This window comes from Ostrea edulis, chromosome 7 (genome assembly GCF_947568905.1).
Source record: "Ostrea edulis chromosome 7, xbOstEdul1.1, whole genome shotgun sequence".
In the NCBI taxonomy this organism is placed as follows: domain Eukaryota; kingdom Metazoa; phylum Mollusca; class Bivalvia; order Ostreida; family Ostreidae; genus Ostrea; species Ostrea edulis.
This window is the reverse complement of record NC_079170.1, coordinates 71,194,867-71,266,494: the sequence shown is the minus strand read 5'-3', so window position 1 is coordinate 71,266,494 and position 71,628 is coordinate 71,194,867. Positions and strand designations below refer to the sequence as shown.

The window sequence follows — 71,628 nt, the reverse complement described above, 5'->3', positions numbered from 1 at the left end:
TTATTGCGTGGGCCCTGAGGTTCACGCTGAGGTTCACCCTGAGGTTCACGTAGAGAGTATATCAGCGCTGTTACACCGGATGCTATGGGGGAAAGTCAGCTTGCGCATGCACAAATGTACCTTTCAACGGAGCTTAATGACGCGACCATTATTCATAGATTGGAACTGGCAGAGTAGCACGTGACGTACACATTTGCAGGAGAGAGAGAGAGAGAGAGAGAGAGAGAGAGAGAGAGAGAGAGAGAGAGTCTCTCACCAGAGGGCGTATTACGCTATACTACATGTAAAACACCTCTGTCAACGTCTGAATGTCAAGATTCTTGACAAAACTTACTTTTACCAATTGCATCATAAATAATAATTTTACAAGTTTTAGTTTTAAGCTTTAAATCTTAAAGTAGGTTCACAAAAACAACGAATTCCATGATTTATAGTATCATTGAATGAATGGATATTTATATAAAACCTTTTAATTCGCTCAGGTGTCTCATATTTACTATTTTCTGTTTTTAAAAAAATTGGACAAGTGTTTGATTTGCTTAGATATTATCATTACAGTTTGATATGCTAAGTTAGTTGAATTATAGATGAATAGTTGTAAGGACCTAACTACAACACAGAGAGAGAGAGAGAGAGAGAGAGAGAGATGTGCGCATGCACAAGTACACGTTTATGGTAGTCAGCAATGTTTCACAAACAATTGTCAAGGGAGTTAAAAACAATGTTCTAGATATGTAGCTGGTGAAATACAGTATTTAGTTTTCTTGGGGAAAATGTTATGTTGTCTATTTTATTCATTTGTGCACAGTCTGACGATTTTTGTTGCATGTATTACATTTCTTGTACCTCATGTATCGTTTAACATGGTTTGAGCGAATAAATTAGAATGTTATGGAGTCTATTTTATTCATTTGTACACAGTTACATGACAGCATATTTACCACAACAACAATCAACCAAGGAATAATATATTGTTCACATCTTAATGGACATCATTTGTGACTGAACTTTTGAAATGAAATACGACATTCAAACCTGTGAACATCAATGTCTTGTTGCTACACTTATATCATTGGATTAAGATATAAAGCTTAAATGTTATTATCTAGACCAGATTGTGTTCCCTGTTGAATTTGAATTTTAAAGACCAGACCAAATGCAAGGATAACTCTCAATTCTGAGGGTAAAGGTCAAATATACATATTTAAAAAAAATTGATTCATATCCATTAAGCCAATATACCATTACAACTCTAGATAGCAGTGAGACTCGTAATGAAATATTTGCAAGTTTTAAAATTTAAAAAAAAATATATGTTTATAAACACAATTTCATTATAACTTAGAATATTAAGTTTCTGAAAGAAACACTTGCTTATGGTTCAAATTGAGCAAGGTTGTTTATATGTATATACGTAAACTGTATGACAAAGGACAAGTAACAAATCCGTGGAAGTATATTAGACAAGTGTGGTCTCTCAAACATTTAGTATGAGCATGGAACAAGCACTTACAACCCTATGTGGATTAAGTCAACTGTTAACCATTAACGGCTACGAAATATTTTTTTTTACAAAAATGGCACGAAGATATATCTATGGCTTCAAAGGGAGTGATTTACAGAATTATAAAAACAAATTCTAGATGTGAGGAATATTTGACATTATTACCGAGAAAGTTACAAAAAATCTTTATTAAACTTAGAATAACCATCACTTCCTGTTGAAGTAGGCAGATAGAGTAATATTGAAAGAAATGAACGTTTTTGTACATTATGCAAATGTAACCAAATTGCTGATGAATTTCACTATATTCTGGAATGTAAAGCATTGTGCAATTACGTAGATAATTTTTAGATACAGAATATTGATCTGCCCCAAACACACACACACACAAAATTGTGAACTCATGTCTTCTAAAGATTCGGTATCTCCAAGAAAGCTATGTATGTTTATTTTGAAAATCAATAATATTGTCTGTTCTCCATATTTTTCATCTGTTTGACCCCTGTTATTGTATATATGTAAATATGTTTCATGTACCTCATGTACCATTTCATGGTTTGAGCGAAATAAACTGAACAGACACTGACACTGTGGAACACACACAAACTGAAACTGAACATCTTACTACTCATTGAAATTAGTCATTTTGAGGTTTTCATCTCAAATTTGAACTCCTACATGCTTGTAGAGTTTAATAAAACACCAACACCAAAGACACAAATCTTATAGGAGAATGTTTGAAATTTCATTTCTTTAACCAAAAGTCCATCCTTAACCTGTTAGATAAAACAACGTTTCTCTTGGAAATTGAAACAAATAATGAATTTGATAATCTGATAATCTAATGTTATATATAAGTAAAAATAAGTATAGATCTGATGTAATGTTAGTATAATTATATAATGTAATTAAGCATACATTTGATGGGGTGTTAATAAAAATATATAATGAAGCAAGTGAATTTTTAGATATTTTGTCAAATTTATTTACCATAAAGTTAGTACAAAACCGTACTATACATACCTTCAAATTAATTTTATCATTTAAAAAGCAACAAACCCACAACTCCTTCTCATGATAAGCATTGTAGAAACTTTCTGTAATCTCACGTTAACATGGAACAGATGGTCACGTAATGGTTCATAAATGACTCAATGTTTTAAAATATTGCATCACATATACTTCTCGGGGTATTCGAGATATCAACATATGGTTCAGAAATTACGTAGGGCATGAAACTTCAGAGGATGTCAATCACTTTGCAATCGATGTCAATTTCAGTACCACCAGTTGCAACCCGTGCTTTGAGATGAGAGAAAACATATCATGAATTCGATATTGTTCATATTTATCAGAGAAAGAAATGAGAGAACTGTGAATACAATGAAATCCGATTAATTTGAAGCATATTAGAGTGTAGTTTGGACAAGCTGTTAGTTCCAGGAATGTTAGGGATGATAGCTACATTGTAAACTTTGGGGAATTAACGTATATATATAAACTACCCCCAGCAGCCGACTAAATTAGCTTATTTCACCCCTCTCTTAAAATCAACATCTTTATGTGTATTTTTTTCATTAAAGTTTGATTTAATATCCATCACTGCAGAGACGAATGATACTTTTTTTACCATCAAAGATCACAGCCCCCTCCCATCCTCATGACGTACATCCTCAGTTTACCCACAGCCCCTTCTCATCCTCATGACGTACATCCTCAGTTTACCCACAGCCCCATCCCATCCCTATGACGTACATCCTCAGTTTACCGACAGCCCCCTCCCAACCTCATGACGTATATCCTCAGTTTACCTACATCCCCTCGCATCCTCATGACGTATATCCTCGGTTTACCCACAGCCCCCTCCCACCCTAATGACGTACATCCTCAATTTACCCACTGCCCCTCCCATCCTCATGACGTACATCCTCGGTTTACCCACAGCCCCCTCCCACCCTCATGACGTACATCCTCAGTTTACCCACAGCCCCCTCCCATCTTCAAGATGTACATCCTCAGTTTACCCACAGCCTCCTGGTGGTTTTGACCCCTACTTGTTTGCCCTACTTGCGAGTTGAGAAAGGCTACCGCGCGGGTATACAGATAAAATGTAAGATTACGACAGTTTGTCACATAGGGGCACATGTATAAATGAAAAGTCCAGTCAACGTTGACCGGAAGTCTGTACCGGAATTCTTTAAGTCAGAGCTCATTTGTCGCAAAATCCCCAAGGGCCGCTGATTGCTGACAACAAACTAGTAGAACTTATAAGTTTGATAAAACTGCAAAATTGCATTGAGAATTGAAGCACTCACACAATAAAGATAGAATCCCAGAAAATAACAAGATAATTACAAGACAGATGTTTTTCACTAGATTCAAATACGCTTTCGTAAAATATATTTTAGTGTTTCCTAAAAACAAATTCCAATTGGAAATGTATCGTGTTTCTTCTATATGTGAAACACGGGTAAACTTGCTTATTGATGGGGGTCACAGATGTTGGTAGATTATTTTTCCACCCACCGATATGATATATGAGTATGTAAAACTTATACGGTACCAATTTTGATGCACCAGATGCGCATTTATATGTAACATAATGTTCCGAAACCTGAAGAATATCAACAATCACTGCTATGTATAAATAAGACAAATTCTCTTCAGTGAAATTTATGGATATCACGCACTATTTTGGAAGGTAATGTTAGAATGATTAGTTAATCAAGCATTAATTGATACCTTTTTATTACAAATGCCAATAAGAGATGAAGATAATTAATTAACTTATTAACTGGTAACTATGTTTCCATTAAATGCAGCATTCAGAACGATGCGGAGTCCTTCCGGTTCTTTATTCCTTGGCGTTGTGTTGATATTTGTTACGGAAGCAGGTTTGCTAAGAAACACAAATTGTTGAAATGAAGTCTATACTTATGACTTATGACCATTCATAGTTCATTGATGAGAATGTGTTCAAGGTTTCAAATAGTTTTACATGTGATATTTTAAAACATGATCTTTAGTTCGATGGCCTCGAGGTACATACACTCTTGTTAAACCAAGAACTGGTTGTCCCCGAGGATGGCACGAGGGATGGCGACATCAAGACAACGAGGATAGCAACAACAAGAATTATCTGATACCAAGACATCACTTTGCTGGTATGATAATAGGACATCGGGATTAGGCAGTAAAAGTGTTGAATTTTTATTCATACACTTAAAAATAGTAAATATTTTTCACTTTGAGTTTACCAGATGCACTGATATAAACCATCATAGGCGTACCAATTTAGTGTAAAATGTAACAACGCTCTGAACATGGCTATCTTTCTGTGTTTAGGAAACCAGAAGTGATCAAATAATTAGATAGATGTACATGAGGAATAGGTTTTGGTTCCAGCTGACAAAGCTTTTAACAACATTGTCTTTGTTTGTAAGGCTCATTATTACAACTGTATTTTAAACGAACTTGGCATTAATTCCACTTTAAGTATCGTACCTATACTCCAACTACCCTTTCAAAAGATGAAATTCTTCAAAAGCATGCATCGGTTATAGAAACATTTAATATCCCAGTCAATGGGTCGAATGAATATGAGTTTCCGTACATGGATTCCTAAACTTCACTAAACCATTACAAAGGGTACATTGCTGGATCCAGTGGGTGCTCTACCAAGCCCCTATCTTTGCTCCTCACGAAAATATTAACAGCTGTGAAGGAGAAACTTCCAACTTACTGTGCGACTACATATGCCAGAAGTGGTGTTAATCAAATGTGGATTCTACAACATTATAAAGAAGTTTTGTTATTTTTGAAATTGTAAAACTTTTTTTCAAACCAACATCAAAACAAATGATTTTTCAACACTTTACATGTCCATTCCTCACGATAAATTAAAGACTAGCTTTTTTGTTACATCATAGACAGTTGCTTCTTCCACAAAAATGGAAGAAGAAAAAGAAATATCAATGTCTAGTGAACAGTCATCCAGAAAAAACATTGTTAAACACGGCTATGTACTAGATGAAATAAAAAATATACTGGAGTTCCTCATTGACAATATCTTCGTAGTTTTTGGTGATTAGGTCTTCCAACAGTCCGTAGGAATTCCCATGGGCACGAATTGTGTTCCTTTGTTAGCTGACCCGTTTTATATTCTTATGAAGCTTTTATTCAAAAGGCTTATTCAAAAGCTTCTGCATGACAAGAAAAAAATCTCTTGCTATGGCCTTCAACTCGACATTTAGATATATCAATGACGTTTTATCTATTAACAATAATCATTTTCATTCATATGTCTATTCGGTATATTCCCGTGAACTCGAGATAAAAGACATCACAGAATCCTCCACATCTGCTTTGTATTTAGATATTTTATTGAAAATGGATATCAAGGGCAAACTAACACCTCAACGGGATGATTTCATCTTCTCCATCGTTAACTTCCCATATTTATGTAGCAATATTCCATTATCACATGGCTTTTATATCTCTCAACTGATTCGATATGCAAGAGATTGTTCTACGTTTGATCAATTTTTAAATCGGGGCAGGCTACTTACAAACAAGTTGATATTACAGGGGTTTCAACAGTCTCGTTTAAAGTCAGCATTTCGCAAATTCTATGGTCGTTATAAAGATCTAGTTTACCAATACAACTTTTCATTGAGTCAAATGCTGTCTGACGTGTTTCATAGGCCGTTCTTGGCACACTGATTTTGACTACGGATTGCTCCGTTTACCTGATCAAGACATGGGATTACGGCGGGTGTGACCGGTTGACAGGGAATGCTTACTCCTCTTAGGCACCTTATCCCACCTCTGGTATACCCAGGGGTCCGCGTTTGCCCAACTCTCTATTTTGTATTCCTTATAGGAATTATGAGATTGATCACTTTCGCTATCTTCACCTGAAACAAACAAAAATTGTATTTCGTCGATCACTTAATTCCATGATCTAATGCAAGAAAACAAGGAAATGTGATGAAGCCACTGTACTTTTGAACACATGAGTGTTAACTCTTTTGAACAGATTCTTAGAGCTGGTACATGACAATGTTCAGGGAAAACATACAAAAGGTGTGCAATACGTTATTATTCATTATTAAGCTACAATTAAAGTATTCATGTCCATTCTTTTTTAACTTGAAGGGTAAAATTCATACATTGTGTCAAACTAAACACTTCAGGTTCCTTCGGTAAAGACATGCGTTTTCATTACTGCACAAAGGACCCTCATAAAGGAAGCCGAAAAGGAAATTGGCCCCGAGGAAACTATTGCATTCTTAAGCATGGAATGTCCTGTCCAAAAGGTTAAACACGTGAAGTTTATATACACACCTTCACTTAATTCGGTATAATTACGTTTATTTATCTTATCTGAAAATAAATATGGCAGTTTGTTTTTCGAAATTAGTAATAAATTTTGAAATGTATCTTTCATATGTATCTTTTTCAAATTCATGTATCATGCTTTATTACATATTCATATTTAGGAATGTTTCATCAGTAAGAAATGTAAATGTTCACTGGATTTCATTTCTTGAAAAGAATGTTACAATGACTATCAAACTTGACAAAAATCTATACATATTTAGAAATATAATGAATATACGTGTGTTCGTACATGCATATACCCCTGAAATGCCAATAGCTTAGACATATGAAGTTACAGCGAAGAGTTGTTTTTAAATTGATCAATTTTAGAGGTATCTACGTAGCTTGTTTACGGCAGGTTTTCGGGAAGGAAAGGTCCTTTGGGACGACGAGGACAAGAGAAATTCTAATAGATATGGTGGAACCTTGCCACGTGGTACTTACAGTCAAGATACACGAATTTATTACTGTTGTCGGTAGGAAGAATCATTTTTACTTAGTAATAAAGATTATTGTTAATTACTTCTTCATGCCCTTTTTTGAAAGCCTCACCATTTCAAAGAACACTTTTCACTCTATTTCATGACTGAAGAAATGATGGCTCATTCAGAAAAAGAATCCGACTTCCGACCAAAACTCCCTTCTACTTGTTAAGATTTCGGGCACCTTGCCAGCGGGTTCAGGGTATGTATGTGAGGGAGGAAACAGTGCATTTTGATGACGAGGACAGCAGGAACAAGAATGCTGCCCACGGGTGGTATCCTATGGGAGCAGGTGGAAGGGATCACAACCTGCACTACTGCTTTTACAGACGATAGTCATTGTACGAAACAGTGGTTTGGTACCACAGAAATTTTAGAAGTAAAGATAATTACATGACAAAAAACTGATCTTTTTTTTTTGTTGTTGTATTTCTTAACCGTTCGCATTCACCCTATATCCTAGAACATTGAACTCTGTCAGTAGATAGGCCACATCAGAAAATATTTAACAACAGAAGCAACTAAATCTCATGTGAACTCCCGAGTTACATCAAGGTTTAACTACTGTAACACTCTCCTGGTCGGTGTTCCAAAGAAAGTCTTGAGCAAGCTCCAGCATATTCAGAACACTGCCGCACGTCTCGTATCTAGGACCTCTCGTTACAACTATATCATTCCAATACTAAGAGAACTACACTGGTTACCTGTGCAGTATGGGACACAATATAAGATACTTACTTATACTTACAAAGCCTTACATGATGAGTGCCCAACTTATATCAAACAATTACTAGAGGTATATAAGCCTACCCGAAATCTTAGGTCTATAAAACAATTAATCACTCTAGTTGTTCCAAATGTTCGAACCGTAACGTACGGGGATCGGTGTTTCAGAATAATAGCTCCAAATCTGTGGAATACCCTTCCAGAATATTTAAGGGACTGTAGATCACTGTGTGCGTTCAAGAAGTCACTGAAAACACATTTTTCCATCAAGTTTTCCAGGACTAGTTTCTATCATTTCAGTCATCGTGTTTGCTGTTTCATCGCATTATCTGTTTTGACTGTGTGTCTTAGTTTTCGAGTACCATTTTGTGATGTTTTATTTTATTTTATTTTAAATCTCTGTTTTAATGTATTATACCTGAGACATTATATGCTGTGTGTGCACGTGTGTATTTCATTAGTATTTTTTTTAATACGCCCTGAAACTGATGTTTATTCTTATCTAGCATATTTATTTATTTATGGTATCTTGTGTTTTCATGTTTTATATGTACAATCAGGATAGGTACAGCTACAGACTGTTTACATGTGATAACGCCTTTTATATCATTGTTTTTTAATGTTTTATTTATTTTCTATGTATTATGTGTATACCATTCTGTTGTAAGGTATGCATTGTAAAGCACCTTTGAGCGTACATAGTGTATGAAACGCTCATATAAATGTGGTATTATTATTATTATTATTATTATTATTTATTATTATTATTTTGAAGATGTTCTAGATAACTTGATTTATGTATTTGTTATACATTGCAATTCCGTTGTCATGATGGGTTTCAGTTTGGATTTGTCTAACAACAACATTGACAAATGGACGACTATTGAAATTATCCGATCCATCAAAGCAGCAAGGCGATATGATGGAAATACCAAATTTGCTGATTTCAAAGCTGACCATGCATTCCAGTGGATTTGATTATGATAAATTCATTATACTAAAGGCATGTCAAAATTTCTACCATAACAAATCAAAATCAGAAGAATACTATACGGATAGCAGTTGTTCGATAGCGTCCAGACATTGCAAGGGAAAGATAAATTTTGTATACAATAGTCTGTTCATTGTATGTACATTGACATTTGAGTTTCTCTTACATGGGTTACGGGAAGTCTTGTTCTATAACTTGTTGTGTAGTGCAGTGAGGTAAACCTCAGAAGTATGTAGAGGTGGGTATGACGTATGTATGTTGTAACGATGACGATACGTTATGTAGCCGTGAATGCCCACTACAGAAAATAACAAAAGATTACCAATTTAATGTAGTGTTTATTCATTACATGATTTGAAGGAGAAAATTCAAACGTATTGTGTCACAACATATGCAATGCGTACTGTAAATGAAATGTGAATTCACAAAAATTCCAAAGAATTTTTAGTATTATTTGAAATTATATTTAAAAAAAACATAATAAAACAACGTACCACCATTTCTCATGATAAGTTAAAGAAGAGGCTTTTTGGCACCATAAACAGCTGCTTCGTCAATAAAATGGAAATTGGACATAGATCAATTCAATTACTGGTAGACATCAATCTGAATCCCCTCACAAAGACTCTGACGTTGATATTAAAATGCTGCTGGAGTTCCACTTTGACAATGTCTATTTTACCAGTCAACAGGGAATGTCTTCTCTCCGAGGCACCTGACTCCACTTCTCGCGTGTTCGGGGGTCAGTGTTTGCCCTGCTCATAATTCTGTATTCTTTATGAGTGTTACGATATTGATCGCTGTTTTCTTATCTTCACTTTTCTTTGATACACTTCATTCAGGAAAGGCGAAGTTAACGAACAGTGATCAATTCCATAACCCCTATAAGCAATACAAAAGAAAGAGTTTTTTTTATAATTCTTTATTATCTTCTATTCTGTAATATCAACACAAGTGGCATATGCATCAATCTTCAAGTTACCGGGGAAAAAATTTTATGAGAGAGAGAGAGAAAGTGTTGGGCAAACACGGACCCCTAGATATAGCAGAGGTGGGATCAGGTTCCTAGGAGGAGAAAACATTCCCTGTCGACCGGTCACACCGGCCATGAGCCCTATATCTTAATCAGGTAAACGAAGTTATCCGTAGTCAGAATCAGTGAGACAAAAAAGGCCTAACAATTGGCAAACTAGCTCGTTATAACAACCATAGAATTTGCAAAATGCTGAGTTTAAACGAGACTGTTGGTACTCCTATACCATCAACTTGTTTGTCAGTAGCCTGCATCGATTTAACAACTGATCATATTAAGATTACACAAATTTATTATCTATTTGTTTTTTTAATCACATACCAGTACCATAGTTTCTTCGCCATGGCTGTATTGGTCGTAGTGGTTGATCTGAAATGCGATACGTGATATAAAAATATTGATAATTTGATAAATTATCTATCAAAACCATTCCTTCAATTACAACATTAACATAAATCAACATTATGTTATATCATTATGAAGTTAACTTTTACATCTCAAAGGTAATGAAATTGAGTTAGATTATTACATAGCAAACCACACTATATATCTATCTCCAAGACGAAAGCTATTTTAATTTTTAATTGGATTTCACTTTCCTGAAACTGTACAGCATTACACTTACGATAACCCTAGACCACTCTTAGGGTTACGATCAATACTGATCGTAAATCGCAAATCGTAACTTTTAGTGAAACGGTCGTACGTGCTACGTTCAAATGCAAGTCTACGATGATCATGACAACAGTACAGAGGTTGAAATATCTACATGACACATACGACATTTTAATCTTATTTTTCAGGACAAAAGTTCCGAAATTTTCGTCATCTGGTAGGAGATGTTATTTAGCCAAAGAGGTTTTGTTTGAAATAATCTTTGGTTACCCTGTTTGAGAAATGGGTGTTCTTTTAGTCGATTTTCAATACGTGATGTAAATATTTTGATGAACGAAGCAGTGACAGTTTAATGTGCACCAAAGTCCATGCCTTTACGACAGTGCAGAAGCATATAATAATACCGCTAAAGGTTTACATTATCCCAAAGTTTTATTATTGGCAAAACGATGAAAGGTGTAAATATCAATACGTCAAATCCTTCACACACGTAGCATCGTTTTTCAGAGTGGTAGAGAGAACTTCACACTTCTCTTTTTAACAAAAATTGACAAAGAAGAAAGAAAAACATAAGATATTTTCCTCCAAACTTCAAAATTCTAAATTGAGGGGGTAGGGGCGTACATCCTTCCTATACCATACTACTATCAACCAAGAGGTGTGTTTGCCTTAACGGTCACCAGAGTATGCGCTTTATACATCATTTTGTTTCCCGTGTTCTTTTTATGCTGTTTTGAGTCAGAACAAACCGTTAGTATAACGCAGCAGAATATACTAACAAAAGGCAATTAAACAATGAATAAAATTTATTTACAATTAATAACTGATAGAAAATTGTAACAATAACAAAGTACTAACTTACGTTAGTTGAATAATAAATCCAAACAGAATCTACACACACACAAATAATAATCCAAAATCGTAGTTCCTAGTATAATCCAAAACAAAATAATAGAAAAGTGTCTAACCAGAGTTTTTTAATAAGAAAAATTAAGTTTATATATAATAGGAATGAATTTTCTAGTGCAATCTTGAAAGACCATGATGCAACCATTACAAAATGATTCGTCGCAGTCCTTGGTCAATACAAATTTAGCCTTCTTTTTCAATAAGTTGATAAGTGGATCAACTGTTGAAGAAAAATTTAGACAAACTTTTCTGTAAAAACCTGTCATGCCCAAAAATCTCATTAACTCTTTCTAGTTTGTAGGAATCGGGAACTTTGCAATAGCTCCGCTTTAGCCATAATAGGTGTGATATAGCCCTGACCTTCTTTATGACCTAATTAGTAGTATGAAAAAAGTCACTCTTTGCAAGGTTCACTGTTAAATTTGCTTCTGCCAGATTGTCGAAGAATGCACGCATGAGATGGAGATGTTCCTTCCATGTGTCGCTGTAAATGATAGCATCATCAATGTAGGCTTCACATCCTTGAAGATCATGTAGAAGATCATGTAGAAGGGAATGAATCATCCGCTGAAAGGTCGCTGGCGCATTTTTCATACCAAACGGCATCACTTTGTATTGGAAGAGACCATCAGGAGTCACAAATGCAGATATTTCTTTTGTTCTCTCAGTCAATGGTACTTGCCAGTAACCCTTCAACAGGTCAAATTTCCTGACAAATTTGGCATTTCCGATTTTGTCAATACAGTCGTCAATTCTAGGAATAGGTGTGACCGGTTGACAGGGGATGCTTACTCCTCCTAGGCACCTGATCCCACCTCTGGTATATTCAGAGGTCAGTGTTTGCCCAACTATCTATTTTGTATTGCTTGTAGGAGTTATGAGATTGATCACTGTCCGTTATATTCGCCTTTCATAAGAGTCTGTTTTGGTGACAGAATTTACTAATCGAAAGTCAGTACAAAATCGGTAGGTACCATCAGGTTTGACTGCATATTGTCTAGAAGTAGCGAAGATTATTGTCTATGATATAATGCATTTTTAATCTATAACCAATCCTGTGGCATGAACCCTGAATACAATGTTTTGATAAAAGACTCACACATTGCTTATCATAATCACGCCAATAGTTTGACTGCTTGATGCCTGGGTGTAGAGAAGAATATTTTAGAGGATTACACCAATTTGTTATGGTTTTAGCCCCATCCCTTAGACCCAAGACAGGCAGAGACCATGTAATTCAATAGTTGTATCCCCTCAGCCATAGCTTTTATATACCAACAATTGGTTGAAATTGGTTCAGCTGTTGCAAAGAAGCTGAAAATGTTCAAACTTTTACGACCGACGAACAACAAACGAATGACGGCAGCAGGTAGTACTAGGGTTACCCGAGAGGGATCAGCATGTGAAAATAACTCACTTTTTTATTTATTGTTTTTTATTTGACTTTCTCGTAGATGAAAGGCGAAGATAACGAACACTTATATAATTAAGCAATACACAGTAACATCATCAATATTCTTATGCGAAAGGAAAATAACTAACTTGGTATGTAACAATAATCTTGTCAGTAAGGTGGGAGCAACCCCTGGATCTACCTGCCTATGAAAGGTGAAGATAACGAACAGTAAGGAATATAAAGTAGAGAGTTAGATACACACGAACTCTTTGGATATATCAGAGGTGGGATCAGGTGTCTTGGAGGGGTAAGCATTAACTGTCGACTGGTAACACCCGACATGAGCCCTATATCTTCATCAGGTAAACGGAGTAATCCGTAGTCAAAAGTTGCGTACAAAGAACGACTGATCAATCGATATGAAACAAGTCGCGCTAAGTTACATTTTTGAATGTGGGAATACAAATTTACACTCATTGATGGTTGTTTGCTGAAATGCCATGGAAGCTTGAATACATATATCTGGGCCTCTCGTAATTCAAAACACAACTGGTCATTTCTGTCCACAGATTCCCACATGTGAACTATGATCTCTTCACCTAATAAAGCCTCGTTTTCGTATCTTATTTGGAGTTTCTTCAATCCATTTCCCAACGTCTTACCAAGTTTGGCCCCATCCTGCAGTCAGATTCTCTATCCTTTAGAAGATCATGAAATTTACAAATTTGGTAAAAGTCTCCCTACTCTACATAACTATGCAATTGATCTTTCTAACAGATGTGAGGTTGTGGAGAAGAAGAGTTTTAAAAACAATTAAAGTTTTGGTAGTGGTTGAAAATTTGAAAAGAATTGTAATAGTAGTTCCAAGTCTATCATCATTCACACCAACTAATATGTGATAAATAATAGCGCATGAAACATTTTTAAAATACCACTAAAATGAAATTAATCGATACTTTGACACTTGTACAGCAAGGAAAGAAAGAAGAAACAAACAGCTGAACAAAAAAAGAAAAATACACATACTACTTAAAAATACCAAGTAGCAAGTGCCACAAATATTCATGTCAAAACACACCACGTGATAAAGAAAGACTCTGAAACATTTTACACCCCTTTCCAGAAATCATTTGAATATACATAAGTATGGATCTTTATGACTTGTACTATAGTGAGATGTGCATAATTACCGGTAGGAATTAAAACACGAAAGTAGGGGGTTCTTTTTTTTTAATCAATAATGATGTTGACTTCAACTCAAAATCAGGTTGGAGAGAATGTGAATCCAAACAAATTAGAAAGTTTTCTTTTAAAATATTGTACATTATAGATGTTGATACATTGTCTGAAGGGATTAAAAGTATAAGAGGAATATTAAATTCCCACATTAGACATATGAAAACAAAAGTACGTACCATTTAGTAAACCAGTGTTTTTGGTTCCAGCTGACAAAGCTTGTAACAACATTGTCTTTGTTTGTAAGACTCATTCAACTGCACTTTCAAACGACGAAAATTAATATTTCATTATATATAATTGAAAGTTCATTCATATGTTTATATTCAAAACTTTTTTGTAAATCTGCCCGTGATAATTTGTTATTTGTTTTGGTTTATTTTTTAATCATTTATTGGTTGGGTTTTCTTCTCTCTCTCTCTCTCTCTCTCTCTCTCTCTCTCTCTCTCTCTCTCTCCGAGTTAGCCCCTTATACAGTGTTGGCTCAAAACTGGGCTTTATATATACTGACCTATTAAAACAGCAATTATAACAATATTCACAAACCTTTCTTATTTAAGGATGCATGAATTAAAATAAAAACTTGCAATTGCTGAATAGATATTCATAACATTTAGAAGCTTCCATTCTTCTCTTTCATACAAGTTTGGCAATTTATTTAAAATATAACTTTTCTCATTCATTAATTACTTATATAGAATTAAATTAGTGATTTTATAGATTTTAAATAGCTTATTTTACTTACAGGTAAAGGTGTTGTATAGAACAATCCAAGTACTTTTAGATTTATGAAATGTAGTAGTCACACCTAAATAACACAAACTACTGGTCTAGCAACTCACTAACTACTCGCTTTGAAAAAAAATACCTGAAAGCACCCTGAAATTCCCGCCAGGGTCTACCATTGGCCAAAATACAAATAACCAGCCAATAGAAATTTAAACCCAGTACATTACCTATTAAAATGTACATACTCTCACCTAGGCTATTCAATACCTGGGACCTGGACTTAACCATTATAAGAAATAGGGGTGTTTAGGTTTATTCAAACACATACACACAAAAACTGTAGTTAGTAGCGCTGCGCATGAATGAATGCAAGCATCTGAATAAACAAAAGTCCAACTATCACATTTATGTACCTATTTGAATACATTGGACACAGGGAGAACCTAAGATCACACATAGTTTTGAACACTTGCAGGCCCGTACCGAGGGGGGGGGGGGTGCCCCCTGTGAAAACCATTAAGCACTATTAAAGTCGGCTGTGTAAATCATCAAGCACTATTAAAGTCAAATATTTTCTAAAATCGGCCCCCAAACCGCTCGCCGTAAATTTATGCACCCCCCATTGAAAAAGTCTGGGTACGGGCCTGACTTGTTACCACAATTGATATAATACGTTTTATTGTAAGTTACAATCGTGCTTTGGAAACAATAAGAAGTCTATTTAATACAACATAGATTAAGAGATTCTCAAGCACCATCCCCTGGTGTCCCTTGTACTTTGAAGATCCACTTTTTAAATGTAATCATTATATGTTATAGCTGTGTTACATGTAAATGCACAACATCTAGTCATACTTTCAGTCCCCGTTCGTTGTTACCTTAACTCCAATATTGCAATCAATCTAAATTGTATTGTAATCAAAACTTTGTTAAATACATGTATGCTATGCATGTCTGTCTCTTGTAGTTGTCTTAAATCATGAATGTTCTTTGTATATTTGCCCCTCGTGGGTCCATAATTGGTCAATAAATCATATCATATCATGTATACTGAATCCCCCCAATGTAAACACACTCGCATGTCGAGGAAGCTGAAAGCTGTGAAATGCCTCACATTATACTATACAACATCGTATTAAGCCACGGCTGAACCATACACTCCTCCCCGAGCGAAACATCAAAATATTGGCTTTATACCATCTTAAATGTATTCCGAAACAAATAAAAAAGTATTTTATACATCTAAAAAAGACATGTTGTATATGCACTAACTAATTCAAGGCAAGTCAACTTCAAAATTGTCACAGACAGACCAAACAAGCACTACGTCACAGACAGACCAAACAAGCACTTTGTCACAGACATACCAAACAACCACTACGTCACAGACAGACCAAACAAGCACTACGTCACAGACAGACCAAACAAGCACTACGTCACAGACAGACCAAACAACCACTATGTCACAGACATACCAAACAACCACTATATCAGAACAAACAACCACTATGTCACAGACATACCAAACAACCACTATATCAGAACAAACAACCACTATGTCACAGACATACCAAACAAGCACTATATCAGAACAAACAACCACTATATCAGATTTAAAAAAAAAAACAAGCACTACGTCACAGACATACCAAACAAGCACTACGTCACAGACATACCAAACAAGCACTACGTCACACACATACCAAACAAGCACTACGTCACAGACATACCAAACAACCACTACGTCACAGACATACCAAACAACCACTATGTCACAGACAGACCAAACAAGCACTATGTCACAGACAGACCAAACAACCACTATATCAGAACAAACAACCACTATGTCAGAACAAACAACCACTATGTCAGACATACCAAACAAGCACTATGTCACAGACAAAGCAAACAAGCACTTTGTCACAGACATACCAAACAAGCACTTTGTCAAAAAAAAACCCACGCTGAATATGATTTCTTTAAACAAACCTATTTCAAATTCAGCTTTCGGTGGAAATTCAGTTAGGGTCATCTTCATAAGCCAAGTGTCTGATTCACTTACTCTCATTTTCGCATGCCAAGTGTCCGATTCGCTTGACTCTCATCTCCCCTAGGGGGACTTGTGACGATGATTTAGGGTACGATCATATTAACTAATATTCATAATAATGTGATGTACGCATCATCCATGTTCACTGAATTTAGAATAAAAACTTTGCGTTCTATCAAAGTAGCATCTACAGTCACAGACATTTCATACTACCAGTAGTTAAATCTCACACACGTCATTAAATCAAAGAGGTCCCAATCAACTGTCATACTACCAGTAGTAAAATCTTACACACGTCATTCAATCAGAGAGGTCCCAATCAACTGTCATACTACCAGTAGTTAAATCTCACACACGTCATTCAATCAGAGAGGTCCCAATCAACTGTCACGGACATTTCATACTACCAGTAGTTAAATCTTACACACGTCATTAAATATGAGAGGTCCCAATCAGCTGCCATACTACCAGTAGTTAAATCTCACACACGTCATTAAATCAGAGAGGTCCCAATCAACTGTCATACTACCAGTAGTAAAATCTTACACACGTCATTAATTCAGAGAGATCCCAATCAACTGTCATACTACCAGTAGTAAAATCTTACACACGTCATTAATTCAGAGAGATCCCAATCAACTGTCATACTACCAGTAGTACAATCTTACACACGTCATTAAATCAGAGAGATCCCAATCAATTGTCATACTACCAGTAGTTAAATCTTACACACGTCATTCAATCAGAGAGATCCCAATCAACTGTCATACTACCAGTAGTAAAATCTTACACACGTCATTAAATCAGAGAGGTCCATATCAACTGTCATGGACATTTCATACTACTAGTAGTTAAATCTTACACATGTCATTAAATCAGAGAGGTCCCAATCAACTGCCACGGGCATTTCATACACCCAGTAGTTAAATCTCACACACGTCATTAAATCAGAGAGGTCCATATCAACTGTCACTGACATTTCATACTACTAGTAGTTAAATCTTACACACGTCATTAAATCAGAGAGGTCCATATCAACTGTCACGGACATTTCATACTACTAGTAGTTAAATCTTACATACGTCATTAAATCAGAGAGGTCCCAATCAACTGTCATACTACCAGTAGTTAAATCTTACACACGTCATTCAATCAGAGAGATCCCAATCAACTGTCACACTACCAGTAGTAAAATCTTACACACGTCATTAAATCAGAGAGATCCCAATCAACTGCCATACTAACAGTAGTTAAATCTTACACACGTCATTCAATCAGAGAGATCCCAATCAACTGTCATATTACCAGTAGTAAAATCTTACACACGTCATTAAATTAGAGAGGTCCATATCAACTGTCATACTACCAGTAGTTAAATCTTACACACGTCATTCAATCAGAGAGATCCCAATCAACTGTCATACTACCAGTAGTAAAATCTTACACACGTCATTCAATCAGAGAGGTCCATATCAACTGTCATGGACATTTCATACTACTAGTAGTTAAATCTTACACATGTCATTAAATCAGAGAGGTCCCAATCAACTGCCACGGGCATTTCATACACCCAGTAGTTGAATCTCACACACGTCATTAAATCAGAGAGGTCCATATCAACTGTCATGGACATTTCATACTAGTAGTAGTTAAATCTTACACACGTCATTAAATCAGAGAGGTCCATATCAACTGTCACGGACATTTCATACTACTAGTAGTTAAATCTTACACACGTCATTAAATCAGATAGGTCCATATCAACTGTCACGGACATTTCATACTACTAGTAGTTAAATCTTACACACGTCATAAAATCAGATAGGTCCATATCAACTGTCACGGACATTTCATACTACTAGTAGTTAAATCTTACACGTCATTAAATCAGAGAGGTCCATATCAACTGTCATGGACATTTCATACTACTAGTAGTTAAATCTTACACACGTCATTAAATCAGAGAGGTCCATATCAACTGTCATGGACATTTCATACTACTAGTAGTTAAATCTTACACATGTCATTAAATCAAAGAGGTCCCAATCAACTGCCACGGGCATTTCATACACCCAGTGGCTAAATCTCACACACCGTCATTAAATCAGAGAGGTCCATATCAACTGTCATGGACATTTCATGCTACCAGTAGTTAAATCTTACACACGTCATTAAATCAGAGAGGTCCATATCAACTGTCACGGACATTTCATACTACTAGTAGTTAAATCTTGCACACGTCATTAAATCAAAGAAGGTATATTAAAAGTCATGGACATTTCATACGCCCAGTAGTTGAATCTTTAACATGCGATTAGATCAGAGAGGTTTAGATTTACAGTCACGGACATTTCATACGCTCAGTAGTTAAATCTAATCTTAGCGTCCCTGCAACAACAAAAAATTCCTTCTGTTGACTAGCTGTTGGTGATTAGATCCCATACACTAGGAGCTTAGCATCACGTAAAGCACGATGCTCTATTCACGAATTCATGTAATAACCTTTGATCAACAGTCCACTCGCGAATTCAGGTTCTCTAGATTTTAATGTCAGTCATTTCGCGATATTAATTTCTCGCGTAAAATACGACTCTACCTCTTATTGTTCAAAAGACAGTGTATAACCAATGCTAGTTCTATCCAATATTGAAAATACATTTGAGAGCATGCCCTTTACTCTGGGGTCATGCCTTTGAACATTAATCTATTCTACATCATTTTTTTTTTTTTAAATACCGTTTGTGATGGATTGGACATGTCCTCGGAAAACCGACCAACAACATCACCTAGGTATCCTGAAGATGGACGCCAGAAGGCAAGAAGAAGTTAGGCCGCCCAAAGATCACCCGGAGACGGAGAGGAGGGAGAGGGGCCTAACTTAGAGGGAATTAGAGAAGAGGGGAGAGGGACCTAACTTATAGGGAATTAGAGAAGCAGGCAAAAGACAGACAGCAGTGGAGGACACTAGTCCCTGCCTTATGTACCTCCGGGAGCAACAAGGACTAGGTACGTAAAGTTTGGAACCACTCTGATCAGATATTTCTTCTTTACACTCTTCAAGTATTATCTTTTTTGTATTTCAAATTACCTTTCCTTTCTGTGTGGGTGTTCATATATCTTTGGGAACATGTATATGAGGTACGATGATGCTAGCCTTAGAAGTATGGTTTTCATCTAGGCCAATCTATTAAGGCCTAGAATGTATAAAATCCGATAGATGCTTTAGAAAAGACCTTTCAGAGCATCAAAAAAGGACGGAAGTCTGATACTGACATGAATTGCAGATTCAAATATTTGTTTACAGCTTCTCGTTTAAAAGATATAAAATTTGAATTTTTAATTCTTTGATAAAGAATTAATTGCAATGAAAATTTGGTGGAAGTCCAATTTAAATCATTAAATACAAGACTTTATATTTATATATATAAAAGACAAAAATTACCTTTATTTTAATAATGTATACATACAAATAATAAGCAACGACATAAAATGCATCAACGCTTTATAAGCATCGGCATGTACAAAAGCAGAGCTATGCTGAGATTATACAGTAGTCTTACGGTTTACATTTCAATATCCTTTCAAAAATGAAACATTTTGTCAAAGTTCTTTACCATAAATGGAAACAAAGTTCAATGTTCCTGCGTAAAATTTCAATATCTATAAAAGGCTTTTTAATACTTTCCTTCGGAAAAGCATACAATTGAGACATAGAATATCAAATGTGAATCGAGGATATTAGAGAAAAAATTCTCCAAAGATTAAAGAACAATGAGAATATGAAATCTAAATAAAATATAAAAGGAAGAGTATGTGATGTGATAAAAATAATGTACATGAATAAATATATATCTTCTACAAGTGGTTTATTCAGTCTTTAAAAAAAACCCCAGATCTACAATGTAACTCAGATGTGATGTTTGATGTGAGGCCAAAAAGGAGGGAACACTTTCAAAACTTGGATACAGAACCTTTGATTAAATATACTTTGCTACAAGATGATGAAAAATAACCAATCTTGTATTAACACCCCACCCCATCCCACCCTCCACAAAAAAAAGTGTTTTGTTTCATGTATTTAAAAGACATACATAAAAAAATTTAACATCAATTTCCAAACCATGCATGATAAACGAATTACTCAAAACAAATATGTGTACATGTCAATATATACAATTCAATAGACAGATGTTTTGCATACCATTAAAACTATGGCACATATAATCGAGCAATGTGTAAAAGTACAATAAATAATGAGGACTACAAAAAGCTGATATGCACCAAACAATGGGATTCAGTTGTAAGCGTAACTAGCACATCATATTTGTATATTCAATAATAAATTGCACATATAATGAGTAAAAAATAAAGGTATATTCCACAACTTGCTGATTCTTAAACTGGACAACTGTTCTACAACATATTTGGCACAGGAAGCTTGTAATCGACTCCAACATAATGCATGACTGTGGGATTTTGATGAACTAGTGAAAAATTATCTTGTCAATATGATTTCAAAGAGTTGAAGCAGATGGTCCCTTAATATTGTAAAGATATTATGAGATGGAAATCACTTTATGTTAAGTATTATCTTGAATAATTCAATTTTGAGAATTATTTTTAATATCAAAATACATCCCCCCCCCCTAAAAAAAAAAGAAGAAAATAAGAGTAAAAATTTTTGATTCTGGCTGTGATTTGTGAAATAAATTTGTCATTTTTACTAAATTAAATTATGGTAATTTTCTGAGAAAGCAAGGCAGTGTAAAGACAATATTTTCACAATCATTAGAAAAATTTCAAGGTAAGCTAGCCACAATACAGCTTTCCAAAACAAACAGAAGGAGACTTTTTCCTCCGCTCGACTTTGGGATGCCCTTTAATCTCCTCCTATTCTTTCTCATTTCATTCATGCCTGCTTCGACACTGATTGTCTCCTCGTCAAACAGAACACCATAATCACAACAGAAACCCTCGGATCCCTTCAGCCCTTTCTCTTCAGCCCATCACCCCTAAGTACTCCTGGGACTCCCCGAGATCTACTTTGGTCTGTAAGGGTTGTGAGACGTCGTTAGATTCCTCCGCTGTTGTGAACTGTTTGATTTCCTCGCTGATTTCCTGGAATGTAGGCCGGTCCGAGGGGACATCCGTCCAGCACTTCAGCATCAACAGGTAGCTACAATGTGAAGGGATGTTACACCATGAGAAACACAGCTGATACCACAACCACACTCACAATTTTGTTGTATCTGCCAATCACATATTCTGGGGTTGGGGGTTGGAAAAACACCTTGCATTTATTTCATCTGGCACATAACATTTTATACAAGTTCTTTCAAATGCATTGATCGCAATTTCTCTTTGTTTCAATCTTATTTGATTTAATCCAAGACAAAATTTACAAATTAATTAACAATGAAAAAAACAGAGGATGTGTAATCATAAATATGATGTTTGAGAGTTTCCCTCCTTAGAAACAATACACAGAAAAATCAAATTTTGGAGAAAATTGTGGAAACTTCTTAGTTTCAATGTAAAATTGGGGAAATTTCTGAGAGTCTCAATGTAAAATTGTGGAAACTTCTGAGAGTCTCAATGTAAAATTGTAATTTCTGAGAGTCTCAATTTAAAATTGTGGAAATTTCTGAAAGTCTCAATGTAAAATTGTGGAAACTTCTTAGTCTCAATGTAAAATTGTGGAAACTTCTTAGTCTTAATGTAAAATTGTGGAAACTTCTGAGAGTTTCAATGTAAAATTGTAATTTCTGAGAGTCTCAATATAAAATTGTAATTTCTGAGAGTCTCAATGTAAAATTGTAACTTCTGAGAGTCTCAATGTAAAATTGTAATTTCTGAGAGTCTCAATATAAAATTGTGGAAATTTCTGAGAGTCTCAATGTAAAATTGTGGAAACTTCTGAGAGTCTCAATATAAAATTGTGGAAATTTCTGAAAGTCTCAATGTAAAATTGTAATTTCTGAGAGTCTCAATGTAACATTGTGGAAAATTCTGAGAGTCTCAATGTAAAATTGTAATTTCTGAAAGTCACAATATAAAATTGTAATTTCTGAGAGTTTCAATATAAAATTGTAACTTCTGAGAGTCTCAATGTAAAATTGTAATTTCTGAGAGTCTCAATGTAAAATTTCTGAGAGTCTCAATGTAAAATTGTGGAAATTTCTGAGAGTCTCAATGTAAAATTGTGGAAACTTCTGAGAGTCTCAATGTAAAATTGCCCTATCTCTCCTTCTAAAACACAGTAGTGCATTAAAGTGTTGAACTGAGACACCTAGCTTAACAATCTACACTTACATGGCTTCTGGGGACTGTCTAGGTTTCTTTAGTCGATGCCCTCCTGTCAAATATTTCAGAAGATTTTCTGTCTCCACATCTGGATATGGAGTTACTCCCCTTGTCATTAGTTCCCACAAAACAATTCCATAAGACCACTGCAATATACGAGAAAGGCAAATCTGTACACTTTATTATTTTACATGTACGGTGAAATTTGTCCAATTCAGACATGCTTAGCATCGGAAATATTTTTCTTTGGATAAATACTCTTGCAAAATATATCACTATTCCCTTGAAATCTTGGATTGATTGTATCTTGTTTAACGTCCCTCTTGAGAATTTTTCACTCATATGGAGACGTCACCAAGACTGGTGAAGGGCTTCAAATTTAGGCCTATGCTCGGCACTTATGGCCATTGAGCAGTGAGTAGTGCAACACCTACTGTGACACAGGGCATCCGTTTTTAAGGTCATCTCCGAGGACCCATGACATTCACACCTGATGTCGAGCGTTTGTGCCCATCAAATGCTCATTTATCATACATCCATCAGACTTTTATTCATTATAAACAGATGAGTGTGCATGAGACAAAATCATGTGAACTTCCGTACAACAATTGTCTAGAAAATACACCACTTGAATTGTTGAAATAGCCACAGAATTGATATTTCAAAACATATTTTCATTTTATTACATGTATTTAAATAATTTTTTTCACATGATTTGAATTACTGAACAATTTTGGGTTGTACAAATAGTGACAAATTACTTCCACAGCCTTCTTACATCATACCCATTAATTAATCCTAAACTTGACAGTTGCAATACGCAATTTTCAAGATATGTCCCAGTTCCTTCCCTTTGGAGAATTCTCATACACAGTATGGAGCGAAATAATTTACATGAGGGAGTGGGACAAATAGCCATCTCTGTGTAAGTGAATGTGCTCAGTAAGTTTTCTCATACAGTTTCATCACCCAAATTCGATTGACAAGTGATAAGTATTCAGAAAGTAATCAAATACCATATAAATGGAATTTTAGTGACACAAATTTAACGATTTTCCCATAAAAATGAGTATATATTTTTAGCGAGAGCTAATTTTAGCAACTTTACAATTCCAAGAAAGATAACTGTTATCAACGAAAAGGGATAAATTGTTAGCAGATATTCAACTTTAGCAATCTCACCACTCTCAATGATAATGCCAAAATTAAATCCTCGCTACAAATTCTGCTTTAATACACGGTACATACCATATTCTTATTATATCACATTATTTCATTGCTCGTATGTATCATATCCTGAATAATACTTGCAAATATGACATTGTTTTCATGTTTCCACCATAGTAAAATATTTCTTTCAATCATATTTTGTATTTCCTACATTTACAGATTTAAAGGGAATCCACTTTTAATACGTTTTATAATCTTCCTCACTGACTGTAGGTCCACTCTGTCCCACTTAGGTATTCGAAGTACCACTAAATGCACCTCCTACACAGAAGAGCTCTTATATCAAAACTGGTGTATTTGGCTTTTCTCAAAAGGATCTTGGCAGGTCCAGATGAACTCCTGCAAACACTGTGGCTTAGATAATCCAATGGGACAAAAAATATTTATTTCAATATATAGCTATATCTTGAAAAAAAAGGTGTATTTTTAATGTCGTCATTTTTCAAGGTTACTGCATTATGGATTTTTTTTTTTTAAAAATACATATTTCATTTTTTAAGTTTTAATGACCTAATTTTTATGCTTTGATTTACTTTTCTCTACAGATGCAGAAATTCACAAAGTTTGTTTATTCTAGGACACACATCTACACAAGCCCAAGTCAAATACATGGCCATATCATGTCAATTAAATGTCACAGCGACCTTTAAGTAGGGTGCGACATATCTTCTACCCAAGGTGCATTAACTGACCAAGTTTGATAATTCTACACCAAGAAATTGTCCAGTTATGAACCAGACAGGGTTTTACCATATGTGGCTATATCATCTTAATCAAAGGTCGCAATGACGTGACTTTACAAAGTGCGACACACCCTCTACCCAAAATGCATCAGCTGATAAGTTTAATGATACTAGAACTTATAGTATTTCAGTTATGAGCCACACACAAAAAAGCTAACAGACAGACAGAGAACATAGCACAATATGTCCTGTCTCAGACGGACGTACAAAAACTTTAAAATGTGGAGTGTTTTACATGACAACAATTTATGATGACACCAAAATCCCAGACTAAACAATAACACCACAATGCTGATCTGATCCACTGACATGGCTGTTATAACTGATTGACTGATAGGTGTTTAGTTTAGGAAGAAACTTACACAATCTGTTTTATGGTTGACTGATAGGTGTTTAGTTTAGGAAGAAACTTACACAATCTGTTTTATGGTTGAAGCCTGGAGTAGTCCCCTTCTCAATGTTTAATATTTCTGGTGCCCACCACTTTGTGATGGAGATGTTGTCGTTAGACAGATAGAAATCCCCCGAGTACAGCGACGCAATGGAATAGTCCGATAACTTCACCACTTTATCGTCTGTCACTCTGAAATAACAATTACATCATACAATGAAATAGTCCGATAACTTCCCCTCTATCGTCTGTCACTCTGAAATATCAATCACATAAATAAAACAACTCTCCAATGAGAGGGAGAACAAATCTATTACATAAATTACATAAACTAAATAATTCCCCACTGGGGGGGGGGGAGAGAGAGAGAGAGAGAGAGAGAGAGAACATATCTATCACATGAATAATACAACTCCCAATGAGAGGGGAAAACAAATCTATCAAAGATAGGATATCACAGACAGTTCCTGATTATCAGTGACTATTGTGACTTACAGACAGTTCCTGATTATCGGTGTGTATTGTGACTTACAGACAGTTCCTGATTATCAGTGACTATTGTGACTTACAGACAGTTCCTGATTATTGGTGACTATTGTGACTTACAGACAGTTCCTGACTATCAGTGACTATTGTGACTTACAGACAATTTCTGGCTATCGGTGTGTATTGTGACTTACAGACAGTTCCTGATTATCAGTGACTATTGTGACTTACAGACAGTTCCTGATTATCGGTGACTATTGTGACTTGCAGACAGTTCCTGATTCTCGGTGACTATTGTGACTTACAGACAGTTCCTGACTATCAGTGATTATTGTGACTTACAGACAGTTCCTGATTATCAGTGACTATTGTGACTTACAGACAGTTCCTGATTATCGGTGACTATTGTGACTTACAGACAGTTCCTGATTCTCAGTGACTATTGTGACTTACAGACAGTTCCTGACTATCGGTGACTATTGTGACTTACAGACAGTTCCTGATTCTCAGTGACTATTGTGACTTACAGACAGTTCCTGACTATCAGTGTCTATTGTGACTTACAGACAGTTCCTGATTATCAGTGACTATTGTGACTTACAGACAGTTCCTGACTATCGGTGACTATTGTGACTTACAGTTCCTGATTCTCGGTGACTATTGTGACTTACAGACAGTTCCTGACTATCAGTGACTATTGTGACTTACAGACAGTTCCTGACTATCAGTGTCTATTGTGACTTACAGACAGTTCCTGATTTTGAGGTTTTAGGTGCCTATTGTGACTTACAGACAATTCCTGGCTGCTAGATTGCCATGGATGACCCGGATTCCTTCTAGATATGACATGGCCTCACTAACTTGTTGTGCAATCTCTAATAACTCTACTAGTGCCACATTCTGAAACAAATACATACAAATTTCATTACATAATGGACACAATCATTCAATTGTGTATGTATGTCTTTCATTGATTTCAACAGAACATTTTTTTTTTATGAAAATTTTGAAAACTCCCCATCACATTTTGTACCCATGCTTGAATCTGGTCAGACTATTTAAACTTGGCTACAAAATAAGCGTGGGCGAACCTTGGACGAGTCTTTGATGTAGTTTTTGAGATCTCCCCTCTGAAGGTTGGGTAGAATTATCATTGGAGGCTCGGAGACAGATAAACAAACCCCACACACCGTCAGAATGTTCGGGTGTTGTAGATCTTTTAACACAGCACACAGTTTTAAGAAACCATCAATAGTTTCGTTGTCTGTGGAACATCCTGAAATATTTCATACAGTTTAAAATCAAAGTATCGCTGATCTCTCATTAATAAAATTACAGAATTTTGCAGTCTGAAATTCTTAGCATACACACCATATATCTCATTTGGTAAATTTGAAACTTCTCTTATTCTATCAAAATACGAAGACATTTAAAAAAAGGGGATATTCTTTTTCAAATATTTACACTTCCAGTGTATTTGCCTCTGATATCTTGACAAATTGAAATGATAATCCTTTCCTCATGAATGTGCTGCAGTTATTAACAATGCGCGTATGAATCTTGATGAATACTGTACATGTACTGTACAATAATATTCTAACCACTGGAAATACTGACAGAAATTAAAGTAGAACGCAAATATAAAAAACGAGTTTCGTTTCTAACAAGATTCCTACAAGTAGCCATGTGTCCTCCGCCGCCACAAAAAAGTATCAAAATGGCGGCGCAATATGATCAATAACATATGGTGACTAAAAATCTTACGAAATATTAATAAAATCTGTTTTATAGCGGTTTCTGAGAGTTATGTCCACAAAGTTTTCCTATAGTGTAGCATGTGCAAATTGAACAAAGTTCCATAAGTCCTGTACAAATTGCCCAAGAAAAATGGTGGCACAATATGACTAACTATATATGGCAACTAACAATTCTTAAAAAAAAAATGAACAAAATCTGTTGAGCAGTTTTGGAAGAGTTGTGTCCACAAAGTCAAGTGGGACAGACGGACACCAGTATTTCCATGTCCCCTTCCACGTTGCGAGGGGGGGATACATGTGGGTATGAACTGCAATGCTTCATGCCAGCATGCTTTTCATGAAGCACAGATGCGTTCATGCCCTCAGATATTTTCAATGATAAAATCAGTGATTTTTTAAGGCCCATTTTGGGTCCAAATTTCGGCCCTTTCCCCTCCTAAAAATTGTCAATTTTTTCCCAATTTAGCTTGCATTTTTTCCAATAATAGAATTATGAAAGGAAAACGTATTTGAAAAAATAAACATTCGATGTGAATTGTATACAAAAGACTTAACAAAGAGTTATGGGAATGATGATTTGGATAGAATAGTTGAAAATTTGAGAAGGTTAAAGAAAATTAGATGTGTAAAATAAAGATAATATAATGTTTGATATGATTTTAAAACTTATTTACGATAAAATTGATTTTTCCCAATTTGACTGAAATGTTGACAATTTTTCCCAATTCGAAAGTCACACGACCCTTGTTAAAAATGTAGAAAAATCACTGAAAATTGATTTCTTCACTTGCAGAGTTTCTTGTTACCTTGTAGTGTTTTGATAGCTACTGTGTCGCTCTGTTCCTCTGAATCGGCTCCTTTAGAATTTTTATACAGTCCCTGAGATGTGCTGCCATAGTTACCTATTAAACAACACAAAAATGGATTCATTAAAACAATAAATCAGGACTGGAAATAACAGAATCTATCATATAAAACTAATTTTGTAATTCCAAAAGTTGCTAAGATTTATGAAAATATACATGTAAGTCTTAAAAGTTCCTTTTCCTGCATATATCCAAATTATGGAGAGGGCTTATATAGACAATGCCTGCTGTCCAATTCATTTGTGTTTTCAATATAACAGAATAATTTCTAAATTAAATCAAATATATCTAAATTCATAGTACCCCCTAATACATGTAAATCCATAGTACCCCCTAATACATGTATATCCAAATTCATAGTACCACCTTTTTCTATAAAATCAGACAAATACAAATGCAAGACTTTATTCTGTAATATTGAAAAAAAGATTCAGTTAGCTAACCTAGAATTAGACACTGAAATCCGACAAAGATTCAGTTAGCTATCTTATAATTTGACACTGAAATCTGACAAAGATTCAGTTAGCTATCTTATAATTTGACACTGAAATCCAACCTTTTCCTATGAGGTCTCCAACATTTAGTTTACTTCGGTAGATGAGAAAATCACTGATGTTCTGCTGTAGGGCCTCATCTTCTATGCGACTCAGCAACTCATTGATGTATGGACCAGAATCTGTCACAACAATAACAAACTAATAAATATCAGACAATTTCAAATTTCTTTGCACAAAACAAATGTACTTGTATTTTGGTAATATTTTCATGCTCTCAAATTCCTGCTTACAAATTTCAGTTTCCAAGTTATGCTAAAGGAAATCGTGTTTTTACTAAATACGTAAAAAGTTACTTTTCACATACACGTATATTTACAATTAAATATCTGTTTATGAAATGTGGCTAAAGAGATAAGCCACATATCTGTCATTTTGTATTTCTTCAAGAAATACAGTAAAATATCTGTATCTCGAATATGGTTTATCTCGAATACCCCGCTTGAGTCGAAGTCGACCGCCGGTCCCGGCCGTTTTCCCTACATAAATGATTAAAAAAAACTTCTGATATTTCGAACACGGTAATCTCGAATACTCCGCTTATGTCGAAGTATTTTCAAGGTCCCATACCCTAAATTCATCGGTTTATCTCAAGTGCAGTCAATTTTCTGCTCTGCTTACCATACCTGGCGTCGATAAGTCACACATGCACACCCGCAGCTACATCAATTATAATTAATGACCGCTAATCCACGCTCGCCTTTTCCGAGTAGACCCAGGTCGCAATAAATGGTTCAACAGCTTGGGTGATTAGTGAAGCCTTTCAACATTATGCTAAAGTTCATCGCCAATTATGAACTAACACATCTGATTCCAGGGATGGTGTTTTGAAATACACACGCTCTATCATTAACATGTGGGTTAGATAAACGCACAAAATCATTGAAGTACGCTTGAAGGTAATGCTATTAATAACGATAATGCATTTAATAATACACGCTTCATCATTAAAACTAGTACAGAGAAAACACGAACATTTCTTTAATAAACATTTAAAAAATTGGTTTTTTTTTTAAATCCGTCTTTTTTGTTTCTTACGTGATAAGTTCTTTCATTACAACGCAATAACTACATCCCAGTCGAGCCTGGACTTCAGTAAACTTAAAGTAATCATACAGGCACGATCATCTTAATTTTGAAACACATTGTGAATTCAATTGGATGTTTATATATATCTAAAAAATGAAATGTTTGTCTTTGAAATTCCACAATAATATGTATACGGTGTGACCTTTGGACCGAGCGAAGCATATAATGGTCATTGTCCCAAGTGGTAATCATAATTCCGTTAAGTACGGTAGATTATGATTCATTTAAAAATATATATTTTTAATGAAATTTTCCTTGCGCTAAAAACCAGTAACATCTCAATATTAAAGGTGTTTATATGGGAACAACAGTTTTACATGATCCGCCTATTCATTGAACGCGGGAAATAAAACGCAAGGCAACGTCAACTGTGCATTGTGACGTCACATTTAGCCTCGACTTTTTTCTCTTTTTCAAAGCAAACATATTATAAACAACAATAATACATTCCGTATGCAATGAAAGGGGCCGTTATAAAACTAAACAAAATTAACCAATAAATTCAAAATGATAAAAAAGTAACCATAATTTTATCGTATATTCTTATTCAAAGAAACTCATGAACTCGTTCATCTATTTAGTCGTATTACAATTTTATATGTAATTATTTGCTAAAGTCTGTTACAATGATAATTATACTATTCGCTTTGAACAAACTGAGTATTTATATTACAAATTGCACGTCAGAGTCTTCTATTATTGGCATTCAAAATAAAACACGAATAACTGTTGATGCAGGTAATGAAATAATAAATGGCGGCGCCCATATGGATCACGAAAAATTCAGTGAACGTATATAGAGATTATCTCTTTTTCTGTTGCTGATTTTGACTTTTTCTTTTACATACGTGTTACCTTTAGAGCCTTGCTTCGCGGACGGGCCTTCAGCCCGTTCGAGCTTCGCTCGGTATTAATTTATCAACTTGTATTAAACTATAAGAAACGGCAACGGGGGTTTTGTTTATAATGCAAATTCCATACTATGCATCAAATATCCTCCTTTAAAAAAAAAATATCCCAGATCAATTTTGGATATCTCGAACCCCCGGATATCTCAAAGTTTTATCGACGTCCCTCGGACTTCAAGATAGAGATATTTTACTGTATATTGATCACTTGAATGACATTAAATCAATGAATTTGTGGGATTGCCTCAACATAAATATTGGTAAATAATCTTGTATATATAAACATGTTCAGGAAATTAATTGTCCACAAAAACAATGTCTCGTTGAAAAATCAGACATTGCAAGATCGTAGAAATACAGCCACACGAAATATCAGTGATCTACTGTAACACCCACTGACATTCTCACATCTTACCTCCGTTAGCAATTTGTCCATTCATGTCAGCTTTAACAAACAAATTGTTCATCTTGATCTTTTTCTCCTCATCTTGTTCATTATCCTTCAGGAGTTCTGGTATAGCGCCATCTGGTGGCTTGTTTTTCCTTTGTCGTCGAATGATACAAATTGCCAGAAGAGCGATGATCGCAATCATTGGAATCACAACCCCCAAAATGATCCCCATCGCAATCGGTTTATCTGGAGAACTTGAGATTTCTTCCTCTGATTGATAATAATATGTAATAAAATCATTCAAGGCTGAATCAGGGTTGATTTACATGATTACTGGGTCCAGTCTATCTGTACTTAACTTGTACAGCATGAAAGTTACAGAGTAATTACAAAATATGGGGTCTTCATAGCATATTTAGGATTAACAAATTCATAAGAAAGTTAAAACTCAAAAGATGCACACTAGTGCAAGTACAAAACAGGATATCTACTCTTACTATTTCACAGTTACCTCCCCTAGACAACACTAGTACATCTACTCTTACTATTTAACAGTTACCTCCCCTAGACAACACTAGTACATCTACTCTTACTATTTCACAGTTACCTCCCCTAGACAACACTAGTACATCTACTCTTACTATTTCACAGTTACCTCCCCTAGACAACACTAGTACATCTACTCTTACTATTTCACAGTTACCTCCCCTAGACAACACTAGTACATCTACTCTTACTATTTCACAGTTACCTCCCCTAGACAACTCTTACTATTTCACAGTTACCTCCCCTAGACAACACTAGTACATCTACTCTTACTATTTCACAGTTACCTCCCCTAGACAACACTAGTACATCTACTCTTACTATTTCACAGTTACTTCCCCTAGACAACTCTTGATAAAGGAGTAGCCCTACCAAAATCAATGAACCGTAACGTCTGGGGCCTCACCTACCTGTATAGGTCAAGTATCCAACATCTTCACGAAAATTTCCAAATTCTACCTAAAAATAACAAAATATTCACAATTTCCAAGCTATATATAAATATCTATCAATAGTAACATGACTTGTCAAACACACAACAAAACTCCATCACCCCCCCTTTCTGACTCAACTTTACATTCTGTGGCCTGCTTAGACGAGCTGAATTTTGGTCGAAGTCTCATTCTCATAAAAGATATAAATAGTGAAAAGGCGAGACTTAGATTGAAAGTGAGATTATTTAACTTTTATGGCCCTGGAGCCCGATGCTATCCGCACTTACAGTGACCCGGGCTCTCCCGTGCCTCATGCCCTCGGGTTCCTCGGGTGGTGTACAGGTGATGTTATCAGGAGACAGCAAGATGTTGTTACAGTAGTCAGTGCCCACCAGGACCTTCAGGTCGTGATGAGGATATATCACAGAAAAGGACGACCCCTGCAATAAACAAGATATACTCTAGATTGGAAATATCTGTATAAACCTTCAAATTCAGTCTTATTCCGAGTGGTGCAAGGAATGCCACATTTAAGTCTTTTTAAAAGTTTAAAATCACTCATAAATCTCATGTTTGGAAAATACTAAAGCAAGATTCTGAAATGTGCAATTTTGGAAAACTATATCAAATGGTCACAAAGACTTGTACAATCTCTAAATACTAGATGAAATGCTCACGGGGGGTTGTATATGTCTACACATATGATGCTTTTAGCTGTAGGATCTGCTGAGTTATATGTTTAAGTTTTTGAGACCAATTTCTTGATAGGCCACTGACAGACGTACAGACTTTTTAATGTATCCATACCATTGCCAAAGTAGAAACATAGTGATGAGAAATCGAAAAATTTTCATGATTGATAATCAGAAATAATCAAGTGATCATAATCGATTGAATAATTGAAAAATTCTAATATCGACTTGTTAGAATCATCATTTATTGTCTTGTCAGTATTTGTAACATCATTCATTGTCTTGTCAGTATTTGTAACATAATTCATTGTCTTGTCAGTATTTGTAACATCGTTCATTGTCTTGTCAGTATTTGTAACATCATTCATTGTCTTGTCAGTATTTGTAACATCATTCATTGTCTTGTCAGTATTTGTAACATCGTTCATTGTCTTGTCTGTATTTGTATCGTCATTCATTGTCTTGTCAGTATTTGTAACATCGTTCATTGTCTTGTCAGTATTTGTATCATCATTTCTTGTCTTGTCAGTATTTGTAACATCATTCATTGTCTTGTCAGTATTTGTAACATCATTCATTGTCTTGTCAGTATTTGTAACATCATTCATTGTCTTGTCAGTATTTGTATCATCATTCATTGTCTTGTCAGTATTTGTAACATCATTCATTGTCTTGTCAGTATTTGTAACATCGTTCATTGTCTTGTCAGTATTTGTATCATCATTCATTGTCTTGTCAGTATTTGTATCATCATTCATTGTTTTCTCAGTATTTGTAACATCATTCATTGTCTTGTCAGTATTTGTATCATCATTCATTGTTTTCTCAGTATTTGTAACATCATTCATTGTCTTGTCAGTATTTGTATCATCGTTCATTGTCTTGTCAGTATTTGTAACATCATTCATTGTTTTGTCAGTATTTGTAACATCAGTCATTGTCTTGTCAGTATTTGTATCATCGTTCATTGTCTTGTCAGTATTTGTAACATCATTCATTGTCTTGTCAGTATTTGTATCATCATTCATTGTCTTGTCAGTATTTTTTTCTTTTATTTAATTAATTGATAAAACTAATCGATAATCAAAATCGGGAGGCCGTCATCAATCAACTTTAAATTGTCGGCAATAAACTGGACCATTACTATGGAAATAATAATTTTACATGGGCAGAAAGTTCACTGACAGCAACGAAAAAATATTCACAATCAGAAATAGGCAGCAACTTTCCAGGGAAATTCAAATCACTTTTGTGGATTTTCACTATCATGGAGAGGGTATATATACAGTCAACTCTTGATAAACTGCCATCTTTCGTTCTTTTGAATTTATGGCGTTATAACAAATTTGGCGATGAATTAAATTTTCGCAATCTTGGGGGGGAAAGAGTTACTTTTCTTGTATATGTAAGAGTTATCTTTCCTTTAACGTGCAAACTTAATGTAAAAATATCTCGTAATTATTTTTCCAAATTTTCTAACATGATTAAAATAGTTTTATCAATAATAAGGCTTCATTTCAAAACAATACATATACAAGACACATATACAAAGTATGTTTCAAGTTACACTTGTATTTAAAAACCTTCTCCAGTGTCGGTATTTAGCGCACCGCATGGCTGTTTCCTGGTAGGTGAGCCGTCATTAACTGGACAAAGATCAACGAGTACTTCACCCTTTGTAGTCAAAATATCACCCATTGTCCTCCTTTCTATGGACTTTTCTCACAAAACAGAATAATTGGAGATTTTCTGTTGTGTACATTTCGGATGATTTCCATGGTATGTAATAATTTGTTTATTTTCTTAGAAATTCAACAGAAACCTTTTTTGTGACGAAGCCATAGCTAAACTGAAATATTTTTCGATGAGGAAAAAACAACAAGACCACAGTTCATTTTAAGTAATTATCTAGTTTATTTAATACTAGGTCCCTTCTGCCCAGGTGTACGCCGGAGATCGATAATAACCAATTTCCCGCATCACTGATCACGTGCACCCACCGCGGTTTATCGAGATAATTAACACTTTGATATAGACTTTTGTAATAAAAATACCGTGGCAAATGGCGATAGTGAATTTGGCGTTTTAACAAGAATTTTAAGTAATAGGAAAAACGATCTTAGAAAAATGCGGCGTTATAACGAAAGTGACGATGAATTGAGTGGCGATAATTCAAGAATTGACTGTAGTTATTGTCTGTAGCTTAATCCAAATTCTTTTGAATACAACATTGTTTAACTGAAATCACACTCACCTTGATAACAAGAGACTTTATGTCCTTGTAACTGATTTTGTCGGGTAGTTTCTCTAACACGGGATCAGGATAGTAATAGAACGGGTTGAATTGTGTATGGCGGGATACATTCTTCCACTTCTGTACATTGTCCAGCAACAGACCATAGTGGGCCAGTCGTGGCTGGTCTACTGAAATCCTCTCCCCGTGAGACAGGGTGAGCGGGGGTGTAGGACACTTCAGACATTTAAGCTTAGATAACTTTTTTTCACAGTTCTGTAAAAAAAGAAATTTAAAAACTTCACGGGAAACAAAAACTTCGCAGAAAATTGACTTAAATGCCTCATTTATATACAGCTTGCTCAATGAATTCAACTTCAGCTAAAAAGCAACAACAGTTCAGTAAAATTATTGTCATATATTGTCGATCCCTAAATATACACGAGGAATTTATCACGCTTCTACTCATTTATCAGTACTGTCGATTCCTAAATATACGCGAGGAATTTATCATTTCACTAGAGGCAATACTTACAAACTAAAATTACTAGCTTTTAATTTTCTGTTGCTATTATACATGTAAAAACTCTTCATTAACAGACGACATGCGAATTCATGTTCACACTATATGACGTATACCAGTCATTTCATCATATTAAGTACTCAGGTAAAATAAGAAATCTACAGAAATTGATATAAAATTCAGTCCTGCATAGGACTCGCAATTATACATCCTCGTGACTTAAAGTTACACAGTGATTTGCCAATCTAAGTACTTACACAATGTCAGGAATCTAAAGTAGCATCGAATACACGATGAGAAAATTAACAAAATGAAATTTTGAAGAAGTTGATGAATTTGTCAATTTCATTAAGATTTTCACATAGTCGAACTTTTTACTTTTACATTTTAATTGTCATAGTAAATGTACTACTACAACAAAAGGAATTTCTGAACATTAGAATTACCACAGCTAACTCTTCATGTCCCTCCAGAAAAATCTGTCTCCTTTGTATGAGGTCTAATCGCTTCCCGCAGACCTGTATCAGCATCCCACCACTGGAAGAAAACAAAGCTTTGTTTACATGGAGTAGAGGTACAAATCACCAATATTTCTACTCTCTGTAGGCCTGATACATATGTATTAAAAAAATAAAACTACTATTCTTATCTCACTCTGGTCTTCAGAATCTCTGTTCTATATTTGTATACACATACAGAGTATAAACAAATTTTTTTGTGATAAGCAGTGTTGGTCCAACGATATATATATCAAGTTATTTCTGGGTCATTATAACGAGATATATATCAAGTTACCTCTGGGTCGTTATAACGAGATATATATTAAGTTATTTCTGGGTCATTATAATGAGATATATATTAAATTATTTCTGGGTCGTTACTGGCCATATTGTTATAACGAGATATGTAATTTATTTCTGGGTCATTATAACAAGATATGTATGTTATTTTTGGATCATTATAACAAGATATATAAGTTATTTCTGGGTCGTTACCTGGCGGTGCTGTTATAACGAGATATATAAGTGATTACTGGGTCCTGTTTGTATATGAACTTGTCTGTAAGCAGTCGTTTGTAGCCTCCAAAGTCGACCTCGACCTCCTTTTCTCCAAAACCATTCACAGATTTTGAAGTCATACACATAATCTCATCTCTCGTCACCCTGTCAGATATAAATGATCCAGGATTAATCAATAATCAATAATTCGAAATCAATCTTCAGAGAGAAAAATGACACATTTATTATCATTTTGGGACCGTAGTTTTGAAGAAATGATAATGCTGTTTTGTGAACAACTTTTCCCCATACAATATGTTATAGATTTGTTCATTTCCCTCCATCTAGCTACAGTGCTGTGTATAATTATAAATCATAATACTCGTGTATCTCTCCCTGTCTCTCTATCTCTGTATCTCTCTCTGTCTCTCTCTCTCTCTGTATCTCTCCCTGTCTCTTTATCTCTGCATCTCTCCCTGTCTCTCTATCTCTGTATCTCTCCCTGTCTCTCTATCTCTGTATCTCTCCCTGTCTCTGTATCTCTCCCTGTCTCTCTATCTCTGTATCTCTCCCTGTCTCTCTATCTCTGTCTCTCTATCTCTGTATCTCTCCCTGTCTCTCTATCTCTGTATCTCTCTCTCTCTCTCTCTCTATGTATCTTTCCCTGTCTCTCTATATCTGTATTTCTCCCTGTCTCTCTATCTCTGTATCTCTCCCTGTCTCTCTATCTCTGTATCTCTCCCTGTCTTTCTATCTCTCCCTGTCTCTCTATCTCTCCCTGTCTCTCTCTATCTCTCCCTTTCTCTCTTTCTCTGTATCTCTCCCTCCCCCCTCTCTCTCTCTGTTACTCTCTCTCTCTGACTCTTTCTTTCTCTCCCTCCCCTCTCTCTCTGTCTCTCTCTGACTCTTTCTCTCTCTGACTCCTCTCTCTCTCTGTATCTCTCTTCATCCCTCTCTCTCTCTCTGACTTTCTTTGTCTCCCCTCTCTCTCTCTGGCTCTGTGACTCTCTCACTCTCTTTGTCTCCTCTCTCTCTCTCTCTGACTCTCTGTGACCCTTTGTCACCCCCCTCTCTCCCTCTCTGACTCTCTCTGTGACCCTTTGTCACCCCCCTCTCTCAGTCTCTCTCTGTGACAATCTTTCTCTCTCTCTCTCTCTCTCTCTCTCTCTCTCTCTCTCTCTCAGACTTACTTTGTGACTATACAAGGACTCCCAGATATATCCACAGTTGTCAAAGTTCCAATATTCATGTTTCCTCCAAAAATCTTCACTGTGGTCCCCCCAGATTGAGGACCTTTCTTCGGGCCCATACCAATCACTTTAGGAATCTGAATAATATATAAAAATCATCACTCTGTATCTGTGAGAACTTGTATTGTGCTTAATTAAATTGGCGAGACTGTCTCGTCATGAATACAAGATTCTCTAAAATAATCTCGTAATTATAGGTTATAGACTTTGTATGGGAAAATATGACGACCGAGTTTTTGGCGTGTAGACGGACCGAGCTTGCGAGGTCCGTCCGCGACAAAATACGAGGTCGTCATATTTTCCCATACAAAGTCTATAACCTTTTTATTATATACTTTCAATTTCATTTAGAAATTAACAATAATTTTATTTTAACAATTTATTTATTGGTTTAACTGAGTAAAAGATGAAAAACACGAAAAATTTGAAAATTAACGGCGTAGAAATTTGATTGTGACGTAATGTTTGCGGGCCGGAATGTTTCCGGGCATATATCGTGTGATATATGCCCGCAAACTTTTAAAGAAAAAAGGAGAGATGAAATTGAAAGTATATAATAATGGAAGATATCGAATATACAGCATAACAATGTGTCACTGATATATTTCACAAAGATGTCCGATGTGATATCATAGAAACTCACTCACCACAAAACTAAACATGCTGTCCGATGTGATATCATAGAAACATTTCACTCACCACAAAACTAAACATGCTATCCGATGTGACATCATAGAGACATTTCACTCACCACAAAACTAAACATGCTGTCTGATGTGACGTTCACAGAGACATTTCACTCACCACAAAACTAAAAATGCTGTCTGACGTGGTGTTATATAGATTATCCACTTCCACAGTGATCGTCCCATTCAGCGGAGCATCCACTTTCTCCGTCAGGCATTTAAACCTGTAAGTAACAAGGTAAAATCATGTGACAAACCTGTTCCTTGTTGGCTTGTAGCCTTTCCATACTTATTGGTATTGATAAAAACAGGGAACGCACCCTTGTGAGGATTCAAAGTGACCAGGATGTACCATACAGTTCACACCAGCAACCTTGACCCCGCCCTTGATGTCCACATAAGCTTTCCCAAGGTTAATCCCGCTCACTGTGATGTTTGTCCTTCCATGTACTGGTCCCTTAGACGGCTCAAACTGAGGAAATAAATAGTACACTTTTATATACTGGTCCTTAGACGGCTCAAACTGAGGAAATAAATAGTACACTTTTATATATCATATATGATAAAATGGAAAAACCTTTAATGGGTGTATGTACAATATTTTTAGTTTGTGATGAACAATTCTAGAAAGTTACATTTTTAGAGAAAGAGAGAGAGAGACAGAAAGACAGACAAAGAGACAGAGAGACGAACAGAGAAACAGAGAGACAGAGAGATAAACAGAGACAGACAGACAGACAGACAGACAGAGAGAGACAGAGAGAGACAGAGACAGACAGAGAGAGAGACAGACAGAGACTCAGACAGACAGATGGACTGGGCATTTTCCCTCACCCTTACAGAAAGTCACATTCAGTAAGTGACTGCACAATATGCTAGTGACTTACTCGGAGTATTTTTGGATTGGGACAGTAAGTGACTGCACAATAAGCTAATGACTTACTCGGAGTATTTTTGGATTGGGACAAGTGTCATCTCGGTCCAGCCACTTCTCCTGACACTCTTTCTGTCGGCTGCACTGATTGGTTGGACTACACCATCCACAGTTGTACTTGGTGTCCATCGTCAAGCACAGTCCACAATTTGTCACCATGTACTTACACTTAAATATCTGAACTGAAATCAAGCACAACCCACAATTAGTCACCATGTACTTAAACTTAAAATATCTGAACTGAAATCAAGACTTGCAGTGTCTATAAGTGTTTCAAATTCTCTGTCACAGACTGCACTATGTTGTTGAAAAAATTTACTATATGGACCAGATATCAAAATGCAAGATGAGAACTACTTCTGTAAGTTAAACATAAAAAAGTACAATGTATTCATCAAATAGTGTCAAGGACTCAATGTTGCCATTTTGTATTCTTTGAATCTAACATCAAGTCTGGTGACTTGATCAAAAAGTTGGACCAGAAAAGATCAGCTAATTCTGTTTAAAACGGAGCTGCATATTACCCAGGACAAAATACTGCATGTGTACTTATTCAGTGCAATTCACACTTTATTAGTACATGTAGTGTGTTTTGTGCTGAAGCATGAGCATATGAAAATCTCTATTTATCCATTACATGATAAGAATTATTTCAAAAATGCTAAAATAAATACACATACTTGTATAGTTTCTTTCTCCATGGAATGAACAATACAATAAAAGATGGAAGCACACTAATACCTGTACTCCAGTATTGAGTACATACTTAGATTTTGCTACCTATAAGCTAGATGGTTGAGTAGATACTTAGATTTTGCTACCTATACGCTAAATGGTTGAGTACATACTTAGATTTTGCTACCTATACGCTAAATGGTTGAGTACATACTTAGATTTTGCTACCTATACGCTAAATGGTTGAGTACATACTTAGATTTTGTTACCTATATGCTAGATGGTTGAGTAGATACTTAGATTTTGTTACCTATAAGCTAAATGGTTGAGTACATACTTAGATTTTGCTACATGTAAGCTAGATGGTTGAGTACATACTTAGATTTTGCTACCTATATGCTAAATGGTTGAGTACATACTTAGATTTTGTTACCTATAAGCTAAATGGTTGAGTAGATACTTAGATTTTGTTACCTATACGCTAAATGGTTGAGTACATACTTAGATTTTGTTACCTATACGCTAAATGGTTGAGTACATACTTAGATTTTGTTACCTATACGCTAAATGGTTGAGTAGATACTTAGATTTTGTTACCTATACGCTAAATGGTTGAGTACATACTTAGATTTTGCTACCTATACGCTAAATGGTTGAGTATATACTTAGATTTTGCTACCTATACGCTAGATGGTTGAGTAGATACTTAGATTTTGCTACCTATACGCTAAATGGTTGAGTAGATACTTAGATTTTGCTACCTATACGCTAAATGGTTGAGTACATACTTAGATTTTGCTACCTATACGCTAAATGGTTGAGTACATACTTAGATTTTGCTACCTATACGCTAAATGGTTGAGTAGATACTTAGATTTTGCTACCTATACGCTAAATGGTTGAGTAGATACTTAAGATTTTGCTAACTATAAGCTAAATGGTTGAGTAGATACTTAAGATTTTGCTAACTATCAGCTAAATGGTTGAGTAGATACTTAAGATTTTGCTACCTATACGCTAAATGGTTGAGTAGATACTTAAGATTTTGCTACCTATAAGCTAGATGGTTGAGTAGATACTTAGATTTTGCTACCTATATGCTAAATGGTTGAGTAGATACTTAAGATTTTGCTAACTATAAGCTAGATGGTTGAGTAGATACTTAAGATTTTGTTACCTATAAGCTAGATGGTTAAGTAGGTACTTCGAACTACTTGCAGGTTGGTTAAGATACCTCCACCACTTTTACAGTGACGGGGTGTGTGTGTACGACCAGGGGAGGGGGGGGGGGGTTCCTTACCTGTGGTGTTTCTGGGCATGTCCAGTGGATATTTCTTCGATCCCCACAGAACTTCAAAAGTGGCGTCCACATTCGATGTTTCTTGGCTATACTCAAACTAAAGCCGTAAAACACAACTTAACCTTTTGTGGCAAAATCACTTAAACAGTCATTCATAGATTTGAAAAACGTGAAAGTTAATTCAATCATTAACTGCTCCATTTTGCTAGCATTAATTTGGATCATAAATAAAATATTAAAACAAATCAATTACACTCAGATAGGCCTTCCTTTTATTTTTACTAACGTCCTTGACCTACTGACCTTGGCCTTTTGACACGTGAGACTGCCCGCCTCCTCCTTTCCCGGGACAGTTACCTCCTTCCCTAAATATCTAAACCTACACCACATTTCGTTGGTCTGGTCTGCCTGGAAAGAAAAAATAGTCGCATTCAGATACTACAGAAATGGTGGATATGGGTGTTTTATCACCACCAGCTGAGCGCGATCCCCAGACCAAACGATGATGCATGTCTTCTGTAAAGCACGGATCTCCACACAAGGCTTTCAATAACTTACAGCTGAAGTGATGGGAATGAAATTGGAGCAACTGAAGCATCCAGACTCCAGAAATGCCAAGCTCCAAGTGGAGCAACTAAATATCCCAGATTTCAAGGAACCAAGCCTCAAGTGGAGAGGTATTGACTTTGTTCATCCGACTTCTTGGAATCAAACCTGTGACAAATTGTGGCCTATCAGGTCTACCTGACAGTCCTTAACGATGTACATCTACATTGACTCCATTTCATAAACTTCAATACAGAGTCATGATTAATTGATTTACTACAGTTAAAAGTTGATATGTCAGTGATTCTGAAGTCCCAACCACTTATTCTTTAAGTATTTCACCCTCAATATCTCAAATCCTCTGATATATATAAGATTTTTCTCGGTCCCATCGAGTACAAGATAATGAGGTTTGACTGCATCATTTTTTTCAAAGTAAATCACACATTATCTTCTCAAACTATAGCAGATATTTATAAGGTTCACGTCTTTTCCATGTTGCTAATATAACATTGATGACCACCCTTTATATTATTCTCATAAGAGCAAAAATTCTGATAGGCGTTATGAATACCTTCATGTTGACAAGTTTCACCACCAGCTGAGGGGAATCCCCAGAGTGAACAATGATGTCTGCATTCTGGGAGGCAGGGATCTCCACACGTGGACAGTTATCAAAGCTCGTGGTGCTGGGGTCCTGCTAAATACACCATAACGGCAGAGAATGAGTAGAAAATCAATCTCTTATACTCTCCATCACAAATCATCCCACATGGAGAAATTACAGGTATAAAATTTTAAAGTTGTCTGAGAATGCATGATAAGGAATAGTTAACATGATTTGAATTCGGGGTCATGCTGATGTTATAGTTTTACATCGATAATTAAATTTCACGTCATCTATTAAAAGTAACATGATTTGAACATAAAGATACCCAGTTACTTCTAACAATAATAGACTTTCTAAAAGTTGTGTACCGCAGATGGTCTCAGGGACACAAATGACAAAGCTGAACAGGAATGTGTTTGGTAGTGCCAGGTACAATTGAAAGAACTTTTGCTGCAGTCTGTACATCTGTTACAAAGAGAAAAACACAATAAAGAAGAACTTTTGTTGCAGTCTGTACATCTGTTACAAAGAGAGAGAAAAAACATAATAAAGAAGAACTTTTGTTGCAATCTGTACATCTGTTACAAAGAGAGAGAGAGAGGGAAAAAACACAATAAAGAAGAACTTTTGTTGCAATCTGTACATCTGTTATGAAGAGAGAGAAAAACAAACACAATAAAGAAGAACTTTTGTTGCAGTCTGCACATCTGTTACAAAGAGAGAGAGAGAGGGAAAAAACACAATATAAGGGAGATAACTCTTTCATGTCATAAATAACAGAAAGATGCATTGCATTCACTGTTCAAAATAGAACCAAAAAAAATTGGCTCTCTAGTGCTCACGTTTTGTATACCGTACAATCAGTACTTACATTTTGTGTATTGTACAGTACAGTCAGTACTCATGTTCTGTGTACTGTACAGTCAATTCTTACGTTTTCTGTACTATACAGTCAGTACTCACATTCTGTGTATTGTACAGTCAGTACTCACGTTTTGTGTATTGTACAGTCAGTACTTACATTCTGTGTATTGTACAGTCAGTACTTACATTCTGTGTATTGTACAGTCAGTACTTACATTTTGTGTATTGTACAGTCAGTACTTACATTTTGTGTATTGTACAGTCAGTACTTACATTTTGTGTATTGTACAGTCAGTACTCACATTCTGTGTATTGTACAGTCAGTACTCATGTTCTGTGTATTGTACAGTCAGTACTTACATTCTGTGTATTGTACAGTCAGTACTTACGTTCTGTGTATTGTACATTCAGTACTTACGTTCTGTGTATTGTACATTCAGTACTTACGTTCTGTGTATTGTACAGTCAGTACTTACGTTCTGTGTATTGTACAATCAGTACTTACATTTTGTGTATTGTACAGTCAGTACTTACATTTTGTGTATTGTGCAGTCAGTACTCACGTTTTGTGTACCGTGCAGTCATTACTTACAATCTGTGTACCGTACAATCAGTACTTATGTTTTGTGTATTGTAGTCAGTACTTACGTTCTGTGTACTGTGCAGTCAAACACAGGAACACTTCGTTTGACTAGGGCGCTGCCTTCAACATGGAACTCCACCTCAAGGTTATGGTGATCTAAAGAAAACAATTAAAACTTCTTCACCAGTCATTGCATGGTACACAAGCACTGTGTATCTTATACTGATGTAACTATCGTTACATGTAAAATTTCAAAAAGCTGGTCGAGTAGACGAATTAAAACAAAAGGCAAACAAAATAGATAAACAAGAAACTTCACTTCAAACATCCAGCCCACCAGAGAGAACATTTCTGAATTCTATACAAAGAGTGTGTATTACGAAGTCAGATCTTTACCATATTGTCATTCAAGGAATTAAGGTCAGTTCTATACAGAGATTAATAAATGTTAATGAATACTAATTAGGGTGTAAAAAAGAGGTCCGTGGGCCTTAACGGTCACCTGAGTAGCATGCAACAAGTTACAACTCTCCAATGGGCAGCTCAATCAAACAGTGCTAGTCATTTTTTAAATTTTTAAAGTTAATTGTCCTTAGCTTCTCATAATTTTGTTTTTCAATGTCCCAGAGGAAGAGCATTTTCAAAGTTAATGTAATTGTATTTTTATTGTATGACTGCCGCTCTCTGAGGCCTCAATAACTTATCCAGGGGTCACGAATTCCACAATCTTTAAAACCATTAATATAGTCCTAAAGAAGATTTTACAAAATGAAATGTATCATGACTCTTTCACCTAGTTGGCTCTGTCCATGAGACGGTACCCCTGACACAAGGGTAGGGAATTTCACAATTCGGGTAGAGGATGCCATGCTTTTCATAACCATGCATACCGTATATATTCACAATACACAGAACTCAAGAAGACTATTTCTAAAAATTAAATACATTTTCGCGATTTTCCATTTGGTCCTTGCCCTAAAGCCTAATCCCATGACCCAGGGCTCCGAAATTTGATAATTTTGGTTAACATGCTTTTTATACCCATGCACACAATATTTTTTCACAATGCACAGAATTTTTAAGATTAGATGAATTTTCACTATATTATACCCAATTGGGCCTTGCCCTACAGCCTGAAGCTCTGGTTCAAGGGTAAGGAATTTCACAATTTTAGTAGACAGCTGTATGCTTTTGGAATTTCACAATTTTAGTAGACAGCTGTATGCTTTTGGAATTTCACAATTTTAGTAGACAGCTGTATGCTTTTGGAATTTCACAATTTTAGTAGACAGTTGTATGAAAACCATGTATACAGCATTTCTTCTTCTCAAAACAGCACAAAAGTAATGAAGAAGATATTCTAGTTCAAATACTAAATGCCCTTTCACCATACAACCATATGTACCCCATCCTTGAGTTTAATCCCTGACCCAAAAGTAATTTCATATTTCTGATAGAGACAACCTTGTTCATACGCACAATTTGTCTGATGTCCTGGATTGAAGAAGATTTCTAAAATATAACGCTTTTTTAGTGCACTGACCCCACCCTAGCACTAAATCCTGACCTTGGGGGCATGAATTTCACAGTTAGGGCTTCTCTTCTTATTAGTACTTTGTACCCAGTTCCATCGTCCAATGCCAAGCAGTCAAGAAGTTTTTAAAAGAAATAGTGCATTTTCACTTTATGAACCACAGAGCCTTGTCCTACCACCAAAAGCCCTGACACAGGGGCCATGAATTTCAGCCCTGACACAGGGGCCATGAATTTCAGCCCTGACACAGGGGCCATGAATTTCAGCCCTGACACAGGGGGCCATGAATTTCAGCCCTGACACAGGGGCCATGAATTTCAGCCCTGACACAGGGGGCCATGAATTTCATGATTTTGGTAGAGGCTTTCTTGCTCATCATGACTATGCATATAGTTTATCTGCTAGATGTCCCCAAATAAGAAGAAGGTTAATAAATATTGCATCATGTTTTTAAGGTTTTGACTCCACCCCTCAGGCCCCAGGGGTGCAGTGACCATAAAATTCACAATTTTAATTCCCCTTTTCCAAGAGGAAGAAATAGCTAACTTCTCATGCACAATGGATGGCTGACGACGGACAACTACCGATCGCAATGGATCACCTGAGTGACTCAAGTGACCTAGCAAAGATGTGGCATTTCAATATACATGTATATTTCATCAAATTATTGCACCATGATGGTTAAGTTCAGTATTTGTGATTAGTGTTTTCAGTTAGTACACAGCTTGGACTACTATAAGTATATTCCATAGTTATTATCCTCAGGATCCAGTTAATATGGGCACATGCTGTCATATCATAAAGCAATTTGAACAACCTGCTAAATTTTACTATCTTTTTTTTAATTGAAGTTTATGTAGCTATTGCATATATGTGTCATTATAACAAATCTAGATATGCCAAATCTTTCATTATACTCACAAATCAAAAAACTGTCAAAAGAAAGAAATCAAACATAAAATATCTAGTGAAATAAAACTCAATATTTCAAATACTTATGATTATAGAACCCCAACTGAATGTGGTTATACTGACACAGTTACTTACCCTTACCCTTGGGTTTTAACCCCAGAGACCTGTTGCTTGGCAACAGACATGTAATCACATCGTTGTCCAATGAGGCTGCAGTGTGAGCTGTGACTGACAGAGCAGTGAATGCACACTGGAGATCGCTCTTTCCACCCGAGAGTGTGGCATCAGTTAGCTGAAAGCTGATCTAGAAAAGAAAAATCAACAATGTCTAGGTGTAGCAAACATGCACCCATCAAAATCACCACGAACACCGTCAAATACATGCCATAATGTCATGGTGTTGGGAATTCTAAATAATGCCTCATGTAGCAAAAAAATGCAATTTTTGAACATCTTCAAAATCAGTTTATATATCAGGGGGTCTTCTAAGTAACTGATCATCGAATTTGTCAAAAACAGATATTCCTACCAAGTGTTTTACACATTACTTTAAGGTGGATTGCTACACCAAAATGTTATTCAATGTTTCACTAAAACATTTAATATGAAGTATGATTTCATCATCAACAATATCTTAAATCCAATGTGCTAACCAAACAAGAGAAGAATTTCAAAAGGACAACAAATACATTTCTGATCTTGATTTTGCAAGTAAAATATTTCTCCATGAAGTGATATTTCTAATGTGAAAGAACAAGCGTCAACTACACAAATAAAGATATTTGCATTAAGAGCAGGAACTTCCAAGTAGCTGACAAACAAATGAAAGCAAATGATCCTGGGATCTGACCATGAATCACTGGGGTAACCGACAAAGAGAAAAAGCTAGATAACAGCTGTTGAATAACAGAATGTTAGAGAAAGAAAATGTTATATACTCAAGGTATAAATGACATAGTATATTTCAGTAATCAATTGGTGGAGTGGAGGAATGAGGTGGAAGTATAAGGTGGAAGTGTGAGGTGGAAATGTGAGGAGGAGGAGGAGGAGGAGGAGGAGGAGGAGGAGGAGGAGGAGGAGGAGGAGGAGTGAGGTGGAGGTGTGAAGTGGAGGGATGAGGTGGAGGTGTGGGGGGGTGGGGGGGGTGGAGGAGTGTGAAGGTGTGAGGTGGGGGTGAGGTAGAGGAGTGTGGAGGTCTGAGGTGGATGGGTAAAGTGAGGTGGATAAGTGAGGTGATGTGTGAGGTGAGGTGAGAAGTGAGGTGGATAAGTGAGGTGGATGGGTGGAGGTGTGAGGTGGACAGGTGAGGTGGAGGTGAAGGTGTAAGGTGAAGGTATGAGGTGGCTACTTCAGAAATGTATCAAACTATTCAGTTACAGGTATGTGTACAAACAGGAAGCTTGGTATCAATATCGATGTTTCCATATGTAGGGGGCGGGGAAAAGTGACAAAACCTTATATGTCATCAATAAGCTTTCATGTCGGGGGCGGGAAAAAGTGACAAAACTTTATATGCTAAACTTTGTAAGTACTGAAAAATACTGTACTTTAACTTATTTTGGCAGGATTCAAATTTCAGCAGCTTTAGCTATGAAGCAAGAGCACTAATATCAAATTGCGCTAATATTTAAATCTCTATTTATCCATTAAATAAAAAACAAGTGTTAAATCATGAGTATGCCAAATAGTGTGTCGGCTTCATCAGTAAAATGCATAGAACCATTGAAGGCTGGTATTTATATTATGATTTTCATACACTTACACACTTCTCTCACCGACTTACCTTGTGCTGGTCCTGATTTCTGCTGATGTTTTCGTAATTAAGGATGGAGGGCTGTAGGTTTGACATCTTTGCACAGCTCTCCTGTTTCGCTGACGACAGCCATGATGGAGTGATCAAAGAGTCTGGGCAGTTTTTCTTCTCTTCGCATCTGTAATGTCAAGATATTCATTATAGCCAAACAAATTTTACCTCCCCCCCCCCCCCATCCCAAAATAAATTTTTTAAAAGTTGACAATCTTGAAAGACATTATCCAGTGTTCAGGGTCAATATAAGGGGACAGTCATTTTTTGTTCTCCAGACATCTACATGTATATCTACATAGTGCAAGCTTATTCTATTATTTTCTTTAAATATTGGATTTTTGTACATTTTTTTAGATGCTAAATAGTAATGAGATTTTAGATAAAATAAAATAAAACTGACACCTGAGATAAACATGGTATTCCACTTATTGTGACTAGAATTTGTCAAGACAAGTCCTGGATTTACATGTTTTTTAAAAACCATTTGGTCCCAGTTAATTTTGATGAGACCCAAGAAATTCAGAAGTCCAGAAAATTAATACATGTATTTGTTTATTATGTTGATATGCCGGTACAATTTACAACAACAAAATGAAATTCATTAACTGTTAGAAATATGTAATGCAAAAACACAAATTAATTTATTCTGTGTCAAATCGTTTAAGGTTACATATAAAATGCAATTAACTGGTATTAGTCTCATCCTTTGAATTATAACTGTGCAACTATGTATAGCCATCATAGCTATTAATAAAGAAATTGACATCCAGATACAGTATACATTTTCACTGTGGTCAGGGTGAAAATGCCTAATGCTATATTGCTACATTTCTTCTCATTATGATAACCCCCTTCCGATTGTGTCTGTAGGCGTGGAAGTGTGCTAGGTTGACAGTGTGTGTACAGGTGTAACTGATGTTAGAAAATCAAATGTGAAAAATTAAAAAATAAATTCACAGAGGTCATTACTGAATTATCATCCAGGCACATTTTAAGTTTCTCCTGTGAATTATTAGCACAAACCTGTTATTTGTGTTGCACCAACCACAGACTGGGTCAAAGGTCGAAACGCATTCCTGGCAAGTTGTTCTGTGCTCACAGTGAGATATCTTCACCTTCAGTACCTATCACACAAAAAACAAATCAATCAAGTTACAAATTCTTCACCTTCAGAACCTATCACACAAAAAACAAATCAATTAAGGATGTATGCCACACCAGAGAAATTTGATGTAGATGAAAAGTGGAGGATATGTACAACAATATTTTGAAGTTGAAAATTTTCAAATTTACTTTATTTTGTCAAAAAATACATTTTAGCAGAAGGTAATCTGAAAAAAAATTAAAACCCCCTGTTGGACTCGAACCTGTGACCTACAGTTCAGCAGTCGGTATTTACTCGGCTAGATATCTAAATGGAAAAGGAAAAGCGAAATATTGCTGATATCGATTTTTTCGTCTATGTTTTTAAAGGAAGTCAGCCATTATGATGATGTAGAGTACTACCTTAAGTTACAAATCTCTATCACTGATAATCAAAACACCAAACACAGTTACAATCCTCTAAGTATCAAATATCACTGATAATCAAACGTGTCAATGTTACTCACCGAAAGTTGACTGTTCACGCAATATTTGCCACTTAATTCTAACTTTAAATTTTGATCCGACATTTGATCTTCGACTTCAATGTCCATATGATATAATTTTAGTCCAATGGAAGTTGATTGGTTAGGATGAATGGAAAAAGGAATGAAAAACCCTGTGGTGTGACTGTACCTTAATTCAAATCAGTCTCCGCAGCGACCAGAAGTGCCGACTATAAAAACGATTGTCATCCTGCATTACATATCTACATCAGTATATCTGCTCACCATAAGTATAGAGGAGATATATCTACATACAGATAACTCCACTCATATTGAAATCAGTTATTTTGATATATCAGGCTGTCCAGCACCCTTGGACAAAAAATAAGGGCAAATTTTAGTGGTAAAATTTTAAAAAATTAGGGCTAAATTAGGAATTTTTAACCAAATTGTGGAAGTTTTAATTATTCAAAAGGACTTACCTTGTCAAATTTGACAATAAAGAAACTCACATGACACACAAATAAGATGTAAGTACAGGAAGGGCGTATTCCAGTGTTCCATGGTCTCAGCTATTATTGGCTATAACCTAAAATCTCAACTCTTTATCACAAAGTCACAACCAATAAACAAGCTTGACACATGGATCCACAGGTCAACTGCCTTTCACTGCATCAGCATTATCTGAATAAGAACTGCAATCTACGTTAATAACACACATTTTGTATGAATGCATTTTGATTTTTCAAGACTGATAAAAAAGTAGGAATTGACATGAAAAATAAGGGCTTTTTTAGGATTTCCCCTTGAATTTTACATTTTTTTAGGAATTTTAGCAAAACTGAAAAAAATTAGGAATTTTAGGGCCGCTGGACAGCCTGATATATCAATTATTTTGATATAAAAATTATTCCCCATCAACATTTCTCTTTTTCTTTGCATTAATAATTCATAACAGTTATATTGAAGTTCTCCACATCTATCATTGTCATTGACATCCAGTGTTCTGAGACTCCCCGAAACATTCCTTTCTTTTCGTAGTAACGAATACGTTTTAGAAGGTCATGCTGTTCATTGAAAGTCATCGCCGCCCAATCCTGACGTCAACATGGCGAGAGAAAAACATGCCCCAATTACGAAAGTACCACAGTATTTTGAATTCAGATACAGGTTGTTAGCTTGGATCAATTTACTTGTGTATATACAACACACATAATATAAACTTCATTCATTTTCACTTAATTTTTAATACGTACAATCTGTTTACACACGTCTAATAAAGATTTGAATAATTTGGGTTCAGATTTACCAAGGTTTGATAGATCAGGATAGAAATAAAAGAAATTTTTTTTTTTTTAAATGAACTTCAATATTTTGAACTTCGGATATATTGAAAATAATCAGCTGGTCCCCTAATTTGAATTTACTTCAGAGTTGAGTGTCATGTGATTTTAAAACTTGCTTTACACGATGAGTTGAAATGATGTATATATTGGTGCAGCTATGAAAAGCCAATATATCTACACTATTTCAACACATTGGATGAAGTAAATATGAAATCACACTACCACAGATTTTCTGTTTATTTCAAACTAATCACTTTTATATACCTCCCTGCGTCTATGTGATGGATTTACAGAGATTTATCTAGACTGTGATGGATTTAGATTTAAAACACAAGGTTACACAGTGTTCCTCTTTGCTTGCAACAACCTGAACCACCTTAGTTTATCCAACGAGTGTTGGATAAAACCTACTATTTATCCAGTGGGTGATATATCACATGTGCCCGTACTATTCAATTATTTACCATGTCACTGGTGACCACGTAGACGGACTTTTTGTCGAGACTGACCGACATCCCAATACCCTCTACCATGTTGTCAATGTGTAGTTTATCCACTTCCTTAATGCTCGATCCAGACTTGATGTACTGTAAAAAGCATAAATATCTCATCATAACAAACGGGCATTTGATATACGATAAAAGCAAAAATATTTTATCATAACAATAGAGCATTTGGGTTACGGTTTTAATCCAAGTTACCTTGCTCATGATCAAAATAACATTCTTTAATTCTTTGTCTCAAATTCTCCTTATTCCTCGATTCTTTATAGATCTATAAATTCCCCGGTATAAATGTCGACATTTTCCCCGATTCTTTATAGATCTATAAATTTCCCCGTATAAATGTCGACATTTTCCTCGATTCTTTATAGATCTATAAATTCCCCATTATAAATGTCTACATTTTCCCCAATCTACTTTCCATTATGCATCCTCTGATGATGAAATGTATTGAACAAATATGAGGCTTCCAAATTCACGGATATAAATTTCTCAAGCCTCTTACAAAGAAGGTATTTTCCTGTATTTTATACATGCATGCCATATTTTATCGTATATATTAACTGTACGTAAAAACTGTATTGAAGTAAGAGTCGCCCTCTACACAGCTTACTTTTCGCAGGAAGCCATCCCCAGAATTGGCGATGATAATGGTGGATGAATTCTGGGGAATGACAGTAATAGAGTACAGGTAGACATTGTCCAGTTTTATGATGTTCAGACTCATAATCGGCTGCAGTCCCTCAATGGATGCAAAGCCATCAGGTGCCTTAGAGCAGTAGGGGTCCACTATCTGCAAAGTAAAAAAAAACATATTTGTAATTTGTAGAGTCTGCATACAAAACTCTGTTACTAAAATAATCAATTCTTTTGATAAAAGGATTTTCTACATCTTGACAAATTCTAACTGACATTTCTTTGCTGAAGTACAAGATGGTCTGAAAATACATGCATTTAATCATTCCAGTATTTCACAAACTGGGATTGTGTGCTGCATCACTGTTAATACTCAGAAGGAAAAAAAGTGGCCCCAAGCACATGTTCTTCCATGACAGAAAATCTTTACACAGATATATACAATCTGTGCCACGATAGAAAATCTTCACAGATATAAATGTAGACATTGTTCCATGATGTACAAAGTTTTTTTCTCTCTCATACTTTGATGATAGTCAGGCACAGGGAATAAAATAGAATGGGGCAACACAATAATGAAATTTGAACAAGATCAAGATAAAGCAATCAATATGGCAGGCATTTCTTGGATGAGGGAACTGACAACTAAAGCTGTTACCCTGCACTGACCAGTGTCCACTACATCTTAACTCAGATGGAGAGCTGACCAGTGACCACTACAGTGTACATCCTAACTCAGCTAAAGAACTGACCAGTGACCACTGTCCTAACTCAGTTGGAGAACTGACCAGTGACTACTACACCCTAACTCAGCTGGAGAGCTGACCAGTGACCACTACATCCTAACTCAGCTGGAGAGTTGACCAGTGACCACTAGGTCCTAACTCAGTTGGAGAACTGACCAGTGACCACTACATCCCAACTCAGCTGGCCAGAATGTCTGTAAATCTACATGTCTCCATTAGATTGACATTCTTACACTTCAACTCATTCTAATCTACAGTCCCTGCAGCAAAACAAAATTTACTGCTAAAGTGAACATTTTATGGAGTCAGTTACTCCCCATGACCTGTGACCTTTCCTAAATAACCTTGACTGCAGTTTTTCCTTACGTTCCTGTTGTATAAGCAATATTTATGTTCAGCACATGTACATGTATGTACTTTAACAGTTCCTGTACTGCAAAAATTGTATTAAGAGTCATATGGCATCCCTATGACCTTGACTTATTCAAATGACCTTCACTAAAGATCGAAAAGGTCTTGGCAGCCATTGGATTACATACAGAATTTTTAAACTCCCTCTATTACAAACTTCTGGACCACTTCCAATATAAAATCCCTTTCACCTTGACCTTTACAGATGATTTTGGGTTGAAAATCATCACAAATGCATATTATAGGTAAAACTAAAAATTAATTTATAGAGTTGGTTATTGCCAGTGAAAATTGTGATATAATATTTGACTAATTTAGCAATATATATTTGACTTTGAATATTGCAATATATTGCTGCACAATATATGACTTTGAATATTGTGATATATAATGTAGTATATGTTGCAGATGATCAACTTTGATCATTTTTATCTCAAAATCTAACTTAACAAGGAAGTGATTATTTATTTTTATTTGTGTGTACTTATTTGACAGAAATTGATGCTAACACATTATTATAACACATTTCCATTGTGACATCACTGCTATATAGATCTATGTAAACAGGGCTTTGAAGTTTCAAAGGAATGGTCTACTTGAACTTCACATTAACATATCAAACACTCAAGATAAGAAGGCATCATCGCTTTTTCTAAATTCCTTTCAATGATTCAAAGTTATGTCACACCATGGCTTTTGTCTTTTAGCTTAGATGTCAAAATGCTTATAATCTTCTTCATCACACTCTTCCGCCATTTTGAAACAAACACCTCTGTTTTCTGAGAAACCGATAAAGAAAATAAAAAGACAGAGAAAAACCTACATTGTTGAACTTTCGAAATATACATAATATAATATCATAATGAAATATACCTAATATAATATCATAATGAAATATACATAATATAATATCATAATGAAATATACCTAATATAATATCATAATGAAATATACATAATATAATATCATAATGAAATATACCTAATATAATATCATAATGAAATATACATAATATAATATCATAATGAAAAAATAGAATGATTGGAAATATAAATTTACAATTACATACTATATACACTATATATAGCATTCAATTCGGCAATATTACGTATCTCCAAGTCAGTGATAACCCATAGGCACATGAATGAAAAATGATAAATTATTTCCTTGAAGGGACTGACTCACGATTTTCCCCAAAATTTTCTTTTTCACTTTTAATGATCAAAATCTACTGTTTAATGTGTTTAAAAGATTTCACATAAAAATTATGGTTATACATTATCACAGAAGTTCATTTTAGAGACAAAAATATTTGTTTTGTAAACAAAGATTGCGGTATGTTATTGTTTACGAAATTTTCAAAAGAAATGGATATCGATCTAAGTCTTTCACATTTCAAGCATCTTGGGGGTAAAATATGTCATCTAAAAGTTAAAATTTGTGACTATGCAAAATTAAGATGCTTTATATTACAAAGTAAATACTTCACTTGTTTGTTTGTATACATAAAAAGACTCGAGTCTTTGTTTACATAACACAGATTTAAGGCTAAAATATTGGTTTTATTCTTGCATTCACAAGGTCAAGATTTTGGCTGTCAACATTAAATGAGTTATATTTTTAATGTTTAACATCGAAAATGAAAAATATTTTCATTAAAAATTGTGAACTAGTCCCTTTAATAAACTAATTACTTATTACTTATGTCACATAGTAAATGGTTTATCAAGGAAATACTTTATAATTTTTTATTCAAGTGCCTATGATCTATACCCATACCTGGAGTTTAAGTGTCATTATTTCACATCCGGTAGATATAAAATTTGTATTTTCAAATGTTTTTCGTGCAATTATCAACGATGATGTCACTCTTCTAATGCAATACTCAGTGTGACGTCATTAAGTGCTTTTGTGTATGAAGTTTTGCGTTACGTTGCTATGATAAACACAACTGAAGAAGACCAGTGTTCGAAATTGGTTTAAAACTTGGTATAGACCACGAGTGTAGGCCAAAACAAGACGACACAGACCTCATCGAATTGGCATAGACCGCAACTTTGAAAAGAAAATAACAAATTTAAAACATTGTAATTTACTTCTAATGTACCTAAAAAGCATATTTGCTTTCCATTTCCATAAGAATTTCCTGCTTTCCTCATAATGTTTATCAGACATCAACTTTTGGGGTAATTCTATTGCTTTAAACCCAGAAAATTGGCATAGACAATTTGGTCTATCTCTAGACTGGTGTCATTTGACATAGACTCGGTCTATTGGTATATGGTTAATTTCGAACACTGGAAGACCAGTAACATGGTCGAAATATATATTATTGTAAAATACCACTACATTGTATTTTATTTTCATATCGCAATATATATAATATCATCACCATGGGGGCATCCCGCAATATATTGACATACAGGTAATATTGCACACCTTTAATCAAAGCACGGACAGCAAAACTTAAATTGAGTGCTCAGATAAATATTTATTCTCAGGTAAAAAGGAAAACAGCTATATCAACAATTTTTAACACTGTTACCATGGTGATATTTGAAATCTTAGAAATATGAATTTTGTATGCAATTAGAAAATTTCTGGAGGTCAGTGTCGGATTTCTCTTTAGTTCACTAGTATTTTCTCCTGCAGACACTGAAAAATACATCACTTCTCCAATTAAGACGTGATTTTTGTGCATACAATTTCCCTAAAGACACAACAGTTGTATTTCCTTGTCTGTTAACCTCATATTGCCTCACTTAAAACTATAAACCAACCATTTCAGTCATGTTGTCATGGGAATAAGAGAAAGGAGCCATATATTTGCAGCCAGAAAGCAGAACGCTTCAACAACTGTTTCTAACTTCCCTCTTGAAAAGAAATTATATCTGATAAGTTTATTTTTGATATCTCAGAACTCCAAGCCTATCATAAGCTGAGTGTGGGACTTTACAGGAGCTTTCATCAGCCAGAAACATGCAATGTTTGCACACTGAATATCACCTGCCTCCAACAGCTGGTGTCTGTAACATGGAGGGGTCTTACTTTCCATACATCTCCTACTCATTAAAGAGCCCTTACATCACAGGTGCTCAGCTTAGACAAAGCAGCATGCTTTTTATTCTCATACTGGTATGCATGTTTCATATAAAAATTTTCCCTTTGTAAAAAAATAGTTTTTTCCTTTCATCTATTCAATCAACATGACCATTTTGATCCTTCAGAACTCGCATCACTCCCTGAAGATACCATGATCATGTCCATTTTATATTCTATCCACTAGTTCTCCATCAATTCAATCCCAACTTCAGCCACCCCTCGTGTTGGTACGCCAGAAGAGCAAAACTTGTCTCCAAATTAAGAAAAATGGGAGCTCCTGGTTACACTTTTCTACCAAAATACAGTTTTGAGGGAAAACAGAAATTAAACACTTCATCTCACATACAATGATATTGATAAAGAGGCGAAATTCACCAAAACTCAACACAGAGAAGATCAAAACCAACCTAAAATACACACATATATATATATGTAAATATTTTGTAAATCACAAACTTTCATTTCAATATTTATTGACGGTCTGATTATTGATTGTGGAGTTTTTCATTGTACAAACCCTGTATTTCCATCAAATCTCATCATTCTTGCCCAGTGCCAGAAGTTGGTACCTGCAATATTGACTTCATCGTGATGCAAAATTAGTTACTTTTTTTCCTGTTCTTCAACATCACAGCACTGACAATATTATGCTATTTCCGACGTTGAAATTATGTTGTTTACAGCCCTGAACAAGCAAACCTGCCAGTTTACCTTATTATAGCACTTTATGTTACCACTCTCTTTTCATGTATATGTCACACACCAGAGGCGGATCCAGGATTTCCAAAAAAAGGGGGAGGGGCCACAAGTGAAAATCAAGTATTAGCCAAAATACTCAGACCTTCATGTGTCAAATCTGGGTATTACTCACATTATTTCTAAATTTATAGCAAAAAAGGGGAAAAAAAGGGGGGGGGGGGGGACTGGGTACCACTTCTATATATATGCAGCTGCACACACAATATTGAACTCATTTTACTGCAGTTTGACCAATGCCCAAGTGCAAAATCTCCAAATCACCTGCTGTCAGATACACGATACCTTATACCAGGCATCTATAGTTAAAATTTTCTAGAAAGCCATAGAAACACTTACCTTGATAACAAACACATATATCATATAATCCACAAACATGCATACTAAACAAACACACAAATGAACAATTTGGTACACTTTACTCATAACATTACCTTTCCAGCCACCGTGGGGCATTGAACTTGTTCATGGATGTAGTATGGTCCCAACTGGCCTTGACCTTTGTGGCAGTCATCTACGACCCGATTAAACTGTCTCTCGACCTCGGACATTTTATACTGGCAGACCACACTGGAGACGAGTCCTAGACGTGTCTCTTCTCCCTGCAGTTTTCTGAACACTATATATAAAATCCCACTGCTCTCCTCAAATTCAGCGTCCTGCACGACAGAGTGATCGCTCCGGTCACACACCACTGGTACATCAACGTACGTGTCAATACTGAGATTCGACTTACACAGACGGATGATTCGAGATTCTTTTAATTTGTATCTCGAGATGAAGTAGACAAAATTTCCGTAAGAAAATCCATAGATAAACTTCAGATGAGGTTCGGTCTCATCGCTCTCCTTCGTGAACACAGATGATTGGACACCAGAAGAAGTGGTCAGTAACTCCAGTGTAAGCGGATTTCTACTACTCACCAGGGGAACTGCGCGGGTAAGATACTCAGTAGCCTGAGGGCCATATTGGACCCCATACCAACTACCTACAAACAACACTTTATTCCCATCCGCTCCTTCACCAAGGAATAACACATTGGGTGACGTTGGGTCATTAGACACCACAGAACCGTTGAATGGTCTCTTCACTTCATCTAAGTTGTCAAAAGACACAATCTGGCAGGAACCCGGCGGAATGGTGGAACAGATAATGAGGCTTCCGTACTCTTCGTCCAACACTAACCCCTTCACAAACACATTAACCGAGCTTTGCTGACCGGCAGGTACCCTGGGGCCGATGTTCACCTGTTGCAGCAGTTTAAGCTCTGGCGACAGTTTATACACGCGGTTCTTAGCTCCCAGAATAATTTGTCCATTTTTTGTGTTGATCACTGGTTTTTCAAATGATGGAACTAACTGGTCATTTGTGAAAGCACGTTCGATGTGCATGCAAGAAATCTTCTGAAGAAGGCACAACACCATTATAGGTTTCCAAAAACTGTTTATCATTTTGAACATGTTGAATGACATTTGTTTCAACCTAAGAAAGAAAATTTAACAAATTAATTCATTTCAACATATTATTCAAAGGAAATGCAAATTCAATGAAAAGAAATCAGATGTCTATTTGGAGTGAATTAAAGACTATCTAATTAAAAATTAATAGATGTTAGATTCACCCCCAATGCTCGCACACTCCTTACACTAACCTTGTGTAGTGAGTGAGTGGATCATTGGATTGAGTCTTAGAAAAAGTTTAAACTCATAATAAAATAAAAAAACAAGGTAACTTCTGGAAACTGAAACTCAGGCCCTAATTCAAGAACAGCATACACTGGTGTTTTCACCCCTCCCCTCCCCCTACTGATGGTATGTAGTAACTTTATGCTTTTGGTGGCAATATGAATAAAATTCCATGCACCCTGATCTTCCCTATACAAGGTTATACAGTCTGGTTAACTAATTCTTCATCATCCATAAATTGCTACAATTATGCAAATATTCTTCTACTTTAAGTTGTTTTGACACGGTAATATCTCAGTATCAGGATTTATCACAGTTCAGGCTAATAGAGCTAGGAGATCGGCATGGTCCGCGGAGGCAGCTGAGAGATTACACTCTGTAGTCATCCTTGTAGTAACACGAAACACCAGCTGTGTGAACAGTGTTAAAGAAACAAATATACAAAAGATATACACTCTCCTACCTGATCTGCTAATGGCAACGATATTTTCCAGTGTTCCTTTAAATCCTTGTAGTTTCTCCCTGTGAAGAAAAAGAGGCTTTCTTGTATTATAAGTATTGACACAAGGCACATCAGGTCCTTTGTGCTATTGATTTAAGACAGAGAGACATATCCATTCCTTTTCTCCCCCTCCATTACACAAAATGCCAAGAATTATTTCCTCACAATTACAAGACTTCTGGTCAAAGTCACTGGTGATACATCACCACTCCCCCGAAAAAAAACGACAGCTTCAAAAGATCTGCAGGCTTTCAAAACGAAATCGCCACAGCTACAGCTCTCCTCGCAAATACCGCATGTTAGCGTTTTTTTATTTTTTTTAATCATAACTTTATCATCCACTGCAGAGCGTTTCCTCTTTTGTGATCCAGCGAGAAGGAACCCATTAGGTTAAGAAGAAGACAGAAAATCATAACCTTTATCCTTCCTTTTTAGCAAAATGTGCCTCATGACTCCATCATTCACCACATAAATCAGACAGCAGTGATTTCAAGCATTGACGGCTTTATTAAATGCTCTTTTACTGGGACCAGTATTGGCAATAAAACATTTCTCAGTACAATTATAAGGCTTCATTTTTTCCCCCTCTTTTCATTACTCCAAATTCTAACTTTACAAAGATTTTAAATGGAAACCTGTGTAAAAGTGAATCTGAATTGATGTATGCAATGATTAATACTGCCTGCAGCCTTGTTTTAATCATTATTCATCTGACATTCTGAAACCAATATTTTCTGAAAATGTATTACGCAAACCGAGAAATTAATTTGCAGGATGACATGTTAAATTCATTTTTGAGTTGAGCTACTTAACAATTGAAACAACCACATCTGAGACAACCAATGCTGACTTATACATTTGCTTTTGTTGCTTTTAACCAATAGTTGATATGAACAAACAAATTTCGTTACTTTTCCCCTAATTCATTGGCCCTTGCCTCAGTCCAGTATAAATGAGAGACTTAGATAAACACTATAAAGTCTGTCACTTCTGACTATTATTATTTCTGCTGGGTTTTCTGTTTTTTACTTGGGCATATATCCACAAATTGATATCCTCTATAAACTGAACATGCAGTAGAAATCAAACAACCATAGAGACCACAAGACCAGGACACTGTGAACAGACAACTGCAAAGTTAGATATCATGAACATTCCTCTGGCAATCACAACATGAAAAACACCAACAGGAAACCACAAAGTGAAATACACCATCAAAAGATAACCACAAAGTTAAGGATACAAACAGGCAACCACAAGTGAAAGATACCATCAAAAGGTAACCACAAAGTTAAGGATACAAACAGGCAACCACAAGTGAAATACACCATCAAAAGGTAACCACAAAGTTAAGGATACAAACAGGCAACCACAAGTGAAATACACCATCAAAAGGTAACCACAAAGTTAAGGATACAAACAGGCAACCACAAGTGAAAGATACCATCAAAAGGAAACCACAAAGTTAAGGATACAAACAGGCAACCACAAATGAAATACACCATCAAAAGGTAACCACAAAGTTAAGGATACAAACAGGCAACCACAAGTGAAATACACCATCAAAAGGTAACCACAAAGTTAAGGATACAAACAGGCAACCACAAACAGGGATTTTTAAGGGTCTTTAGAGGGCCAAAATAAGGCCCCATTCCCAATGCTAAAAAGCATATAATTTTCCCAATTTTTGCTTTGAAATTCCCAAACAATGAAAACAAATCAAGCAAGGTAGCCTAATTGTTCATATATCTTCTTCACAGGCCCAAAGATTGCTTCAAAATTATTATTTTTTTAAAGTAAACCTAATTTTTTGGTATAGATCTGCTTCAATATTTAAATGAGGCAAGCTTTGACCAAATTAAAAGTCAGAAGGAGTCTGGATTGGTTTTCCCCCTACGGCTTTGTATGAAACATTTTTCCCAATTTCAAGAAAATGTCGCTATTTTTCCCAGTTGGAAAGGCCCAGTTCCTTGAAATCAAGACCCTGACAAAGCTGAAGCCACCATGAACAGGCAACCACAAACTCAATGACAATGTTAAAGTTACCATGAACATGCAACCACAAACTCAATGACAATGTTAAAGTTACCATGAGCAGCCTGCTTTTTCTTAAGCCGTTAAAATAAGTGACGTTTGAAAGTATACTGGTACAAATTTATAATACTCCTGGTAAAGTGTGGAAATTGATATTCAATTGTACAAATTCCACTGCAATCAGAATCATGAGAACCATTTCAATATGGCTGTCAATATTGCCAAGAATTTTGAGTGTTCAATCTGGGTTTCTTTTTTTATCTGAACAGAGAAGCATTCTCCACCAATACCACCACTCTGCTCTATAATATTGAGGGTACAATGGGCCCTGAATGCAGTTTGAAATGGTCCTGTATTACCAGCAGTCGCGGTGGATTGACAATTATCTGTGACAGACAGGGCCTGGTGATTCCAACATCACTCACAGATACATTCAAATTGATTATTGATTCTAAACTTTGTCTGATGAAATCTTGCTCAGTCTGTTCATTAAATGTGGAACATCAGCTATTCATTACTGCTCTATTTGACAGAAGTGAATATTTCAGATAAGGGGTCAATGAAAAATGCCATGATATAAAGAGTTTATTGGATTGTTCAGTATAATTAAATTAAAACCAATGAGAGAGAGAGGAGAGACAGAGGGAGAGACAACACACAGATACAGGAGAGAGAGAGCAGAAACAGAGAGAGAAAGAGAGAGAGAGAGAGAGAGAGAGAGAGAGAGAGAGAGAGCAGAAACAGAGAGAGAGAGAGAGAGAGAGAGAGAGAGAGAGAGAGAGAGAGAGAGAGAGAGAGAGCAGAAACAGAGATATAGACAATTCAGAGAGAGAGAGAGGAGAAACAGAGAGAGAGAGAGAGAGAGAGAGAGAGAGAGAGAGAGAGAGAGCAGAAACAGAGAGAGATCTAGACAATTCAGAGAGAGAGAGAGAGAGAGAGAGAGAGAGAGAGAGAGAGTACTATAATTGCTTACCACAGTAAACTCTCCTCCATGTGGTATGTACCCAGTTGAAACATACAATGAAGTTTATTTTTTCTCCTTTAAACAGCTGTCTGCAAATCTTTACATAAGATGCTACATTAACATTCCACCGCTAGTAATCCCAGACTGCACACCATTTAATGTCTGCAAGAAAACCCAATTATATCCAGGTTATTTGTACATAAACTAAACACATATCCTTCTCATCTCAAACATTACTTAAGAGAAGAGAGAAAAAAACACCATGGGTACAAAGACTTACAAGTAACACAGATGGATACGCTCTTGAGGGGTGAGATAGAACTTCTACAAGCAATGCGGCCCAATGGCCATCATGTTACCTCTACAAAAGCTCTTATATTGTGACCAATCTTACCATATTGCACAAAATCAACCATTTCACCATCAAAGCAACACCCCGCAGTGTGGGAAAATTAAAAACAGGAGTTTTTCTTAGTCCACTTGAAGACCAATTTGTGACATGTTCGGATGATAGCAGATGTTTGGGACAAAAATGAAGATGACTTGGTATTATAATGCACCATTCTTAGATCCTAAAACAAAGTAAGCTGCAGTTCTCAAGTTCCCTATGGTCATGAAAATTGGGATATATCGGTCCGACATCCCAACTTTTAAGACTAGAGAGCTACAGAACAGACTCAGCACCCAGGCATCTCCATGCTAGGAGGCACAAAGCTGCTAAAGAAAAGATGCTACATGTAAATAGTAAGTTAAGACACATTTATTGAGGCGGTGTAAAATTTTCAATGTCAGAATTACACGTATAATCAGAATTATGACATTATAAACATATGACATAGAATCAGAATTATGACATCATAAACATGACGTTGAATCAGAATTATGACATCATAAACATGACGTACAATCAGAATGATCAAACTCCCCATCGAGGCCTCTTCTACGTATAGACCTCCTGACTGACACAGTACAAGAAACAGATTTGTATAATTGTGAGTCCGCGATTCTCACGCGGGCAAATAACACTAAAGATGTTTTTCATATTTAAAGCTTGAACATATTGACTTTAAGAGCATTAGTTAAAATAAAAGTATTAATTTTATTTTAAACATAAAATGATTAATAGATCACCAAAAAGTAGGGAGACTGTTCAAAGTATAGTAAAGTAATGAACCTGATGTTTACGTTCTTGTTTTGAACTGTTTACGTTTGACGTTATATCTTTATTCGTCATTCTACAATGACGTCACACAGTATACGCGGCCGCTTGAAATTTGAGCCACATAGATTTATCTATCCAGTACATATAATAGAAAAAATTTGTTTGCCCAAATTCAGAGCTGCACTCTATGAAATTTTCTGAAATTAATCTGTTCACAAAAATTAGCATTTTTAACTAAATGTAAAAAATTGTGTTAGTTTAGATGCTATCTACTCCAACTGACTGTAAATATCAAATACATGTCTCTTTTAAGAAATAATAGAAGATAATTATCTATAAAGTATTTACTGAATGAAAGCTTTATATTGGAGCCCAAAACGGCTGTACGCAGTCCTGTGAATATATAGTCCCTTTTTTCAATTAGCATCACAGAAATGTGCATCAATCTCGAGTTCTCATCCGCACAAGAAAACTTTCTGTGCATGGAAATAATAAATATCACAGAGACTTGGGAATTTAATTTGAATCGGCTGCTGCACTGATCAATAGAATTGCCACAACATTCACATGAGAAGCATGCCTGGCCTGGCAGTCGGTGCATTTCATTGCATCCGTCCTCTGGTGCATTATTTTAATGGCAGCTAAGGTATGGAAATTAACATGACTCATCTCATTGTGAACACATTTTCTACCACCATCAACTCGTTTCTACTGTCAATAAATATTCCAGAAAACACATTAATTGGTGAAAAATTGATACCAGTCTACTGATATAAATGTTTACATCTATCATTCTCACTTCTCATGTAATCACTTTATTTTAATCTGTCAATCATCAGTATATTTCAACGTTTGGTTGCTAACTGGAAACAAGATTGAATGTTAGCAAATAGTGAATTGATTGTCAGTTTGAAGTTTCTCCATATAAATGTAATAGTGCACTGGAAAACTGTGTTTAATAGACAGAATAGTGTTTACACACTCACAAGAAAAAACAACATACATCAGCAACTCATATATCAGATTCGAGTGTTTTCTGTGTAGCAGTAAGTGTTACATGTATACCCTAAGCCATTAAAATTATCTCCCCTCTATAGAGACCTCAGAGACACTATGTTAAAACTTTATTCACATGTTACATTTGTATATATTCAAGCTTTCACTCTCTGGTGATTTAATTTATAAAAGCTTAATTGCAGTATTGAGTAACATTTGATACAATTAATCCCACTGGCAGATAGAATTATAAGCTTTAGTTACTCAAAGACTAATCTCTAATCACCCTCACCACAAAGCCAAAGGGCTGGTATGCATTTACAGATGGGTGGTTTAAGGACATAGGATATTACCCAAAAAATTGTTACAGAATTTGTAAATGTTTTAATATTGCTTTACAAGAAAAACATATTTACCACAAAAATGTCCCATGAGACCATCTTTATTTTTGCATTATTCACAAGAAGTCTTTACCTAGAAATTCAATGGAAAAACATTACCCAAAAATTGAAACCCTTCAAAAACACGTCTTTTAATAGTGTACATTGTAACAGTTTTTGTTTGATCAAATAATAAAAAATTCCACAGAAACAAAGCACCATTCTTCTTCCTTTGATGTGTAAAATAAACTTGGGTATTGTATGCCCTTGAGCTAGTGCATTACATAGTTATTTGTCCAAGGATGAAACTAAATATGAACTGACCACAACAGGATTCCAACCTCTGACCACAACTGATCTGTGACCGCTGGCAGTTTCACACAAAATCACAGGTACAATGTGTGTCTTATATCTGACTATCCAGACCTAGTCGGCTAAATCTAATTCACTAACTGCAGTTTTCAACAGTGCAAACATTTAAGACAATTAAAATGTAAAAATACACCCAAGACCAGACGGGGCGGTTGGTAGCGGTATTCTGTAACAGATAACCTAAAACAATGGCCAGATGTTCCTCACTTGGCTGGTTGACAATTCAAAAATGTTAACCCACTTCTCTAGTTACAGGGGTACATTTATATACACCGTACAATGTACGACTGCTGTCAAGTCTGTCTGCGGAATGATTTCAACTTGTTAGATAATTTGAATGCAATGAGCAGTCTGTTGTAAATTGATGTGGACATAAAGTTGAGCTCGGTTGTACAGCGTGACCACTAGCCCGCTATCACTGTTGATGGTCATCTTTAAGAAATTCTAACAGGAGGAGATAGACAGATGGACAGACACATTTATCACTAACTACTTTGTTCTTCCTGTCTTTCTTCCTGTCGTTAACATTTCAAACATAAAACACCCATCATTTCCTTATTATATCAATAATCAAAATCATTCATTTAAAAGTTGTTGCCTATGTCATAAGTACCTTAAAGGTAAAACAATTAAAAACTTATTAGATACAAATATTCAATAAACAACAAAACCAAAAAATATAAATTTATAAAATCTATGAAAAATATCTACTTTTTCTTTTTAAAAAAACCATTATTACTCATCTTTTCCATCAATTTTGAAAAAAAAAAATTTCTATTACACATTCAAAATCATCAAAAAAGCTGAGTACATACCCTGAAGAGGAAGAAATGCGGAGTACTGCTGGTCTCTAAAAATCATAACGAGTTAAATCAATTAATTCTTCCTCCAGCTTCTATGAGGTGACTCACCTCTTCAGTCTCACCAGCACGGCTTTGACTCATTGATTGGCTATAGAGCTCAATCAATATTAAATCAGGCCATCAAGACAGGTGCTCTGTGGAATTCTATCATTTTTTTTTTTTCAATTCATTTTTGAAATGAATATCTTCAGCCCAAATGTGATTTGTATTGGGTTTCAGGTTTCCTTTGAAGAATTTTAATATTTTATTGGAATAACACAACACAACATAAATCAAATCCTGAGGGTTTATGACATCACTAAAATGATTCTAGTTGTATGACATAGTCTCCTTTGCATAATTAATTAACAATGCATTCAAGCAAAAATAACTTCAAATTCTAATAATACACAAACAAACCAATACACCACTCTGTAACAGCGGAATCGGGGCAGATAAAAACACCCACATTGTCAGAGCCCATGGGATTCCTCTCCATTACACTGCATTTATTATATTAGCTGATTACAATAAAATACTCATGGATTTATTTTTATTATATTAACTGATTACAATAAAATACCCATGGATTTATTCATTATATCAACTGATTACAATAAAATACCCATGGATATCATACAAAATCCTTTACTGTTCTATAAGGTCGAAAATTAAAAATACAATAATTCAAGTACACACACACACACACACATATATATATATATACACACACACACACACACACATATATATATATATATATATATATGTGTGTGTGTGTGTGTGTGTGTGTGTAAATGCACAAACTGGAAAGCAATATATTTAGGAATCAAAACAAAAAAAAATTCTAATTTTATTTGCAATGACTGTCGTGAAGCTGAATAAGTAATCTTTTCCTGAAGAAGTTGTGCCAACTCGGGTGACTTCGAAAACAGACATGCAGATTTCACATCCACCACAAACTTCATATTGATAATTTTTCCTCAGAATAATTAGTTATCAGGTTTTCTACTGACCAGACTGCCTATACAGAAATACATCGAGCTGACCATGTGCATGTTTGGTCACCTCTGTAAATGGTCAATAAGAAACGTTTACAATAACAGTTTTATGTTGCCAAAGATCTTATTGCCAGAGACAAATTTATTATTAGACAGTATGTCAAGCTTATCCGTACTAGCCATCATCATTTTATAAACAGAAAACAGAGAACTATATGTCACAAAACAAGGGGCACTAACTCTAATTAAAAAGTGGCACTACTCCGATTTTTAAAAAATTGAAATGCATTATAGAACACTATTACTTATATTGTAAAACTTCTTTGTACATTTGGCTGATGTCCATCATAATGAGTATATATATTGCTATGTCGATGTTCTATAGAAATAGATAGCAGGCAATCATATGAAATGTGGTATTTTCAGTTTAATTTAGACTAGCCGGTCCGATGTCGTTGAATACGAGTGCGAGCGCCCTGTCTAATCAACTTTAATTTCCTAGCGACAGCGTTTGGAATCAAGGGCAGGCTATCCAGTCTACAGTATAACTTTCTGATCACTTTTTATTTAGAATCTGAATTTTGATCCCGAAGTAAATTCTTTACCCTTTATATTTGACCACACCCACTTTATATTTCAGCCAATAACTATAGGACAGTTTCTATTGTCCTAGTTACCACTGTATGTAAAGCTTTGCAGCGAACAATTCGTCAAAGCAAGACAGCCACTCAAGCTCGCTACACTTCCTATGGGAATCACGTTTTGTTCATCTGCTTCGTCCCTCTTTACTTACTAAATTATAATATTAATAATACATAGATGTATCTTAGGGTTGGGAGAATTTTCTTCTAGTGCTTAGGCTAAATTGTAGAGAATGTTATACTGGTAACAAGGTCGTAAACTTCAAGCCTCTAATCACAGTGATGCTAAGTCGTTTCGAAGTTGCCAATGTAAAATGAAATAAAATAAACACAACACAAAGTACAGAATGTCAGACCTGCTACAGAAGCAATTCTATTCAATGCCTGAGCGACATGCGATGAAACTTTACTGGTTAGCCGTGATCACCAGTGTGAGTGTCTGATGGCAACAATAGTTTTCTCAAAATCTCTCAATGGCATAGGAATATATCTGATTCAATGACTTAAGAAAAACATTTATCTTGTACAAAAACAAGAAAAACCTAATAAAACTATGTTAGATAACCACTTTTAGTGTAAAGAAATATATAAGGAAGAATTGTTGTCTTGCAAGACAATAATTATCTAATCACCAAAATTACATATATTCATGTGCCTGCATTGAAAAAAGTGTTTGAAATAATCAAATACTGGTGTTATACCTGAAATATATAATTTTATACAGAGCAATAAATTATCTTAAAGAATTAAAATTAGTCCAAATGACTCGTACAAGTCCTTTCCTGTGACTCATAACACTTAAAAGTTTAAAATGATCATAATCTTCAAATTATGCTTTTAGGACCAACATTCACTCTACTATATAAGCTGCCTCCTAGTGTTATTGACCAATCATTTCAAAGTTGATAAACTTTATATCATTCATTTATCTTGTTTTATAAAGGAGTAAGATGATTGGGAGGGGGGGGGGGGGGTAAAAAAAAATATCACTAAAATGGGTTATACTATTTCTTTAGGATAATGTGCTAAAATATATATACAAGGACATGAATAAAATATAAAATATTTTGGTACATCTAAGATCAGGGCTCAAAATAATTGATGGCCCGATGGTCTGGGGCCAGTAAATTATGGATTTGGGCTAGTGATATATGTAAAAAAAAAACAAAAAAACAAAAAAAACCATGTTCCCTTGTGACAAGTTAATTTTAATACTTATCAAAATTTCTCAACAATCGGGATAGTAAATATCAAACGTGTGTGCGTCCAGGTTTTCATTGTACGCAAATTCATTTGAAGTAATACATTGTAGATATTTAATTCACGAATGTGTCTAAGAATGGGTTATCTTAAGCGGAGGCTATAGTATACAATCAGCAATCCTCAAATGATTCCTCTACACTTTACACAATATGAGCCACAGGAAGAGTTCCGAGTTAGTACATCTTCAGCTGCAAGTGCCTTAGGATGAGCTGTCTACTTTTGTGATGCATTTTTAAACCTGCTAATTTGAATAAACAAGATACTAGGCCTAATCATGAAAATTGGGCCAGTCATATTCAAATCCACTGGTCCGACAGGACAGAAAAAGTTATCAATTGACCAGTAAAAATTTACGTTGATAGCCCAAGTGACCAGTTAATAAAAATAATTATTTCTAACCCTGACATTTACAACACATTAAAGCTATGAGAGGAAATGGACAGTGAATATCAACCTGGATAGTTCAATCACTTAATTAGCGTTCGGATATTGACCTGGTGAGTAGGTCAGTAACTCAGCAGTCAGATATTGACCTGGTGGGTAGGTCAGTAACTCAGTGATCCGATATTGAACTGGTGAGTAGGTCAGTAACTCAGCAGTCAGATATTGACCTGGTGAGTAGGTCAGTAACTCAGCAGTCAGATATTGACCTGGTGAGTAGTTCAGTAACTCAGCAGTCAGATATTGACCTGGTGAGTAGGTCAGTAACTCAGCAGTCAGATATTGACCTGGTGAGTAGTTCAGTAACTCAGCAGTCAGATATTGACCTGGTGAGTAGGTCAGTAATTCAGCAGTCAGATATTGACCTGGTGGGTAGGTCAGTAACTCAGTGATCCGATATTGACCTGGTGAGTAGTTCAGTAACTCAGCTGTCAAATATTGACTTAGATAGTTCTCAGTGGTCAGACAAATGTTTATGGAGAAACCTGATAATTGAGGAGTATTGCAGGGGCACCAGGTTTGATTCCTAGGTCAACCATGGATTTTATTTTGTGCATTTTATCCAATCAAACTACAATTCGACCAATAATGATTATCACATGGAGCAGAATTGTGAGATTTAACTGCTGAAAATTGAATCCGAATTTCTGTATCAATAAATACATTTCTTCTGGAAGTTCTGCATGATTTCTACTTTACAGTTGTGTGAAAGTTTGGGATGCACTGACATTTTTTATTGTTTTGCCTGCGTTACCCAAGCTATACATCCATAATCATGTGTTCTATATTATCCGACAATAAAACTACATGTATACCCAAACAAACGTAGATTTTACTTGAGTTAAACGAGTGTTGCTTTATTTACAACAACGCGACGGAGGCTGTCCGACCCCGTTTCTAATAGTCCATTATGAGAGTTTGAGTGCCTTTAAAATTTCGTGATAAATTCCCTGTCGTGACATTTTAACAATGGCGATAATACAATTAACTTCTCAATGGAAACAATAATTTATCAGTCTCCATCTCACTCTTACCTTTAACTTGTCTGCAAACAAAGGCTATCCCGGCAAAAAGTTTTATTACCCCGTAGTTTCCGGTTTAACTAAAGAACGCAAAGTAGGGGAAATCATGAAGATTGGGAGCTTTTTCAATACCAAAGAATGGTGATAGTATTTACAGTGCCTTTCTCTATTCTATTTATTGATACAGATATTCTCTCTAAGGTTTTGCCACTCCAAATGTAAAGTGTCTGATTTTGTATACTTTAATTCTCGGTACAGGTATTTTTTAAATTATTTTTTCTGCTTCATATATTGTTACGAGTTGTCTTTCTTTAAATAATCACAGGCATGCCTGTG

General features: G+C 35.5%; 2 protein-coding genes across 8 annotated transcripts; one reads left to right on the top strand and one right to left on the bottom strand.

The window, feature by feature from the left end:
* The first annotated feature begins 4,146 nt into the window (after positions 1 to 4,146).
* Positions 4,147 to 7,772, top strand: LOC125656753 (uncharacterized). Of its 2 annotated transcripts, XM_048887338.2 has the most exons (6): positions 4,162 to 4,205; positions 4,327 to 4,398; positions 4,531 to 4,668; positions 6,700 to 6,822; positions 7,245 to 7,362; positions 7,479 to 7,772. In XM_048887338.2, exons 2-6 carry the CDS (start codon positions 4,338 to 4,340, stop codon positions 7,702 to 7,704), a joined length of 666 nt encoding a protein of 221 aa, XP_048743295.1. In that variant the 5' UTR covers positions 4,162 to 4,205; positions 4,327 to 4,337; the 3' UTR covers positions 7,705 to 7,772. The 2 variants fall into 2 exon arrangements, with proteins under 2 accessions (XP_048743296.1, XP_048743295.1); XM_048887339.2 differs by lacking the exon at positions 6,700 to 6,822 and having other exon boundaries at positions 4,147 to 4,205.
* Positions 7,773 to 20,483: 12,711 nt separating this feature from the next.
* Positions 20,484 to 71,367, bottom strand: LOC125655292 (plexin-A4-like). 6 transcript variants are annotated; one of them, XM_048885533.2, is made up of 31 exons: positions 71,305 to 71,367; positions 63,182 to 63,334; positions 60,136 to 60,194; positions 58,422 to 59,469; positions 52,950 to 53,129; positions 52,298 to 52,420; positions 49,922 to 50,022; positions 48,875 to 49,022; positions 47,227 to 47,395; positions 44,711 to 44,801; positions 43,567 to 43,663; positions 43,163 to 43,288; positions 42,346 to 42,450; positions 42,043 to 42,139; positions 40,077 to 40,249; positions 39,454 to 39,605; positions 39,252 to 39,357; positions 38,388 to 38,524; positions 37,195 to 37,362; positions 36,646 to 36,736; positions 35,698 to 35,952; positions 33,039 to 33,191; positions 32,728 to 32,776; positions 31,796 to 32,041; positions 29,386 to 29,505; positions 28,770 to 28,865; positions 27,298 to 27,482; positions 26,997 to 27,106; positions 25,744 to 25,912; positions 23,366 to 23,502; positions 20,484 to 22,229 (listed from the first exon to the last, which is right to left on the bottom strand). In XM_048885533.2, the coding sequence occupies exons 4-31, from the start codon at positions 59,457 to 59,459 to the stop codon at positions 22,052 to 22,054; spliced, it is 4,800 nt and encodes a 1,599-aa protein (XP_048741490.2). In that variant the 5' UTR covers positions 59,460 to 59,469; positions 60,136 to 60,194; positions 63,182 to 63,334; positions 71,305 to 71,367; the 3' UTR covers positions 20,484 to 22,051. The 6 variants fall into 6 exon arrangements, with proteins under 6 accessions (XP_048741490.2, XP_056001236.1, XP_048741489.2 ...); XM_056145261.1 differs by having other exon boundaries at positions 47,233 to 47,395; XM_048885532.2 differs by lacking the exon at positions 71,305 to 71,367 and adding an exon at positions 66,898 to 67,008.
* Positions 71,368 to 71,628: the final 261 nt, after the last annotated feature.

Excerpts from the sequence above, each read along its gene's own strand:
- LOC125656753 (XM_048887338.2), top strand. The coding sequence starts at position 4,338 with ATGCGGAGTCCTTCCGGTTCTTTATTCCTTGGCGTTGTGTTGATATTT. Across the intron at positions 4,399-4,530 it reads GATATTTGTTACGGAAGCAG|TTCGATGGCCTCGAGGTACA; the intron begins GTTTGCTAAGAA and ends CATGATCTTTAG. Across the intron at positions 6,823-7,244 it reads TGGAATGTCCTGTCCAAAAG|GTTTTCGGGAAGGAAAGGTC; the intron begins GTTAAACACGTG and ends TGTTTACGGCAG.
- LOC125655292 (XM_048885533.2), bottom strand. The coding sequence starts at position 59,459 with ATGTCATTCAACATGTTCAAAATGATAAACAGTTTTTGGAAACCTATA. Across the intron at positions 50,023-52,297 it reads ACGTGGTCACCAGTGACATG|GTACTGAAGGTGAAGATATC; the intron begins GTAAATAATTGA and ends TTTGTGTGATAG. Across the intron at positions 47,396-48,874 it reads GAAATCAGGACCAGCACAAG|ATCAGCTTTCAGCTAACTGA; the intron begins GTAAGTCGGTGA and ends TTTCTTTTCTAG.